Here is a 72089-nt window from a genome sequence, read left to right on the forward strand (position 1 = left end):
ATACTTTCTGAGATTTAATTTTGACTATAAATTTAACCAACATGAGCGAGTGCGGTGAGAGCATGACAGATACCTTTGGATTCGTATTCGAACAAAGTTTTTAAAGGTATAATTTTTCAGTAAAATGATTTATGTATTGTTGGCCTAATTTATGGTCAAAGTTGAATCTCGAAAAGCATGGGCATACTACTTTATGAAATGAAGGGAGTACAAATCAATATAGCTGTGTTTAAATGCAACGACAAGATGTAGCTGAATGCTAGGTTAAGTGGGTGAGAGGTGCTTAAATTTCATTTGACCAGCACCAGCGAGCTCTAGTTAACACAAACAGCAGGGACAAGACAGGTCAGTAAAGTAGGTTTGCGGCTAGTTTTTGGGTTGGGTCCGTTAGTACAGCTCTGTACTGTTTGCGTGCAGTGTGTGTCCTCTTTCGATCCAATCCTCACCCAATCCAACCCGAACATCCATCCAACCAATACACACACACTGCACTGGACACATGCTTCTTTCTTTCTTTGTCTTCTCTCTTCCTGCCTCTCCCTCCCCCTCTCTCTCTCTCCCCAGTCTGCGCAAACAGAAAGACAGAAAGAGAAGACACAGTCCTCCCCTTCCCCATTGGCCGGCATGGCCATGGATGGATTTCCCAATCCCCAGCCAGCCACATCTCCTCTCAAAAACCGAACCCTACTCACACACAAACACCATTGTTTCCCCATCTAGATCCGGCCCCGGCCATGGATGGATGGCTCCGGCTCTGTCCTCGAGCTGAGTTGGAGAAGAAGCCTTCAGGAGCTGGAGGCAGCCATGGGACCAGGAGGGAGGAGATCAGTCAAGGATTCATCCATCCATCTCCAACTTTGCCGGCCAGCATATGTCAAAATGTAAGGTTAAACTGCATGCCCCTTCCGTTTCTTCCACTCCGGCTTCTACCTATTTCGGCCGTCGTTAATCCACGAGATCTCAATCTCATCCACCACACTGGCTGGCTAGCTCCTTCCTCTCCAGGGCTTTCATTTGCTTTACTACCTTGTGCCACACAAATCAAACCAACTGCCAAGGATACCTAAACTGACTGCCAACTTCGAGTCTGGATCTAGCTATGTGAGGATAACTCTACATTTATTTATATTTTCATAACTAATATAAATATATGAGTATTTCGTTTCCGGTTGAATCCCTAGGACCTAGCTAGCTAGTTATTTTCCTGGATTCAAGTACTACGTGCATATATTCATGTAGGAGTGAGGAGTAAACCGAACCGCAGAAAAGCAAATCTTGAGATTTGACGCCTTGACATACTCTCCTACAGTAAATGCCAACCAATATGTCAAACTCCAACAGTGTATGCCCTCACTATTTTGCATTACCTTGTATACTGTGGAGTACGCTGCATCTGTACTAGTAATGAAAATTTATGTGTGCATCCTTTTCACAAAAATAAAATGCCATGGACCAGTGGTAGTGATTTTCTTAGGGAAACTTGGCAAGCGGAAACTGCATTTGGTTTGTATTTGTTATTACGTACTATATTGTAAAGTTGGTGTCTATTCTAAAACACACATTACAAAGTCCTGTTTTTTTAAAATACATACCTGCGCAGCAATAGTACTACTTATTATTTCCTTATATGTATAGACAATTAGACATACTATATATATAGAAGAGAAAGTGTTCCTTGGCACTCAACTGATGCCAATAATGACACATTTGATTTCACATTAGTGGCAAAAAGTTTATTTGGAGTCCCAAAAATGCAAAGTGGATCCCGGCTCCAATGAGCCTGTTTTTGTTTTCAAAAATCTAAAGCCGCATTTATAGAAGTAAAAAACACATACACATGTAGATCTGCATTTGCGTGATATGAATCTGTTGCTAATAATCAAGAAGCCATTCATTTATGGGCTAATAAAAAGACAATCATATGGATCTACAACAGATTGTATTGTTTGCTATTATAAATACGCGAATATGTATTTTTGTGTCTTAATGAAACTGTATATATATGCCCACAAAAATGTATTTTTGTGTAGCCCATACATTCTTTTTGGACACCTAGTTAGGGGTTCACATAGGCTAGCAGGTCAGAGACCTGATGCCTTACTATCTATGATCAGGACAAAAGCTAGTACTGATTTGATTTACATCTCTGACCTAACAGATATTAGATTGGCCTTTTTTCTATAAACTACACTGGAAGATACCGATCTAGCAAATGAATGTGTTTAGCAAATCTGAAGCTTCTTCAGGATATCTTTATGTAAATGGAGGAAACAAACTAACAAACTGTACCAGAAGAAACCTAGTTTCCTTGTCAGAACAGTGGAAACGGTGCCTTCTTTATTGTGAATCGCATCATCTGATGAATGCCAGGTATGGCACACTGCTGACAATGTAATTTCGGCCATATTGTATGTATGCTTCAGTGGACAAAGCATATTATTTTAATTATGAACAGTTTCCAGTATCCACCAATTGTATGAGGTAGGGAAAAAGTCATAGACATCATGCATAAATGTTGGCCATTCTAGATCTGGATTCGTGCATGTTGCCAAAAGAAAATGAGCACCTACATAAAATGGCAACACATTCACGTACCCAATACTGTCTAGTTTAGGTGCTTTTATATTAAGAAATAGCAAGATACATTATGTAAATTACCATCTTTTTTATCTGGTCTCCATGACTATGTGTACGAATTTTATTATCATATATTTTTATTCATACATGCTTGTTGACCAAGAAAGAAGGCAGCCAGGGTTCTCTAGCCTTGACTCACAATGCATAGGAAACTAAACATAGAGTTAAAATTTTCATGATTTGTCTTTTCATAGCTCGTAATTTTCTGTGACATTAAATTAAATGTCAAAGTTGCATTTTAGATATTATTGTCATATCTAGCAAATAGAGGGAGTACTATATAGAAGATTTTTCTTCACTTCCATGCAGCCAACGGTATATACTCATTGTATGCATATTAGAGGTAGTACTAGTTATAATTTTTGTTGTTTAATGTTAATACAATTTTACATTCAATACCTGGATAATAACCTCACAAATAAATGTGCTTAGCCAATTTGAAGCGTCAGCATATCTTCATGTAAACTAGAAACATCAAATTAACAAACTGAAGAAACCTGTTTTGCTTTTCAGAACAGTGGAAACTGTTTCTTTCTTTGTGAAAACTTACGTGTTGGTATCATCTTATGAATGGCATGTGGAACACTTGACGAAAGAGTTATTGGCTGTATTGCATGCATGTGCTTCACTGAACAAATAATATACTTTAGCTAGGAAAAATTTCAAGTATACTCCAATTTTATGTGCTAGAAGAAATTATAGGCATCCTGCATAAATGTAGGCCTTTTAGGATCTGTATGCATGCATGCTGGCGAAAGAAATTAAATTATATGGCACCTACATGAATTTGAAACACATTTACGTACCCAATACGGCCTAGTTTTGGTGCTCCTGTATTCAGAAATGTCAAACTACATTTTGCTAATTGCCATCTATGTTATCTCCTCTCCATGACTATGTGTAAGAATTTTCGAATAATATGATGTACTATACTTCCATTCATAAATTATGGTGTCCAGGAAAAAATGCAGCCAGCATGATTCTCTAACATGGACTTACAATACATAAGCAAATAGTTTGACTGATTAGCTAAAATAGATTTAAATTTTTCATGAATTTTGTTCACAGTATCAAAGTTCATCGTTTTCTGTAACATTAAAATTAAAAACAAAGTTGCAAGTTAGAGATTATCGTCATGTGCAGAATGACATCTATTTATGAATAGAGGGATACTATATAGAAGATTGTGTAATTCACTTCCATGCCACAGATATATTGTATGTAGAATGTGATATAAGTAGTACTGTTTATGAATTTCTTATATTTCTGAATATTGAAATAAAAGATTTATAAAAAAAAGTTGGTGTTCTGTTTTATCTATGCCGTTTCTGTAGGTGACGGAAGTTTGATCTATTATTTTGCCTCGTCTTTTTAAACTGACGATTTATCTCTCTTTATTTTTCTCTTAGCGAACTAAGTATGTATTTCTCGTTTTACTTTGCTGTTAATGAACTCTCTAATACTAAGTAATAATTGGTGATTATTTCCTAATTCATTCAGTATGTAAAATAAGTAGACATATGCCCTTGCTTCAATATCAACTTGCCTTAGTATACATAAGATGTCGTACATAAATGTACATACAACAAGACTAGCTAACTCCTAACATTTTAATAAAATATTTTATGTCGGGAAACATGCTCCTTTTTTGCTCTGTTCTCTTCTTGCTCGTTCTACAGTGACAGGGGTAGTTATGGACAGATATGTGACTCTGGTGGGATGTTAATTGTTGTACAATTTAATACATTGAACTCTGGTGCGATGGACACTGATAATTTGGAGAACATGATTCGTTTTCATGTTTCTTGCAGGAAGCAAACTGTTTCCTGTGAAATTCCTTCGTACTGAACAGTTTAACCTCCGCTTATCTTTTGATGTTGTTTACTAAATATTTTTTATATGCGTGGAAAAATAATCACTTTAACAATCAAGAGGCATGTCCTTCACTGAATTATCTTCTGGAAGAGACATGCGTCATGACTGGTGCAATGAAGGCCTGCAAGAGTTGTATGTGAAGGTTTGGAAAAGGTAGTGACTAACGTTGTGACAAGATTTATTCATTTTATTCTGATGAAAAAAGACAGATGGTTTGTAGAAAGAATTATGAGGCAAGTAGCGCCACCATTTTCGGAATGCAAATTGGGAACCTAAAGGGTACCTTCTGACCCTTCTTAGTTCAACCAAATAAACTAATTTTTCCTAATTTAGTTCATTCAGTTGAACTAAGTAGGGTCGGAGGGTACCCTGGAGGTGCCAAATTTGCATCCCTAACAAATATACTATGGTACAGATATATGTGGTCATACTTCCTCTTGGTGGGGGGGGGGGGGGGGGGTGGATAATGGTTCTCCCTATGTTTTTGATAATTGTGTGAAAAAACTCACGTGTTCCTGCAGGCTAGTTAAGCAAGTCTTCTCGGGAAGAGATAGTGGCCTTGTATAGATGCAAATTGTATTTTTGATAATGGCCTTGTATACAAAAACAGAGGAGGTAACTATATTTATAAAAGGAAACATGCTATTTGATTCAGCTAGAAAAAAGATAGAAATTCTTGATCTGCATGCAATGCTAGTTCCTACAACATTGTGTAATTCAGTCTGGCAGACACACTCTGAATCATATATATGTACTGTGCGTGTGGTGATTCTACTCTCAAGAAAGATCACACAGTTATAAATCACATGTCATTATTATCCAATGGGTTAGTGCCTTTCTATTACACAACCAATTAAAGTGCCGTTTTCTGAAATTTCTGAAAATAGCTTTCACGTAGAGCCTAACTGATAATTTATTCAATCAGCACATTTCCTTGGTGCAGATACCTCATTAGTACTTTGTCATGCCTGTAAGATCAGAGGTTAAGATTATGTACTAGGCTCTGTGGTACTACTTGAGTACTTATTATGTTTCTGGGAAGTGATATGCATGCATGCCTCCATACAAAAATTATACAAGTTAATATAAGTCACAGTTTAATCCATGTGTCATTCAATTAGATAATAATTAAAGAGGTCCGCTATAGATGTTTACTCTAGAATTATTATTGACTGATAATTTTATGCAGAATCTGGCGAAAACTGGAAGGATCTGAGGATATCGTATTAATTACTACCTTACATTGGATGAACTAGTTAATTAATTAGTACTGTATATTATTATTTACTTGATTCTTCTGATACATTATGGCTTGTCAACTTTTCTCCTGATGTGTGTGATTGGTACTACTGATGAGTGCATGCATGCATGGATAGGGTTGATGGTTTGCATACATGAAACCAAAATCCATAGTAGTGCATGTACGTGGATGACAAACTGATCTGCCAGCAACATGGACACTTTAAGCTAGTGTTGTGTTGTTGTCGCCTGTCCTCGGTACTAGTTCTGTCGGCTGCTCGTACTTCCCAATCAGTTACATGATGCAAATAATAGATTTTGTTTTTGCTTAACAGTATAATAGTGTGTGCAATGATCTATCTTACTACTGCTTTTGGTCTTATAGCCCCTGTTTGGATGCATATGTGTTGTCCACATGTATTAATGGCGCCTATCTGCTGTGGTACTGCAAACAGAGCTATCGAATAGTACTATTAATAAATGTTTCTAGCAAACATATAGTATCGTTTGAGAAGGACACAACATATTATGTATTTCTCGATGATGTAATAAGAGAAACTTGCATGACACTAAATTCCTTAATTAATGGAATCTTGCTGTAGCATTTTGGTTAAATGTGTATCAGTATGATTTATTTTGTGATGTAAAATTCTGGTGCTGAACATTTTCATGTCATCAAAATTGTATACATCTAACTAAGCTTAATTAAGTTAGGTGCTGGATATTTTTCATGCGATATAAATGTTATATACATGCTGCTTCGTTATCTAATATTTGCATGTTTCTTGATTGAACATAAAAATATTGTTTCAAATATCATTGGGACTAAAGAGTATCAACTGATATAACAACCAGGCAAAATTTGTAACATTAGTTGCTGGTGATGAACAAGTGTGGACACACATATATCTAAGGAACTAAGGTAAACCATGAAATTATTATCATGTAATTATGTGTTGCGAAAGAAACTAAGAAAGCCGAGTAGCTATTTTGGGTTTGGTCCATAATAAAGATATGACATATACGCATGCATCAACGATACAGATGCTGGAGGGTAATATATACATCTTCCATTTTCAACTTGTTTCAAAAACACAAAGTTTCCTTTTCCACCAAAGATTAAGAATTAAGGCGGGTGAAGTGACGTTGTATCTTTAAACTCTAGCATGGTAGCTCAAACAATATTTCATCTCTCATCTTTCTACACATATAGAGAAGGGTTGCAAGTTATATTCTTGTCATGGTTACAAACTAGTAAGTCACATCAACAAATTAAAGCACTCGATGATCATTCAGAAATATAATCCATAAACAGCGCAAGATGTACTACAAAGCAAGCAAATAGATTAATCCATCCATTCATCACTGATGGATGGATGAAGTTGTTGCAGAGAAAGAAAAAAAAAAGAGGCAAGATCGAGATAGAAAAGCAATCAGTTAATGGAAACACACGTACTACGTACGAATCGAAGATAGAGGAGCCTCTGCAAGTACCGATTTGGATGGCCTTTAATCGACTGGATGATCAGTACTGGATGCGTGGTTTGGCAAAGACAACTCCTCCCAGTTCCCATGGCTCTTGCTCCCCATCCTCGTAGTAGTTGTTGCTGCAGGCTGCTGCCGGAACCACTGGCTGCCCCGCTGGCGCCGGAGCCGGAGCCGGAGCTTCCGACCGGAGGCGGTTCCTCTCGGTTCTCTCTCTGGCCCGCTGCCTCGCCCTCGCCCTGGACGCCTTTTTGTCGGGGAGGAGAACAGGGGCGCCGCCATTTTTGCTCTTCTTCCTTGGAGCAGCAGGAGCTGGACTTCTCTTAGCCTTCGGCATCTGCTCCTGCTGCTTGTTTGTTTCAGCATCGGCCGCCATGGCCATGGCGTGGTCGTTGTTGTCCTGGTCCAGGAGCACCGACCCGTCCTCCTCCGACAAGGACATGGAGGCGGCGAGGTGGTTGATGCCGGCCGTCGACCTGTCGAGGAGCCACTGCACCGTCTTGCTGGCCTTGTCGAAGCCCAGCTTGTCCTGGAGGGCGAAGAAGCGGCGGGCCACGACCAGGGACAGCCGCATCCGCCGGTCCCTCATCCCCCCCGCCGTGCATATCTTGCTATGCCTGTCTTTCCTCACCACCGCCCTCGATCTTGACGCCCTTGACCTTGAAACTGCCGGAGGCGTTGGGTTGTCCGTCGTGGCGGCCGCGGCCGCGGCGAACGGAGGGTAATAGAAGTAGTAGGAGAAGGCATCTGGTACTTGTGAGGAAGGAGGAAGAGGAGGAGGAGGGTGTTGATGGTGGTGAGGCCAAAGAAAGTCCATCCCCATTTCCATTTCCATCACTATCTCCTGTTAGCTAGCTCCCTTCTGAGCTCGAAATAATTCACGCATCATCTCATGGTCATATATACCTGCAGCTGCAGGGCTGCACTGACCTGCTCGCCCTTCCCCTCCTACTACAGTGCTTACTACTTGACGACCAGAGGGGCCATGCTATTCTAGTGTATGCTTGTTCAATACATACCCTACACATCATACATACCGGTAGGAAACATCTTTTTTTTGCTATAAGGAAAAGAAACATTAGAAGGCATGGCAATTGTTCGATAAAAGGAAACAAATTAATGGCCTCCAAAACATGCATGGACCAACTAAGTTGAACGTTTTTTTACTATAGTAAAGGACATTTTCATTCAAATGTTAGAAAATGTTGATACAAACGCAATGTGTTAATGTCCGACCTCTGCATAACAAGATGCACACATCCAACAACTAGAAAAAAACATTAAAAACATCGTTTTACAGCAATAGTACCTGGTCATATCCGCAATCGGGTATGATGTCGTCATAATAAGATCTGTGTCCTCCATCCTCTGTAGGGTAGAGCAAGTACGGAGCAAGTGAGTACAAGCATGAATAACCTGCAAAGGAGGGAAACACACTTTTTTTTAAAATCCACATCATTCCTAGGAAGGCACGGAGTCCAAAATATGGTTGCCGCCCCCACGAGGATATGTGTGGAATTTATTTGTCATTCCCCTCAACAAGTTACCAAAAAAATTATGCACACTACATGGTGCTATAGGGTAGAAGCTACCTGAAAAATAATAGACCGTACTGTATGAGCAACCTTATACTAAAAATAGGTGTTTAATTCACATGTGATGGTGAAAAAAGACACAACACTTATTACCCTGCCAATGTTAGTGTGCAAGGTTGTCTCTAGTCAAGACCACACCCGATTTAAAAACCATAGGAATTCTTCACGTGCAAAGGTATTTTTGAGATTCCATATTTTGTCACTGTCCATAGTGACGTCACTACGAGCGAGTGACATGTACAAAGAATGGACCGAGGACTAACTAAGATGAACGTGCCCAATAAGATCACCCTCAACACTCAGAATCCTATCGGTGGGATGCCGTCCAAACAGGGATCTAAATTGGTGATTCACTCCAACTTCTTTGTACCAAGCTCCATCATCTCTGTATGTCGCACCTGTGATAACATCCATAGATTAAACTGCCCCAGAAGATTACAATCTTCCTATGGCAACTAGTGCGGGGGCACCTTCCTTCGGAGGTGCTCAAACGGAATGGCCCATCGGATGGTCTATGCCCTCTTTGTTCCTGAAGACTCGAACCACATCTTCTTTTCTTGCCCCTCCGCGAGATTTTTATGGTGCTGCTTGCACGAGATCGTAGGTGGCGGTTGGTGCCATACGAATCTCCTGGATTTGTTCGTGGAAGTGCTTACCTTCCCTATTTTTGCATGTCCCTCCCTTTGGGTGTTGGTCGGATCGTTGTTGTGGACATTACGGAATGTCCGCAATAAATTGGTGATTGAGCATTACATTCCTCTGTGTGTCACTGACGCCATATACAAACTGTGTGGCTTTTTTACAGCTCTGGAGGCCGCTTAGCAAGCGCTAAGACCGCATCTCCATCGACAGGATGATCACTGACCTGCGCTCCTCCGCTTATAGACTCGCACCGCCGCTCCAGCATCAGCTTACGCCGCCTCCATCGGAGCCAGATTAGTTTAGCTTTTATTTGAGGGGTTTGTTGTATTGCGCCCCAAGTAAGACCTTTGGTTCCTTTGCGTGTATGTCTGTTGACGGGTCCGCCTGACGGAAGCTTGCTACCCTACTTTGTTCTGTGATAGGTGCTTTATAATATAAAGCGGGGGGAAACCCTTGTTCATCAATAACATCCATAATTGGTAGTACATGAGAGTGGCGCCTGTAGACAAGAATGAACCTTATTCATTTCAAAAGATGACATTATTTTTCCATTGCCATTTAGACCAAAACACCGCTGAAATTAAAGATCATAAAGAATTACAACAGTCCCCATGGCCAAGACCCAAAAGTATGTGGAATACTCCTTCAGAAAATAAGTATGTGGAATACTACAAGGAATGTGATACTAAAAGATAAATACACAGCTCATCCTACAAGACATGCCAAATATCAGTCAAAAAAGAAATATTGGATGGACATTTGCTTTAATAAAATTCCGATTTATCTCTAATAAAATATTGTCTTGCTCATTTTTTCCCCAAACCTTTCTTGTCTCAACTCTATCATGTCTAGAGTGCTTTAGCCCCTAGCTGGTTTCCATAACATAAAATCTGTTTATGGAAACTATATAAAATACCCAAAATATCATGTACTCTATGTAGGTTGATGCATGGATTTTTTTCGTTCACACATTTTTTTGTAAAAGGAAAATTATGATATTTGAAAAAATGTAACACATTCAATATTTTAATTTTGGCCCAAATAGCCATACTTTGTGTGCAAAATTTACATGCATATACATATACTTCATCAGGTGACTTACATGCATGATTTATTTCAAAACAAAAATACAACATGCTATAGGTTGTAATACGCGAATACTTTGGAAGAAACTGAGAGGGGGTGGGGAGAATTGGTGAAGTGCTCAGAGATATAGGTTCTTAATCATCTACACCGGTATCTGAAAGACTAGATTTTGTTTTAGAAAATAGAATATATATTGCCTCTAATATTTGCACATATGCACACAACCAAATTGATTACAAGCTCAAAATAATAAAATGTCCAAATCACATGATATCCGCCAGACAATAGCCTAATTATATTATGATTGCCATCTAAATCAAGACATAAATTCTTCCGTAAGCCACTTCAAGTGCTTGGTCCCAGATTCCATTGCTTCATGTGTTGAATTTTGTCAGAAGCCCAATATCGCAACAAATTGATATATGAGAATAGCAGTTGCCTGAAAGAGTGAACATTTTTTTATTAAGAAGGAAATCAATTCGGCACAATCAACTATCCAAAAATCGGTGATGGTGCTAATATGACTTTAAGGACGAAGACACTTCTGCACACCACATAGCCATGCACCAAACTTTTAGTCACAAGCTACATGGTAGAGGTATTTAAACACACAATGTATAGCTTGCCAAGCAATTCAAGCAATTGTGCATGTATCAGAAAATACAATTTAAATTGCATCTTGCTCAAAGCAGAAGCAACATTGTGCCCCCACCTCCCTTTTGTGGTTTAGTCTAATTATCCATAGTACACCATAAAGATCTTTCTTTTTGAAGGAAGTTTCAAAGTTATAGTCCCTTAAGACAGATTTTTTTATTGAAGTTAATGAATGCCATTCCCATTACAATAAATGCGAGGTGTGAACTATATATATTTGCTCCAAGTGTCAAAAACATATATCGGCGTTGGCCACACAAAAATGAATGAAAAAAAATAAGATAAACAAGCATACATTTCTTAATTCCCAAGGAACAAAATATGCATGGCTTGATTAGTTGGCATGAATTTGTATGGATTGAATAATGCAATAAATTGTCAGAGGGAAAAACATGCACGATCTGTGACGAAATTCATGCTTGGTGATGTGGCATGCTTGCATCGAGAGGAAAATTTTGTAGTGGGTTGCGAATATTTAGGAATAGAGGATGCGGAAGTGCTTCTCTTCTGGGAGGATAAATTGTTAGAGGCGGCTCCACTCTACCGAACATACCCCTCCATTTTAATATTGTGTGCAATAGACATGCCATGGTTGTTAGCATGTCGTGATCAATACCTTTAAATGTAAAGTTTTGATAAACCCTATTGGGGTAGATGTTGAGAAAACAACATTAAGTGGTATGTAAAGTGGTTGAGACTACACTAACTTGGGCAAGACACATTTATATGGATCCTACATGTGTCTCAATAGCTTAACCCCTGCTCCAAAAAAATGTACAATAGATTAGCAACCCTCTGTTTTAATCCACTCAACTATCTCTCCCCGTTCCACATCAAAAGGTTTCGTGACATAAAGAGGCAAGAAATAATGGTTGCAAAGAAAACCTTTTTTCATTCAAGAATAACGTTATTTGAATCTGCCTTTTCCTTCTCTCCCTTGAAAATATAACTCAACCAAAATCCAATTTTTTATTCAACAAAAGCTTGCTTGTAAGCTTTTGAGATAATAGAAACATGTTACCATTTGATTCCGGCCACAAGAAACTCTTTTCCTAATGGCAGAAACAAAAAAGTATGTTGGTTATCTTGAAGCTATTCTAATCTCAGACACACAAATTTGCAATTATTCCACAAACAGTAAAAATCCCTCTTTTGCCTACCTCTATGTTAATGAAAGAAGACAAAAGCTCTTTCTACTGTTTGGGTAATAATAAAATTTTGAAAATCCTTTTAATACAACGGAAAAAATCCAAAAGGTTTCTATTTAATGATGAAATTAAAGTGATAAATAAAAAAGGCTTTTGAATATATTTTTCCTTAAATGTTAATAAGCAAGACATGCTTTATTTATCGAGCATATCTTCAATTTCGTTCAAGCAAGATCAGAGGTATCTGCCTTGGATTTCTAAACAAAATTATCATGTCATTTTTGTTCGACCTAGCTAGAGTCACATATGAAATAGTCGAAGGAAGAAATTTAGCAGCATGTTTCCCGCAAGCAACTCTTTCATGGATTTTTCGTTGATTATTTGCGATGGTTGGCAAATAGCAAAAACAAAAGTTTCGATATATCTTTATGGATTGACGTGACATGAGCATGAAATAGGTTCAAGAATATGGTTTCTTTTTATAAGTGGTAAAATCACTTATCTTTATAATCGGTTCTTTCCAGTTAAGAGCTTATTCTTACACTTCACTTTCTAAGAGGGCATTTGATGCATCAATCCCCTTCTGATTGCCTTTTTCCGTAGAGATGGACAATTTGTCCACCCGGTTTTATTAATTCTATACTAATAAACAAAAGTAGATTATATTGGCATTTCCATTCGATCATTCAACATCATTTTTTTCACATACTTTGTATATTTTATTGTCTATCAAATGTAAATCACGAACACTCTTATTTGCTTTGCATTAGTATTAGTTATTTTTGTAGCATCTAATTTTAACAAGTTTCCTGCAACAACGCGCGAGGTATCATCTAATTTTGGATATGAAAAGACTGAAACTAGAAAAAAATATCCCTAACCTTCGAAAAGAAGGCGAAATAGCTGGGCATACTTGCCTCGTCGAAACAATATATTTAACTTCCACGAAAATTAATTTAAAAAGCATGGCGGCTACTAAATGACGCAAAAAATGAGCTTCATGTTCATGGCACGCAACCACGAAAATATTGGTGCCATCCGCATACCACAGGATGGAGAAACTCTCATTGTCATCAACAAGGCGGGAAATGACACCACTAACAAATCTGTCGCCATGCCCGGCTAGCTCTGTTAATTAGTACTAGTGTCCAAAACATATCCTTGATTGGGCAGTAGGTATTTAGAGTAACCAGTCATTAACCAAACAAAGGCCAGGGACAGTAAAGTAGTACTAGCTACTCCAGATAAGTAGGAGCTAGGGTACGTAGTGCGAAGGTGGATGGGTGATAGTGGAGCACCATATGCCATTGCCATCGTTTGTCACGGATCCCAGCCCTTAGTGGAGCTGTCGGAGCACACGTTTCGGACGCCAGGCGCAGGCAGCTCCTGTAGCCAAGGAAAGTGACCGGCCTCTGCCCTCTGCCCTCTGCTAGCTGTGGCTAACAAAGAGATGAGATGCACATCCGTCTTTGTGTGATATGTGCATGCACCTGCACTGCTGTGCATCTGCATCCTATCATTCCAAGGTGGAAGTTGGGGACCAAATTAACCTCTAGCTAGGCTAGAGCTGCAGCTTGACCCCAGCACTAACTGGCTGGCTACTTGAGGATGGAAGACAATGGCTTTTAGGGGGTATCTCTTTCTCTGTCGTGTCGCTATTGGGGAGCAGTGGTGATGCTTTGGATTTATCATCTCAGTTAAGTAACCCAGTAGTACCATGCATATATATGGCCCATGGTAGTACTGCCGATGGTGGTGCCTGACCAAGAGCACGGGTGCACAGCTAGTTTTCCATGATGGAGGCTTTTTTTGTTGGCCCTCCCTTCTTCTTATCAAGATGATACAACCGCAAAAGAATTTAAACCGTTAGGGCATCTCCAACACCGTACTGTAGATCAGACTTGCTATCCGTGCATCCAGGGACATGGATACGGAAACGGCCATCCAACCGCATGCCCTAAACGTCCATCCGTATTTCAAACCTAAATTGAGCAAACCGGACAAATTTGATGCAAACCGAACAATTTTCATGCAAAGCAGACCTAATTCATACCCCCGATCTGACCGCTCGTGCTTTTCCCTCGCTCGCGCTGCCCCTAGGGGGGCAGCTCGAGCGAACCCTAGCCGCCGCCGCCCCCAACCCACCTCCACCTCATCCTCCTCGCCGCCGCCAGAGGAAGCTGGTGAGCGAAGCTCGCCCAGCGGACGACGATGGCGGCTTCGCCTCTTCTCTCTTCGGGGCGCCCTCCGGCCGGTGCGCGACGGCGTCCCTGGGCGCTAGGCATTCCGGCGAAGCCAGGAAACTGGGGCGGCGGCCCCAGGGACTCGGTGATGGCGGCGCCGCCACGGCTGCTGGGGCAGCGTGGTGGTCGCCCGTGGTGCCTGGTCGCGGCGGATCAGGGCGTCCCCTGTTCAGATCCGTTCCGACGTGGTGGTGGCCCGAGCGCTCATCGGCGGCCCTGCTACGCGTCAGGGTGCTCTCTCCTCCGGCGTGATGTTGGGATGTCGTTGGTGCTGCGGGCGCGGTGGATCTGGAGGAGGTCCAGATCATTGGCTGGCGGTGTTGGGGGCGGTTTCTCTCCGGCTTTCGGCACGTGCGGCGGTGGGAGCTCGGTAGGTTCTGCTCTGCTGTGGCTCTCGGATCCCAGGGCGGCAGTCAGGCCAGTAGGTCCGGCACGGACGTCCGGTCGTGGCTGTCCTTGGTGGAGGAGAGGCCGGCGGCGCCCGGTGTCGCCGTTCTTCTTTGAGAAGGGTGTGGCTTTCCTTCTTGCAGTGGTGGACTCTGCCGATGACTTATCCCCTTATCTCCGCTCCGGTGGTTTGGACTTTGGTCAACGGCCGGGGCGAAATCCCCGCATGGCTGGCCTATGCTGGCAGCGACGACGCCTGCGGGTGCCGTGTCCTCCTTGGGGGCGCTGCTATGGCCTTGATCGGGTCTTTCCTCGAGTGCCAGGGGAAACCCTTGTTTCGGTTCACTGGGACAGGCAGTGGCGGCGTCACGACGTCGTTTCCTTCATGAAGGCGCTGCCTTGGCCATGCGGAGGCCTCAGAGTTGGAGCTTGGGGAGTTTCTGTTTGCGGTTCGGGATGCCACTCAGGACATGGGCCTCCAGGGCGCAATGTATGCCATTGCCAACGCTTCCGGCGTGTCTTCTTCCTCTAGCTTGGCTTGGTCCTGCCACCCACTTGCCGACTTCTCTAGGCGACATGGGTGGGCGGTATGTTGACCCTGTCAGTCTTAGGGTGGTTGTCGCGGCTTGGTTGTGTAGTGCATCGGTCGGACGCGGTTTAGTTGCTCAGTGCCCCATCTCTTCGCCATCTTAGCTGGAGATCATGCAAGGCGAGTTCATTTGCTTTCGATTGTAGTAGGCGTGGTTCTAATCCCAGGGATTAACGTGGAGTTGTTTGCCTATTTTGGCATTGTATCTGGGGTGGAGTTGTACTGGCCGCTTGGCCCTTCTTCTATGAAATGATGATACACCCTTCCATGGTGTATTCGAGAAAAAAAACTAATATTAAGAAGAGTAGAAAAAAAAACTAAGCGAGCTACCGGGCGGTAACCTCGTACGGATGCCTGCCCTGGCCGATGGGACCTCCGTCGTTGTTGCTGTCGGAGTTGGAGTCATCATGGTCCTTCCAACGGCGGAAGGGCTCGTAAGGGCTGCGGGCAGCCCTAATTGGCCGCCGCCTGCTACTCGCAGCATAGGCGGTAACACGATATCAAATGCTAGTCAAAACATAAAAAATATGCACACAATCAAATTATTAGAAAAAGAAAAGCAACCGTGATCCATGGAAGGAAATAACACTGACCATTCCTTGACAACACATGGACTGACTTTTCCTTCTTGTAGCTCACATGCTTGGGATTATCGATCTCTTCACAGCGAGATAGGTAGCTATATGTATTTTCCTTCTAACTCTTTTTTTCAAGTAACAAAATTCTTGCATGGTACAGAAAATTGTTAGATGTCTAAATTCGACACCATCTACTTCCACCACAAATAAGGCTGACAGAATCACTTGGACTCAGATTTTTTTTGTTACGTCATTTTCCATAAATAGAAATAATTAAGTATTTTCCTATAAATACTTTTTTTGCAGGTACTACAAATACACCGATTTCTGTTGGTAAATGAAATTTTTTAGCACGGGCCATGGGCTCCCATTCAGCACTACACGGGGCTAGCGACCTTACCTAGATACCTTTTTTGGGTCTTTTGTAACACGAGAGAGTGTTGTTGTGTTAGGTTTCCCAATATCACCATAGGGTATCTGCGCCCATATGGGAAATGCAAGCTTCATTTAACCCTGCTTCAGTAATAAAATAGATATAAAATGGTTTGCAGTTGGAAACAGTGAACCCATCGTTTGGCTCAGTTACCTTGTTGAAGGCATTGCTTGGAGTTTGCTCGAACTTCTCTTCGAGGTGAAAACCCACGATCCATCCTCAATAATTGCATCAGGCGACGGCGTTGTCGTGCAATGTTCCCTTCTTGGAGGCGTTGTTGTTGGAATACATATCATGTTACCCTTGGGTTGCCATCATCGGTTGATGTTGATCAGTGATCACTCCGCAATAATTTGGTTGTGTGCATCTCAATGTCTTGACTAGCTCCTTGTATCATGTTGGTGCAAAGGCCATATCTAACTGATATATTCTTCATATTAATATATTCCTTCTTTGAAAAGGAATAAATTGTACTATGACACTTGCTTCCATTTAGTTTCTTCAAAGTTAAGGGCTTTTCAGTGACGAGTAAAAGCGGGCCAACATCACACTAAAAGTGCATGGGGATATGGCTATAAAAGAAAGGAAGACATGTCAAGCAAATAAACAACAAAGTTCTATCCTCACTTACTTTCATGCTAAAAAAAGAATATAACCACTTACTTCATTCATCCTTTTTCATCATTCTAAATGCAAATGGATTTAATCTAATAATATATTTAACATCAGTTTAGGCCTTGTTTGACTTGTGAATCATGAGGTCACATCTCGCTTTGAAGGGGATTAGTGGCATGTTAAAGCCTAGGAAAGGTTATTTGATTCACATTGAACCGAGTGGCGTATTACACCACTTTTGTGAACCCGCCTTTTCTTACCAATTCTTTTGTCGATGGTCCACCGCTCCACACCCCCTAGTTTCTCCTCCCTATAAATAGAATCTATATAAATAAACTGGACGATGCAATGGAAAGGCCTACAAACAATAATGCACGATATGATTTTGTGAAATATGCAGGGAGAACATGCTTCATGTGGGCTTAACAGTGGACAAACGATGGATTGTTGATTGGTTGGATCTTCTGTAGGCGAGATCTATGACAATGTTGGCAAGACCAATGGTGGAAAGCAATAGGGTGCAGGTAGACCTAGGACAACAGTGGAATGGTTATGGTGGAAACAAGAAATGAAGAGGTTGGAAGAGGTGTCGATGATGGAGAAGGAGGACAAGTGGGATGAAGCATGATTAAGAGGGGAGAGAAAAAAGTTTTATTTGAATCAGCAGCGGGAGAGAAGGAGAGAGAAGCAATATGAGGAGCATTATGTAAAGTCGGATAGAATTGAAGAGTGTCGCCTCTTGAAACTATATAGGTGGCACAACTTTTGGGCAATGTCAAAGTCCACCGACCTCTTGCATGTTTAGAATTTGGGAGACTCAAGTTGTATGTCTTGGGTATTTTCATGTTGGAAAAAAGAGAGCTGCCAAATTCTCGTCAACTCAGGGAAAAATTTAAGTCAATGCCCATGTCACAAATAGAGCGAAAAACTGAAGATGCATGAAACTAACATGAGCAGAAACAAAGGACAAAGTTCCGACGTGATGAGACTTTGTGATCATCCTAGCTAAGCAAATGAAATAGCTAGTGGATTATATAATTAAGTTGGGGAATCCAGAGTGTTAGTGCGAATAGAGATGGATTGGTGGAATCGATGTTTATTCCTTGAGCCTCGTGGGCATATTTATAGGAGTACATAATCTTCTTGGAGTACAAGACAAGGTAGGGTAAGATCCTACTCTATCCTATCTTTTCTAATAATCATAATACTCAACATCCCCCGCAGTCACAACGATAGCGACGCAGGCGGTGAGACTGGAGAAGAATCCGAAGGTACGTCGACTGACATCCCCCCACAGTCGTAACGGTTGATGCATCACGGAAGTCGTGTCTGGAGTGGAAATCGACGAGGTTGCCCAAGCAAGGCGGTAGCACTTTGTGCCGATGTCGAGGTAGTCGAGACCGTAGGATGGTGTATTCGTGGTCAAGGTAGTCATGCGAGGGATGTTGTAGTCGATGTCGAGCCGGGGTGGACAGTGTCGAGGTAGTCGTCGTGGAGCCGCGGGCGAGTTAGTCATGGGCGCAGTGGTGCGAAGTAGTGGTGCACCGGGAAGAAGATATTATTGACGAGGCAACGCGCCGAGTTTGCCAAGCCCGGGGACACGTCGTGGATGAAGGCACACATCGGTGTTGCTAGTACCGGGCATGCGTAGAAGGACGAAGTCGGACGATGCCTCGCTCCAGGCTTGCCAGGCCCGGGGACACGTCGTGGACGAAGGGACGCGTCGGTGTTGCCAACATCGGGATGCGTAGATGGAAACCAGCACGAGTTGTACGCATGTCGAGGGGGCTAGTAGAGAAGGACTCGATGACGGTTGCGGCGCTAGTCGACACGAAGCCAGCCAATGTCACCCGCGGTGGTCAGAGTAGATGAAGTGGTCGGGGAAGATGACAGCAACGCTGGCGATGAGCTGGGGCTAGACGAGGACAAAGGTGGTGGACGGGCAGCGCGGCTCGGGTGAGCGAGCGGCAACACCGCCGAAGAAGAGTGGCAGCCATGCCTGACGCCTGGGTTAGGAGCATGATGGCGATGCTCAAAGTAGACGAGGAAGAGCCCGACGACGTGACTAAGATCGGCGCAGACGGAAGCATTCCCGTGCCAAGGAAGGTGGCACGGCGCATACCACGTGGAAGTCGACGTGCCGAGATGGCGGAGGGGACCGCGCGCCGCAGCGGTACGCCACGAAGGGGCGACGCAGCGGCAACGCGCGGGTCAGGGCGACAGCGGGAAGACCTCAGGGCACCGGCGTTGACCGCGTGCCGCGGCGCTAAGGCCCGAAGGGGCGACACAGCGGCGGTGCGAGGGCCGGTGCAACCGCGGGGACAACCTCAGGGCAGCGGCATGGACCGCGTGTCGCGGCACTACGGCCTGAAGGGGCGACACAGCGGCAATGCACGAGTCGATGCAGCCCCGGTGGGAACCATGGGGCGGCGGCACTCGGGACGACGGGGTGACACAGTAGCATCCTGTTGCTCAATCGGTGTAGGGGTGCGTTGTACTCGTGACGGTATTCATGGGACCTGCGGAGGCGCGCACAACCGACGGGCCAGATCGGCCACACGATGTGGATGACGCGGATCACGGGCGGGCGGGCGGGCGATCAATTTGATCGTGCGCGAGGTCAGGGACGCCGCTCGGTAGAGGCAGAATCCGAGATGAAGCCGGTGACGGCAGTCGGCATGGGACGGCGTGAGGACGAGCACAATCGGCCCGAGGCAACCGGCAGGCGGTGAGGCAGGCGGCAGGGCGTCCGTAAAGACGCGGCGGAGGCGGGTGGTGATGAAGAAGTCCAGGTCGGAGCAGGGCAGCGACGGACGGCACAGGGCGACGGGTGGGCAAATGTGCGTATGACGGCCTGCCTGGTCGCGCGAGGCCGTCGGGTCGGAGTAGAGGCCGGGTGGTCGTCCCGGTGTCGGAGTAGAGGCACGGGATCGGCGGGCGACGCAAACAGATTTTAGATCGGAAAACTAAAAAAACACCGATCATTGCGACGGGCGAAAGAGAGAAAAATCAGGATCAAGCGGTTGGGGAAAAAGACTCTCCAGGACAGCCGGTCAACACGACCAGCGGATGGCGGTCATGGAGACCGACCGCCCAGGGGCGACGCGGAGCGGAAGCAGCAACGGCGACTTGGGTTTGAATCGGTTAGGCTGATACTATGTTAGAAGGGAATAGAGAGGGATTAATTGGTGGAATCAATGTTTATTGCTTGAACCTCGCTTTCATATATAGAGGAGTACATAATCTTCATGTAGTACAAGACAAGTGGATCTTACGCTATCCCATCTTTTTTAATAATCATAATACTCAACGCAGAGATTTTTCTTTTGGTACAGATATATGCTGTTGCTGCAATCCACTGACTGGAGTTACCAATCGAACCTGCATCTCCATTCACCATTTCACCGTGGTTGTTCAAGGCAAAGCTGCTAATCTCTATATAGATGGATCGATCTGTCACAGCACTATCATCTCACTAGCGTCTACCCCCAAACAGAGAAGTAAAGCCGCCGCCTCCGTAGATCGGCCGCTCGTAGTGTTCGTGCACCCTACAAAGCTGCTAGCTCAGACAGCTCAACACATGGCATATACTCGCTGGTGCACGTGCTAGCTTCTGGATGGAGCTGCCAAGCCTACACTACAGCGATGCGTTTGTTTGTTTGTGCCCTAGCTTTTTTTTTTGACGGCTTGTTTGTGCCCTAGCTAGCATGCGTGCATATGCCCTCCACTATTTTGCTCATCTTTTCTCTTTTCAGAATAAAACAACGCGCCCACCCAACAGTACTCCAAAATAACGACACTTCAAGGGGTCATCCTTGAGCCATTTCCTCTTTGTGTGGCGTAAAAAATGCAGCCAAATCCTCTGAGTTGCACGCACCGAGCTAACCTAACAAAACGATTCGTTACTGCCATCCTTTTTGAGTTGTACTACCTCTGCTACCATCCAGGTACACTCCCTGGCCTATAATCCACACAGAAGCGCTATGTACGGTACCATCTTTCTTTTTTGCCAACTACACAGGGGAAGCAAAAGAACTCAACTGAGCTGAATAATACCTTGCTGCAGCATAGACACAAATTGTTGCTCAATTTCAGTTTTCTGCATTGGACAGTAACGATAGGGTTTCACATTTACTGAATAATACCACATTTAAAACATTTCCCTTGTTGAGCTCTCAAGTTATCCACCTTATCAGGTATTTTGACGATGTCCTCTTGTGTCTTGTCTGTTGGTGCAGCACAAAGCAGTCCTTGATGCACATAGGGCTTAGAAGTGTACTTAGATTCCCATTTGCGGCTCAACTTGGTTGTGTCCTCAGCCAACAACTCCTCTTGTGTTTGAGCCAATGAGCCAGGTCCACTGTAGCTGGCTCTTGCAGCTTCACCGGTGCTCCAATGGCAGGTTTAATTTAAGACCGTCCACAAAGCGATTAATGAAGAATGTTTCATCATAATTAAGCATGGTTATACATGAGCATAGTATGCATGTGCTCCTCAAAACTATGTGCATACTCATCGACGGATCCCGTTTGCTTCAGAGAAAAGAACTAACACATCAATTGTCTTTGTATACTTGTTTCTGTTAAACTTGGCAAACACCGCGACGCCGACGCATAGCCCTGCCCAATTATCAACAGTGTGCATGGCTTGGTAAGTCTGAAGCCACAACGCTGCATTCCCAATAAAATGCATCGTAGCGAAATCCACCCACAGATCAGTCTGCAGTCTGCACCAAGTACATCCTGAACTACTTCTTCCACCATTTCGGGTTTATGATCCCCATCAAACTTAGGAAAATCAGAATGAGGAATGCGTGGAGTGTGACGCGGCCGATGCGATGTATTGATAGAATTAGGTGACAGGAATGGATCCTCATTATCATCAGACATGCCTCCATGCTAGCAATCCACAGATTTTGAATGTTCACCATTGCCCGTGGGGAAGGGAAGCGACGCGGTCTGTGCAGTCGCAGGTCTACACCTGGTGCTTGATGGCCGCCCTGGTGTGTGTCCAGTCCACCCGCACCGGATCAGCACTCGGCGGACCCTGTGGTTGTGGTGCGGCAGGAGCTTGCTCCATCGAGTCCACCCGACGACGTACTCCTTGGAGGGAGAGGCGCATCCACTCCACCGCCGCGTCTAGGTTGATGTTGGAGCATAGTTTTAAATAGCGCGCTAAGCCTCTTAGCGGCGGACCTTTTCTAAATGATATAGCATGCATAACAAAACATAAAAATAGCCATCAAGAAAATTTATGTTTTTCCTGCGGCGCGTCCAAACAACTTCTGCTACAAGATTTTCTGTTCTCGCATTTAGCATTATCTCTACCTAAAACAAAAATTCTATTAGGGTTGTCTTCATCAAATCTCTACCCATGCTTTTATTACATGCATTTCAAATGGAAAAAAAAAGACCCTTAGTTTTTAATTCTATTTGTTGCATGTTTCTATAACTAAATAATGCAAAGAAAACTAGCCAGTTTTTATTGATCAGTGCAATAGGATAATTTCAGCGGGTTCCTTAGAAAATTTTCCTTTAGGGCCTTTTTAAGTTTTTTTTATTGAACATTATAGAATCATTTCTTATGAACTACTTCCTATCTCTATTAGAATCTGCAAATATCCTAGGTTATAAAATGTGCGCGCTAGTAGAATCTATAACTCCGACATTAGAATTCAATTGGACAAAACTTTCTTTATTTTTATGACAATGTCATGAGAAACACCTAGAACATTTGTTTGTTGGTGCAACAACCAAAAACATTTGTGTTATGTATTCAGAAAAGGTGGTTTCTTTTTACATCTTGTATGGTGTCTTATACAACATTTGTTTTGGGTAGTGGGTATGTATTTTTCACCTTAAGACAAGGATAGATATGATTTCCCTTCAGAGCTAGTTTACGGGGACATTCCCAAGGTTCGGGTTTCTCTTTTCTTCCATACATTTTTATTTGTCTATTATGTTTCCTTTTTCTATTTTTTTCCTTTACTTCATGTTTATTTTTTAGCAAATACACAAAAATTATTTGAAGTATGTGACATTTGTTTTTGCAGTCATGCATATTTGTTTCATACATATGGACATTTTTCTCTGAAATACATAAATGATTCTTTTCAGATACATGAATTATTTTTTAAGCCATGAACATCTATTAAAAATAGAAGAACACTTCTTTTTTGTAATACATGCACACCTTTTTATTACTAATCTTTTTACAAAAATATTTTTATAAACATGTACAAAATTAAAACACATCTTTCTAGTATTTAGGAGAGTGTTGATGGACCGTTGTCTAGCGGCTAGCCCAGAAGCTTTTAGGCGATTTGCCCCATTTTTTGCTTCGCTTAAAGCGGAGAATGGAAGCATTTCATATGCTCCAAGGGGGAAAAGGAATATATGCGGGCCAATGTGTTGAGCTGTGTTGCAGGCCGAGGCTGGGCTGAAAGCTATAGGCCAAGCGATGAGTGGGCCTAGGAAATAAAGCCATGAGTAGGCTTCCTACAAGAAGTGTTATATCTCGTTTGCTGCAAAATAATATATGCAACTCTAGCCTTGACCTCGCTTCCTCCAGAGCCTCCAGAGCCATGAGTAGGCCCAGTAGTAACCATGAGCGGTTTTCTGCATTATTTTTTGGAATGTTTTACATTTCTAGCGTGAGATCGCCAAGCAGGATTCTTTTTCGCTTTTGTGTATATCGCACTCAGAGGTATGAGCTGGCCAAATGGACAGACCTATGCCAGGATTTATGGTTTTCCCATTTTTCCTTTTAGTATTGTATTTCTTTTCTTTCCCATTTCTTTTACTTTTTCATTTTTCCTGTTCCTTTTAAATGTTCTTTCCTTTTTTTTACTTCTGTATGTTCTAGGTTTCTTGATTTTTTTTATAATTTTCTTTTATTTTATTATAATACATAAATTTGGTTAATATGCCATTACTTTTGTATACATGGTATACCTTTCTCAAAATAAAAAAATAAAAAAATTCAAATACAGTAAGACATTTTTCTAATAATCTCTCTGTCTTAAAATGTAAGACATTTTTTGACACTATACATTTTGAAAACAGATGGGTATATGATAAACATTTTCATACACTGTCATTTTTTAATAGAAAATAGACATTTGTAAAATACAGGGTGAACATTTGTAATACATGTTGAACATTTTCCAGATAAACATTTCTTAATACATAATCTACTTTCCTTACATGACACTTTTAAAATGAACGGGAAATTCTTTTTAATACACGGTGAGCTTTTTCTCTAACATAAGATAAACATTTTTAATACATGATCATTATGTGTTAATCATGATGAACATTTTGTAATACATAAAAAAAAATTAGTATCTGATCAATTTTTCTGAATAGAAGATGGATATTTTCAAAATACATAGTGAAGATTTTTCAATACACGATGGCAATTTTTCTAACATAATATACACATTTTTAATACATGATCAATTTGTGCTAATACATTATGGAAAAAATTTAAATACACGGAACATTTTTATTACATGTTGAACATTTTTCTAATATCAGATAAAAAATCATACAGTGACCTTTCAGAATACACAGTGAACACTTTTAGTAGATGATGAACCTTTTTTAATATAAGATAAATAAATTTAATACATGCTGTTTCGCACAGGGGCTCCACTTGGCGGGCCTTCTGGGCCGCTTCATGTTTCTTCCATTTCGCGTGCGAGTGAAGAGAGTGTTCATGTTTTCTTCGTATGGTAGACTGATTCTTACAGAAAAGTAAACTGTTTCGTATAGGAAAACCTGATACTAAGCTGTTTCTGTTTCTTCTGTTTCAACGGAAGTCTTAGACTTTGTACTGTGCAATGCAAAGAAACGAATAGAAAAATGTTTCTCTACAGCTAAAACTATCTCTGCAGTTAATGAAAGTAAACAACATACCATTAATAAACTCAAAATTAACTGGAAAATACCATTAACAACATACCAGCTGAAACTATCACTGGAACACAAAATACCATTAACAAACTCCAGGAAACAACATAAAAACAGATTTCTCGTTGACATGAATAAAACTATAGGAAGCATCTTTCAATGGAACGATTTCTTGTAGTTGGAAATCTTACTTGGCGGTGGAGTTTTGCTTGCAGTTGAAAATAATATTAGTGATGTAAACCTGCAGAATAAAAGAAAAGGAGGGTAAGTTGGGTAAGATCATTCTCATTTCTGTCACAAAAATAATTAGTGATGTAAACCTGCAAAATAACTAGTATAGTCCCTTTGGAGTAAGAACCCTAACCTGATAGACTTTCAGTTTTCTGATACCAACACTACTGGAAAGTTGTGTGTCATCGAAAGAGATGATGCATAGAACTAGTAGATAAGTACAACTAGAAGGACGAAAAAGAAACTATTCAAACTAATGAAACCAACAATCCTTTCCATCAATGGGCACATCATGTAGACATTTCTCCATTTTTCAACTTTCCAAACATGCTAAATAAATAATGTGCAGCTTCCTCTATCACAAACTGCATTCTTGCCTTACAGAGAGAAATACAAGTTTTGAGTTTGTATATACATAATAATACATTGGGCATACAGACGATGGCTCTCAGTTTCGGCTCACTTACATACATTTCCCTCCATTCGAATGAATAAAGAATTGTTGGCTCGATAGTGAAACAACATTGGAACTAACTTCCTTGGCTGTATTCTTCTTCGTGCTCGAACGACAGAGAGGAGAAGGGTTGCCGCAGCCTCCCGTCTGACCAAATATTTTGCATCTATGAAGCCCAGCTACCCATCATGGAACAAAACCAATAACTTAACACTTGTTGCATGTTTATTTTCTATCTACACAGGCGGAATGGACGAGAAAAAACTTATGGGCACAAAAACACCTTCAAAATTAATCCACGTGATGATGGATTTCCATACAGTAGAAGTCGAAACCACATGATTGTAAAAAAATATTTTCTTACAAACCACTGTCCTTATACTCATCCAATAAAAGTAAAAAAAAAATCTATTGTTCAAATAATGTTTTTCTATTCACAAGGTTGGAATTTAAAATATTGTTGCTAAATTAAAAAATCTTCAATTCAAATAATGTTCTTGGAAGTTCAAAAATATTTGCCATTCCAAATATTGTTCTTGGAATTTTAGAAAATATTTTTCAATTCAAATAAAGTTCTTGGAATTACAACAAGTGTTCCTAAAATTACAAAATGTTCTTCCATTCAAATAATATCTCTTTGAATTTCAAAGTGCACGCCAATCCAAATAATGTTCTTAGAAATGCAAAAAAATGTTATTTAATTCAATGTTGTTCTTGGAAGTCAAAAAATGGTTCCTCAATTCACATAATGTTCTTTGGATTTCAAAAATTGTCTGTCAACTCAAAGAAAGTTCTCTAATTAAAAAATTGTTGTTGGAAGTCAAAAAAATGTTCCTCGATGCAAATAATGTTCTTGGGATTCCATAAAATATTCGTAAACTCCAATAAATTTCTTGGAATTCCAGAAATTATTATTTAATTCAAATAATGTTCATAGTAGTGAAAAGTTGTTCCTCATTTCAAATAGTATTCTTGGGATACCAAAAATGTTCGTAATCTCAAATAAAGTTCCTGGATCCCCAAATACATGTTCTTCAATTCAAATAATGTTCTTGGAATTCAAACAGATGTTCCTAAGTAATGTTCTTCGGATTTGTATTAATGTTTTTAACTAAAAATGTTCCTGGAAATTGGAAATTGTTCTTTAATTGAAATAATCTTTTTGCAAGTCGAAGAATTGTTCGCAAATTCAAATAATGTTCTTAGGATTTTACAAAATGTTCACGAACTCAAACAAATGTTCCTCAATTCATATAATGTTCTCGTTCTTGGAATAGAAGAAATAGTCTTAAATTCAAATAATGTTCTTGGAACAAAAAAATCAAGAATTCCAAGGATTTGTAAAAATATTCGTAACTAAAAAAAGTTCTTGCATATCCAAAACATTTTCTTTAATTGAAATAATGTTTTTGGAAGTCAAAAAGTTGTTCCTCAATTCAAATAATATTCTTGGCATTTTAAAAACTGTTCGTGATCTCAAAACATGTCCTTCAATTCAAATAATGTTATTCAACTCAAAAAAAGGTCTTGTATATTCAAAATTTATTTTTTAATCAAAATAATATTCTTGGAAGAGAAAAAATGTTCCAGAATTCAAATTGTTCTTTACATTTTGAAAATCGTTCATCAAGTTAAAAAGTTCTTGGAAATTCAAGAAATGTTCATTAATTGAAATAATATTCTTGGAAGTAAATAAAATTTTATAAATTCAAATAATGTTCTTGGATTTCCAAAAAATGTTCATCACTAGAAATAAAGTTCATATGAATTTAAGAAATTATTCCCCATGTGGAAAAATATGTACTTCATATCTAATATTGTTCTTTGAATTTCAAAAAATGTTTTCCAAATCCAAATAAAGTTCTTAGAATTCCAAAAAATGTTCCTTAATTAACGTAATGTGCTTGGAAATCCAAAAAATTGTTCTTTTATTTGAATGATGTTCTTGGAAGTCAAAAAATTGTTCATTGGATTTAAAAAAATCGTTCTTTGAGTCAATTCCTGGAGTTTAAGAAATTGTTTATCAATTGAAATATTGTTCTTATTAATTTTTGAAAAATATAGCTCCATTTGTGGAATGTCCTTGAAAGTCCAAAAATATTCCTAAATTCAAACAGTATTCTTAACGTTCCCTAAAATGTTCATGAAAAATCAAATAAAGTTCTTAGAATTACAAAAATGTTTTTGGAAGTCCAAAAATGTTCCTCGGGTTGGGATTCCAAAATTTGTTCTTTGATTCAAATTATGTTCTTGGAATTTCAGAAATTTGTTCTTAGAAAAATATAAAAGTGTTCCTCCATTTGCATAATGTCTTTGTAAGTCAAAAAAAAATTTTGTTCTCTCCATTCAAAACATTGTTCCTGGAATCTACTTAAAAAGGGAAAAAAGTACTTCATTCAAAAGGTATTCTTGGAATTCCAATTTTTTTATTAAATTCAAAACGTATTATTTGAAACATGAAATATGTGGTACGACTCAAACGTTGTTGGAATTCCAAGAATGTTCTTTCATGCAAATATTGCTCTCGGGAAACAAAAACTTGGTGGAAGTAAATCATTTTGATCTCTTTCCATAACTTGTCACACTTGTATATCTACTTGTATGCATTACATCTTTTCGCAAGGGAAAAAGAAACTTTTATACACTACATGCATGCAATTAAAATCATCAAATGACAAAAGGTAATAACCCAGGAACCATGCAAAAAATGATAAAATTTAGATGAAATTAACCTAAAAATGCAAATATAAATCACAAGTAGTTAGCTTGCGGGCATAAAACAGTGGAAAAACTAAGCATCCTTCTACCACATGATGCATATTCAGGGTTGGCAGTTCGAAGCCCTCAATATGCATATAACATGTGAAAACTATTCAACAACTTATCAAAGCGTAAAAACCTTAATTATATATGGTTAGAATTAAGTGCAATACGCAGTCGTGGAATCAGTCAACCATGGCGGATCAGCCGCGAGATTCTTCGTAAGTTCTTTTTGCTCTTCCAACCGCATGCGGTTTCCTTTTTCTTTCTATATACTCCATCAGCCAGGAGTAGGCAGTTTTTATGTCTGTGGATTGCGATGTTTGGGATACAAGTGCGGTTTCTCTTTTTTCTGACCCGCGCCCCATATTTTTCAAAAACACAAAATTTATATTTAGTCTTGTTTGGAGGGACTAAATTTTGCTATGCAATGGTCGCCGCTTCCGGTTGATGTTGAGATGGATTGCCTAGCTGCAGTGGGCTCTATCCGGGCACAGGCGCATGATAGATAGCAACTTGCGATGATGATCAACGAAGTCAAGTCAGTTCTAGGTGAAAGGGATAGCTCTATTGCTCATATTAGTAGGCACCAAAACATTGCCAGTCATAGATTAGCTTCTTTTGGTCGTGTAGAAGCTAGGACGGCTGTTTGGCTAAGGTCTGGCCCTGCTAATGTATCCGAACTTTGTTTGTTTGGAGGAGCTTCCTCCAGCTTGAGCAATGAAATCACTTTTAACCCCGCAAAAAAACATGATTCGATATGTGTTCGTAAAATTCATACAAATAAGTCAAAGTTTATGGGTCTATAAAGGAAAGAAAAGTTTCACCCACATATTCGTCTTTTCTCTCTAGACCATGGATCGAGATATAATTTATATCCCCTCCATTTGGAAATAAATGGCGTGGTTTTAATTGAAATTTAAGTAACGTGGTGAGTTACTTATTTCTGAACGGTAGGGAATTTATACATACATCTTTCACATCCGCATGTATCCGCCAAAAAAAAAGTTCTGGAATTTCTGGATTCCAAAGGTGTCATTTAAGATAAATAAATACATGGCTCATTGTAGTCCGGGATTCAAATTAACTCTTTGTTGCAGAACAATTTTGACAAATTTCCTGCAACACCATCCGTGTTGCAGAACTTCTTCCGCAACAACATCCATATTGCAAAAAAGTTAGGGCGAAAAAATCCCTGCAACATCATTTGTGTTGCAGAAGTATTTCTGCAACAATGCTCATGCTTCAAAAAAAAGTTAAGACAGAGACAAAAAATCTGCAACAGAACCTCTGTTGCAAATTTTTCTGCAATAAAAGGTCTGTTGCAAAGAGTTCCGCAACAATGCCTTCGTTGCGTTGGTAAGGAAAAAAGACGGGCCACTGAATAGCCTCAAATTAAGCGGCTATGAAGCGCGCCAGATCTTTTAACGGCCAATGCGGAGCGTCGCTCAAATAATAGCATAAATTTGTAGAAAAAAACTCGTTATGTAAAAAAATATAAGAGCATTCAGATAATTGTAGGCCAGGCCAAGGCGAGAAAATTAAAAGTAAAAGGTGTCTCTCGGCTCCCCGTGGTTCCCCACAAAATCCCCAATTAAACAAACGAACCCTCGTTAGTCCGCCCACCTCCTTCGACGTTCCCGTCCCCGTCTCCGTCTCTGGCGGCACCACCCCAGCATGTCGGTGGTAGACTGCTTCGTCCCGTTCCACTCTCCTCTCCGGGAGCCGACCGCCTACGACCGCTGGGGGAAGGGCCCGCAACCCTGCTGGTCACAGCCACCAGTTCGATTTGGACAAGTGCGCAGTGGGAGTCTCGCAAGGGCAAGGCGGCATCGACAGGTGCATCCTGCTTCGATTTGATTCGTTTCGAATTCCGCTCACATGTGTCCTATCCGACAACAATCAATCTCCTATGGTTTCGAGTGAAATTTTGCGAGAGTAGAATTAATCATTGGTTTCATAGATAGATTGTGCGTGAAGAAAATATACCCTAGAGGCAATAATAAAGTTGTTATATATATTTCCTTATATCATGATAAATGTTTATTATTCATGTTAGAATTGTATTAACCGGAAACTTAGTACATGTGTGAATACATAGACAAACAGAGTGTCACTAGTATGCCTCTACTTGACTAGCTCGTTGAATCAAAGATGGTTAAGTTTCCTAGCCATCGACATGAGTTGTCATTTGATTAACGGGATAACATCATTACAGAATGATGTGATTGACTTGACCCATTCCGTTAGCTTAGCACTTGATCGTTTAGTATATTCCTATTGCTTTCTTCATGACTTATACATGTTCCTATGACTATGAGATTATGCAACTCCCGAATACCGAAGGAACACTTTGTGTGCTACCAAACGTCACAACGTAACTAGGTGATTATAAAGGTGCTCTACAGGTGTCTCCGATGGTACTTGTTGAGTTGGCATAGATCGAGATTAGGATTTGTCACTCCGATTGTCGGAGAGGTATCTCTGGGCCCTCTCGGTAATGCACATCACAATAAGCCTTGCAAGCAATGTGACTAATGAGTTAGTTGCGGGATGATGCATTACGAAACGAGTAAAGAGACTTTCCGTTAACGAGATTGAACTAGGTATTGAGATACCGACGATCGAATCTCGGGCAAGTAACATACCGATGACAAAGGGAACAACGTATGTTGTTATGCGGTTTGACCGATAAAGATCTTCGTAGAATATGTAGGAGCCAATATGAGCATCCAGGTTCCACTATTGGTTATTGACCGGAGACGTGTCTCGGTCATGTCTACATAGTTCTCGAACCCGTAGGGTCCGCACGCTTAAAGTTCGGTGATGATCGGTAATATGAGTTTATGTGTTTTGATGTACCGAAGGTAGTTCGGAGTCCCGGATATGATCACGGACATGAAGAGGAGTCTCGAAATGGTCGAGACATAAAGATCGATATATTGGATGACTATGTTTGGACTTTGGAAGGGTTCCGAGTGAGTCCGGACGAATACCGGAGTACCGGGGGGTTACCGGAACCCCCCGGGGAGTGTAATGGGCCTCATGGGCCTTGGTGGAGAGAGGAAGGGGCGGCCAGGGCAGGCCACGCGGCCCCTCCCCCTCTAGTCCGAATTGGACAAGGAAGGGGGGAGGGCGGCGCCCCCCTTTTTTCCTTCCCCCTCTCTCCTCCTTCCTTCCCTCCTACTCCTACTCTTGGAAGGGGTGGAATCCTACTCCCGGTGGGAGTAGGACTCCCCTTGGGGCGCGCCTAGGAGGTCGGCCTCCTCCCCCTCCTCCACTCCTTTATATATGGGGGAGGGGGGCACCCCATAGACACACAAGTTGATCATTGATCTCTTAGCCGTGTGCGGTGCCCCCCTGCACCATAATCCACCTCGGTCATATCGTCATAGTGCTTAGGCGAAGCCCTGCGCCGGTAGATTCATCATCACCGTCATCACACCGTCGTGCTGTCGAAGCTCTCCCTCGAAGCTCTACTGGACCGTGGGTTCGTGGACGTCACCGAGCTGAACGTGTGCAGATCGCGGAGGTGACGTACGTTCGTACTAGGATCGGTCGATCGTGAAGACGTGCGACTACATCAACCGCGTTTTCATAACGCTTCCGATTTCGGTCTATGAGGGTACGTGGAGAACACTCTCCCCTCTTGTTACTATGCATCACAATGATCTTGCATGTGCGTAGGATTTTTTTTTGAAATTACTACGTTCCCCAACAGTGGCATCTGAGCCAGGTTTATGCGTAGATGTTATATGCACGAGTAGAACACAAGTGAGTTGTGGGCAATACTAGTCATACTGCTTACCAGCATGTCATACTTTGATTCGGCGGTATTGTTGGATGAAGCGGCCCGGACCGACATTACGCGTACGCTTACGCGAGACTGGTTCTACCGACGTGCTTCGCACACAGGTGGCTGGCGGGTGTCAGTTTATCCAACTTTAGTTGAATCGAGTGTGGCTACGCCCGGTCCTTGTTGAAGGTTAAAATAGCACATACTTGACGAAATATCGTTGTGGTTTTGATGTGTAGGTGATGTCTACTACGCAACCTTCTTCTTGTAGACGTTGTTGGGCCTCCAAGTGCGGAGGTTTGTAGGACAGTAGTAAATTTCCCTCAAGTGGATGACCTAAGGTTTATCAATCCATGGGAGGCGTAGGATGAAGATGGTCTCTCTCAAACAACCCTACAACCAAATAACAAAGAGTCTCTTCTGTCCCCAACACACCCAATACAATGGTAAATTGTATAGGTGCACTAGTTCGGCGATGTGATAGTGATACAAGTGCAATACGGATGGTAGATATAGGTTTTTGTAATCTGAAAATATAAAAACAGCAAGGTAACAAGCGATAAAAGTGAGCGTAAACGGTATTGCAATGCTAGGAAACAAGGCCTAGGTTTCATACTTTCACTAGTGCAAGTTCTCTCAACAATAATAACATAATTGGATCATATAACTATCCCTCAACATGCAACAAAGAGTCACTCCAAAGTCACTAATAGAGGAGAACAAACGAAGAGATTATGGTAGGGTACGAAACCACCTCAAAGTTATCCTTTCTGATCGATCTATTCAAGAGTCCGTAGTAAAATAACAGGAAGCTATTCTTTCCGTTCGATCTATCATAGAGTTCGTACTAGAATAACACCTTAATACACAAATCAACCAAAACCCTAATGTCACCTAGATACTCCAATGTCACCTCAAGTATCCACGGGTATGATTATACGATATGCATCACACAATATCAGTTCATCTATTCAACCAACACAAAGAACTTCAAAGAGTGCCCCAAAGTTTCTACCGGAGAGTCAAGACGAAAACGTGTGCCAACCCCTACGCATAAGTTCACAATGTTACGGAACCCGCAAGTTGATCACCAAAACATACATCAAATGGATCACGTGAATATCCCATTGTCACCACAGATAAGCACATGCAAGACATACATCAAGTGTTCTCAAATCCTTAAAGACTCAATCCGATAAGATAACTTCAAAGGGAAAACTCAATCCATCACAAGAGAGTAGAGGGGGAGAAACATCATAAGATCCAACTATAATAGCAAAGCTCACGATACATCAATATCGTATCACCGCAAGAACACGAGAGAGAGGGATCAAACACATAGCTACTGGTACATACCCTCAACCCCGAGGGTGAACTACTCCCTCCTCGTCATGGAGAGCGCCGGGATGATGAAGATAGCCACCGGTGAGGGTTCCCCCCTCCGGCAGGGTGCTGGAACGGGTCTAGATTGATTTTCGGTGGCTACAGAGGCTTGTGGCGGTGGAACTCCCGATCTAGGTTATGTTCTGGGGGTTTCTGTATATATAAGAGGTTTTGGCGTCGGGAACAAGTCAGGGGGGTCTCCGGGCTGTCCACGAGGTAGGGTGGCGCGCCCAGGGGGTGGGCGCGCCTCCCACCCTCATGGGCAGCCCGGGACTCTTCTAGCCCAACTCTTTTACTCCATGGCCTTCTTCTGGTCCAAAAATAAGCTCCGTCAAGTTTCAGGTCAATTGGACTCCGTTTGGTTTTCCTTTTCTGCGATACTCAAAAACAAGGTAAAAACAGAAACTGGCACTGGGCTCTAGGTTAATAGGTTTGTCCCAAAAATCATATAAAATAGCATATAAATGCATATAAAACATTCTAGAAGGATAATATAATAGCATGAATACTTCATAAACTATAGATACGTTGAAGACGTATCAGCATCCCCAAGCTTAATTCCTGCTCGTCCTCGAGTAGGTAAATGATAAAAGAAATAATTTATGAAGTGTGAATGCTAGCAGGTACACAAGTTTGATCAATGATAATTTTAATCACCTTTTCTAGCATCATTATATGTCATAACAGTAGCTCATATCATAAAGCTTCTCATGATCAAGTAACAAGCTATTCGCATGTTAAAGTATAGATCATAAACTTTCTTGAAAACCAACAAACAGTTCTCAGTCATCAAACAATTGCAATTCATCTTATTTTCAGGAAGGGTCTATGTAAGAGCTTTGATTTAGCAAATCCCACATACTCAACTATCATATAGTCTTCCATGATTGCTACCACTCAAAGCATATTTTTAGAACAAATAGCATCCATCGAACACAGAGAAAGATAGGGGCTTAATGTTTCGCCTCCCAACTTATCTATCATACAGATAATTGTCAACAATAATAATTCATGATCAAATATATTTGAATGGCCATATATGCTTAGATCTTTCTCCACCACATGATGCTTGCCAACTAAAAAGTTGGTTGGAATGAGAAGGAATACTACTGACTCTTGCATAAAAGTAAAAGATAGGCCCTTCGCAGAGGGGAGCAGGGATTTGCAGAGGTGCCAGAGCTCAAAGCTAAAACATAGATGAAAATAATTTTGAGAGGTATGCTTTCATTGTCAACATAACGACCAAGAGTTCCCAATATCTTCCATACTAGATACATTATAGGCAGTTCCCAAACAGAAAGGTAAAGATTTTACTCCCCCTCCACCAACAATTACACTCCACGGCTTGTCCGAAACAACGGGTGTCGTCCAACTATCAAGAATCCTGGGGGAGTTTGTTTAAATTATTTGTGAATTTGTTTTTGATTCTTTGATCATAGGACTGGGCATCCCAATTACCAGCCATTTTCTCGTGAATGATGAGCGGAGTCCACTCATCGTGAGAATAACCCACCTAGCATGGAAGATACTGACAGCCCCGAATCGCTACATGAGCGATTCGGGCATACAAAACAGATTATTATTTGAAGGTTTATAGTTTGGCACATGCAAATTTACTTGGAACGGTAGGTAAATACCGCATATAGGTAGATATGGTGGAAACTCATGGAAGAAACTTGGTTTAAGGAATTTGGATGCACAAGCAGTATTCCCACTTAGTGCAGATATTTTGGCTACCAAAGGATTCTAGATAGCAAGCACCACATGTTAGAGGATCCATAACAATATAACTTCTATACAAATATACCCAAGCATAACTCATTATGTTGTCTTCCTTGTCCAACTTCAACTAATTTGCTCAGGTTCGAAAATAATTAATGGGGCTCACAACCATATAAGATGTCCAAGATAGTATATTTATATGTGAAATCTCTCTTCCTTCAATATTCTTTCATGAATTGTTCAAGTGACCAATACAATGTTTGCTAACCTTCAAAAAATTTACCACCTCTACTTCTTATATGTGAAGGCATTACTCCCCATGGGAAAGGCATATGAAACATATATAATTTCAGATTTATGATATTCAATTCATTCAACGATTTACTCATAGGATATAAGTGAAGCACACGAGTAAATGACAAAACTACTCTAAAAAGATATAGGTGAAGATCAATGAGTAGTCGAATAATTATGCAACTATGTGAAGACTCTCTAACATTTAAGAATTTCAGATCTTGGTATCTTATTCAAACATCAAGCAAAACAAAATAAAATAAAATGACGCTCCAAGCAAAACACATATCATGTGGTGAATAAAAATATAGCTCCAAGTAAAGTTACCGATGAACGAAGACGAAAGAGGGGATGCCATCCGGGGCATCCGCAAGATTAGGCTCTTGGTTGTCCTTGAATATTACCTTGGGGTGCCTTGGGCATCCCCAAGCTTATGCTCTTTCCACTCCTTATTCCATAGTCCATCGAATCTTTACCCAAAACTTGAAAACTTCACAACACAAAACTCAACAGAAAACTCGTAAGCTCCGTTAGTATAAGAAAATACATCCACCACTTATGTACAGTTGTGAATTCATTATAAATTCATATTGGTGTAATATATAATGTATTCCAACTTCTCTATGGTTCATACCCTCCAATACTACTCATAGATTCATCAAAATAAGCAAACAACACATAGAAAACTGAATCTGTCAAAAACAGAACAGTCTGTAGTAATATGTATCAAACGTATACTTCTGGAACTCCAAAAATTCTGAAATAAATAGGTGGACGTGAGTAATTTATCTATTAATCATCTGCAAAAAGAATCAACCTAAAAGCACTCTCCAGTAAAAAATGGCAGCACATCTCGTGAGCGTTAAAGTTTCTGTTTTTTACAGCAAGATCACAAAGACTTCACCCAAGTCTTCCCAAAGGTTCTACTTGGCACAAACACTAATTAAAACATGAAACCACATCTAAACAGAGGGTATATGGATTATTTATTACTAAACAGAAACAAAAATCAAAGAACAAAAATAAAATTGGGTTGCCTCCCAACAAGCGCTATCGTTTAACGCCCCTAGCTAGGTATGATGATTTCAATGATGCTCATATAAAAGATAGGAATTGAAACATAAAGAGAGCATCATGAAGCATATTAATAACACATTTAGTCTAACCCACTTCCTATGCATAGGATTTTGTGAGCAAACAACTTATGGGAACAATAATCAACTAGCATAGGAAAGTATAACAAGGATAACTTCAAGATTTTCAACACATAGAGAGGAAACTTGATATTATTGCAATATGTAAAAGCATATGTTCCTCTCTCATAATAATTTTCAGTAGCATCATGAATGAATTCAACAATATAACCATCACATAAAGCATTCTTTTCATGATCTACAAGCATAATTTTTTTATTACTCTCCACATAAGCAAATTTATTCTCATGAATAGTAGTGGGAGCAAACTTAACAAAATAACTATCAAGTGAGGCATAATCCAATTGAAAGTTAAAATCTTGATGACAAGTTTCATGGATATCATTATTCTTTATAGCATACGTGTCATCACAATAATCATCATAGATAGCAACTTTGTACTCATAATCAATTGGAACCTCTTCCGAAATAGTGGAATCATTACTAAATAAAGTCATGACCTCTCCAAATCCACTTTTATAATTATCACAATAAGATTCAATATCCTCCAAAATAGTGGGATCATCACTTCCTAAAGTTGACACTCTTCCAAACACACTTTCATCAATAGGAGGCATGCTATCATCATAATAAATTTGCTCATCAAAACTTGGGAGACAAAAAATATCATCTTCATCAAACATAGCTTCCCCAAGCTTGTGGCTTTGAATATCATTAGCATCATGGATATTCAAGGAATTCATACTACAAACATTGCAATCATACTCATCATTCAAATATTTAGTGCCAAACATTCTAATACATTCTTCTTCTAACACTTTGGCACAATTATCGGAATCCTTATTTTCACGAAAGACATTAAAGAGGTGAAGCATATGAGGCAACCTTAATTCCATTTTTTGTAGTTTTCTTTTATAGACTAAACTAGTGATAAAACAAGAAACTAAATGATTCGATTGCAAGATCTAAAGATATACCTTCAAGCACTAACCTCCCCGGCAACGGCGCCAGAAACTGCTTGATGTCTACTGACCTTCTTCTTGTAGACGTTGTTGGGCCTCCAAGTGCAAAGGTTTGTAGGACAGTAGCAAATTTCCCTCAAGTGGATGACCTAAGGTTTATCAATCCGTGGGAGGCGTAGGATGAAGATGGTCTCTCTCAAACAACCCTGCAACCAAATAACAAAGAGTCTCTTGTGTCCCCAACACGCCCAATACAATGGTAAATTGTATAGGTGCACTAGTTCGGCGAAGTGATGGTGATACCAGTGTAATACGGATCGTAGATATAGGTTTTTGTAATCTGAAAAATATAAAAATAGCAAGGTAACAAGCGATAAAAGTGAGCATAAACGGTATTGCAATGCTAGGAAACTAGGCCTAGGGTTCATATTTTCACTAGTGCAAGTTCTCTCAACAATAATAACATAATTGGATCATATAATTATCCCTCAACATGCAACAAAGAGTCACTCCAAAGTCACTAATAGAGGAGAACAAACGAAGAGATTATGGTAGGGTACAAAACCACCTCAAAGTTATCCTTTCTGATCGATCTATTCAAGAGTCCATAGTAAAATAACACGAAGCTATTCTTTCCGTTCGATCTATCATAGAGTTCGTACTAGAATAACACCTTAAGACACAAATCAACCAAAACCCTAATGTCACCTAGATACTCCAATGTCACCTCAAGTATCTGCGGGTATGATTATACGATATGCATCACACAATCTCAGATTCATCTATTCAACCAACACAAAGAACTTCAAAGAGTGCCCCAAAGTTTCTACCGGAGAGTCAAGACGAAAACGTGTGCCAACCCCTACACATAAGTTCACAATGTCACGGAACCCACAAGTTGATCACCAAAACATACATCAAGTGGATCACGTGAATATCCCATTGTCACCACAGATAAGCACATGCAAGACATACATCAAGTGTTCTCAAATCCTTAAAGACTCAATCCAATAAGATAACTTCAAAGGGAAAACTCAATCCATCACAAGAGAGTAGAGGGGGAGAAACATCATAAGATCCAACTATAATAGCAAAGCTAGCGATACATCAAGATCGTATCACCTCAAGAACACGAGAGAGAGAGAGAGAGATCAACACATAGCTACGGGTACATACCCTTAGCCCTGAGGGTGAACTACTCCCTCCTCGTAATGGAGAGCGCCGGGATGATGAAGATGGCCACCGGTGAGGGTTCCCCCCTCCAGCAGGGTGCCAGAATTGGTCTAGATTGATTTTCGGTGGCTACAGAGGCTTGCGGCGGCAGAACTCCCGATCTAGGTTATGTTCTGGGGGTTTCTGTATATTTAAGAGGTTTTGGCGTCGGGAAAAAGTCAGGGGGGTCTCCGGGCTGTCCATGAGGTAGGGGGTGCGCCTAGGGGGGGTGGGCGCGCCTCCCACCCTCGTGGGCTGCCCGGGACTCTTCTGGCCCAACTCTTTTACTCCATGGCCTTCTTCTGGTCCAAAAATAAGCTCCGTCAAGTTTCAGGTCAATTGGACTCCGTTTGGTTTTCCTTTTCTGCGATACTCAGAAACAAGGTAAAAACAGAAACTGGCACTGGGCTCTAGGTTAATAGGTTAGTCCCAAAAATCATATAAAATAGCATATAAATGCATATAAAACATCCTAGAAGGATAATATAATAGCATGAATACTTCATAAATTATAGATACGTTGGAGACGTATCAGTAGGTAAGAACGGTTCTTGCTCAGCCCGTCGCAGCCACGTAAAACTTGCAACAACAAAGTAGAGGACGTCTAACTTGTTTTTGCAAGGCATGTTGTGATGTGATATGGTCAAGACATGATGCTAAATTTTATTGTATGAGATGATCATGATTTGTAACGGAGTTATCGGCAACTGGCAGGAGCCATAGGGTTGTCGCTTTATTGTATGAAATGCAATCGCCATGTAATTGCTTTACTTTATCACTAAGCGGTTGCGATAGTCGTAGAAGCAATAGTTGGCGAGATGACAATGATTCTACGATGGAGATCAAGGTGTCGCGCCGGTGACGATGGTGATCATGACGGTGCTTTGGAGATGGAGATCAAAGGCACAAGATGATGCTGACCATATCATATCACTTATATTGATTGCATGTGATGTTTATCCTTTATGCATCTTATTTTCCTTAGTTCGGCGGTAGCATTATAAGATGATCTCTCACTAAATTTCAAGGTACAAGTGTTCTCCCTGAGTATGCACCGTTGCGAAAGTTCGTCGTGCCGAGACACCACGTGATGATCGGGTGTGATAAGCTCTACGTTCACATACAACGGGTGCAAGCCAGTTTTGCACACGCAGAATACTCGGGTTAAACTTGACGAGCCTAGCATATGCAGATATGGCCTCGGAACACTAAAGGTCGAGCGTGAATCATATAGTAGATATGATCAACATAGTGATGTTCACCATTGAAAACTACTCCATCTCACGTGATGATCGGACATGGTTTAGTTGATTTGGATCACGTGATCATTTAGATGACTAGAGTGATGTCTATCTAAGTGGGAGTTCTTAAGTAATATGATTAATTGAACTTTAATTTATCATGAACTTAGTCCTGATAGTATTTGCATAACTATGTTGTAGATCAATAGCTCGCGATATAGCTCCACGTTTATTTTTGATATGTTCCTAGAGAAAAACTATGTTGAAAGATGATAGTAGCAATGATGCGGACTAGGTTCGTGATCTGAGGATTATCCTCATTGCTGCACAAAAGAATTATGTCCTTGATGCACCGCTAGGTGACGGACCTATTGCAGGAGCAAATGTAGACATTATGAACGTTTGACAATGCTCGGTATGATGACTACTTGATAGTTTAGTGCACCATGCTTTACGGCTTAGAACTGGGACTTCAAAAATGTTTTGAACGACATGGAGCATATGAGATGTTCCAAGAGTTGAAATTGGTATTTCATACTCATTCCCGTGTTAAGAGGTATGAGACCTCTGACAGTGTCGGTGTCAAAACCGGCGGATCTCGGGTAGGGGGTCCCGAACTATGCGTCTAAGGCGGATGGTAACAGGAGGCGGGGGACATGATGTTTACCCAGGTTCGGGCCCTCTCGATGGAGGTAATACCCTACTTCCTGCTTGATTGATCTTGACGATATGAGTATTACAAGAGTTGATCTACCACGAGATCGTAGAGGCTAAACCCTAGAAGCTAGCCTATAGTATGATTGTTGTTGTCCTACGGACTAAACCCTCCGGTTTATATAGACACCGGGGCGGGCTAGGGTTACACAGAGTCGGTTACAAGGGAGGAGATCTACATATCCGTATCGCCAAGCTTGCCTTCCACGCCAAGGAGAGTCCCATCCGGACACGGGACGAAGTCTTCAATCTTGTACCTTCATAGTCCAACTGTCCGGCTAAAGGATATAGTCCGGCTGTCCGAGGACCCCCTAATCCAGGATTCCCTCAGTAGCCCCTGAACCAGGCTTCAATGAAGATGAGTCCGGCGCGCAGATTGTCTTCGGCATTGCAAGGCGGGTTCCTCCTCTGAATATTCCATAGAAGATTTTGAACACAAGGATAGTGTCCGGCTCTGCAAAACAAATTCCACATACCACCGTAGAGAGAATAGTATTTCCACAAATCTAATCTGCTGACACGTTCGGCAGCATGACATCACACCACGGCCCGGTCATTATTCGAACCGTTTTTCTCAACCAGCTACTGCACATATTGCGAGGCGGTTTTCTTGGCACGTCTTGTCGAAGCAGAGATCGTGTCCCCTTATCACGGGATTCTCATCAATACGGGTGTGGGTAACCCAACCGCGCCATCAATTACGGCGCTTGGGGAATAAGCGAGTTTACCAGGCAGGTGGGGAGGTGTATAGTTTCTTCTGCCCTTACAAAGGGACAAGGATTCCTCTTTTTCACCCACGCCCTCTTCCTCCTTGCTCATCCATTCTTGCGCACTCGAGTTCCAGCACCCAAGTTCACATTTCCTCCTCAAACCACTCCAAGCATGTCCGGAGCGGGAGGCAAGTGGATGGTCTCCTCCGTTACGGAGGAGGACATCACAAAGCTACGGGGAGCCGGATATCTGGCCGCGGATATCGCACACCGGCTGCCAGATGCGGGGCAGATCGTCCCTACTCCAGTACCCCATGAGAGGGTGGTTTTTCTTACCCACTTCGTCCGCGGACTGGGATTTCCCCTCCACCCATTTGTCCGCGGGCTCATGTTCTACTATGGGCTGGATTTTCACGATCTGGCCCCCAATTTCATCCTCAACATCTCGGCGTTTATCGTCGTGTGCGAGGCCTTCCTCCGCATCAAGCCCCACTTCGGCCTGTGGCTGAAGACCTTCAACGTTAAACCGAAGGAGGTGGTCGGCCAGCAAGCGGAGTGCGGAGCCGCCATGGTGGGCAAAATTTCCAACGTCACCTGGCTCGAAGGCTCCTATGTGGAGACCATAAAGGGGTGACAATCGGGTTGGTTCTACATCACCGAGCCGCGGACACCAACTGGGTGGCGGCCCCCGAATTTCGATCCGGAATCCCCATGCGGCTCACCTCCAGGAAAGAGAAGGGCCTATCCTGGGGTTCCTCGGTAGAGCTGACCGGACTCCAGACCTATGTCAAAAACATGATGAGCAAGAAAATCAAGCTCGTCAACGTGGTCCAATTCATGCTCTTCCGCCGGATCCTCCCGTGTCAAAGACGGGCATTCAATTTGTGGGAGTTCGACCCGGCCGAGCACCAGACGCTGCGAGAGCTCTTCGACACGACACACAAGGACGTCTAGAGGGTGCTGTTCAAGGGCGCCGAGGTACCTCTTCCCCTTACCGAGGACCGCGGACTCAGCGCAAAGCGCCCTGCTAATCCGGTAAGTCTTTTATATCTTATAAGATGTTCATTTTCCCCAGTTTAACCATGCGCGGGATCTAAGCCTCCACGCCATTTAACAGGACTGGGTAGCGACAGCGGAGCAGATCGATTGTCTAGCCCCCTGCCCGAAGATCCAGCAGATGCTCTCCTAACAGAGATGCTGGTTCCGGCGCCTTATGAGGTGCCGGCGAAGAAGGCCAAGAAGAAGGCCACGGGGACCCGGAAGGGTCTCCGGCGCAGGGTTATATCGGACTCATCGTCCGAAAACACCAAGGCGCACTCCTCCCACGAAAACGAGGAGGAAGAAGAGGAAAGTTCTCCCCCCCAGCCGGGGGGGACAAGAAAAGGAAGGCCGCCCCATTAGGGGAGGCCGAAGGGTCCAAGAAGAGAAGGACCCTCCTCCCGGACTGTTCCACGATGGCCGCTTTCAGCGACGAGGAGTGGTTGCCCAGGGACAAGCCCCTGGCGAAGTCGTGAGTATCCGGATACCCTAACAATTCTTGGTACGTCTTATTGTACTGTTTCTTATCACGCGGCGCATGATTATGCAGCCCATCCCGAGCCCACATCGACGTATCTTCATCAGATGATTCTTTGGGCCCGTCGGATATGAACAGCGATTCACTCCCGACCGCCTCCTCCCCCCGCCCTACGGACGACACCGAGGTGTTGTCTCAAAGGGGACTGAACCAAGGGGAGACAGTTCCGGAGGCGCTTCAAGGTGACATTCCAGGCGCTGGGCGCACGAGGGGCAAGACTCCTCTGGGCCCCAACGCCGGGGGCAGCAAGTCTAGCCCCAAGCCGAATACGGCGCCGGAACCTCCAGTGGTTCCGGATTCTGTCCGGCAACCCCTCGCTAAGGGGGGCAAGCCGTCTGTGCCGATGGCCTCTGTTCATCTAGAGGCATCTCTTGCTGGAAGTGCTTCGCGGTGCTTCCATTGACGAAGAGCACCGCACCATTATGAGTGCGGTGGTCAAGAAGGTTCAGTCCGCCTAGAGCGGACTGACTGAAGCCTGTGCCAGCCTCCTAACAGGCTTTGAGGTAAGTAACAAGATTATAAGAGAATGTTACCGCATAGACAGTAGCCCCTGATGCTCTGTTTGGCGTTTGCGAAGAAAGGCCGAATAGAGGATCAAATAATAACCGCAGGAGTCTAATCGGAATATGTCTATGTGCATATGCAGGCTTCACCGCTAGCCGCTGCTGCACGTACTGCGGAGGTCGCCGCACTAAAGCGGGACCTTGAGCGGTCCAAGGAAGAGCTCGGCCTTACCAAGAGGCAGCTCGAAGAGAACAAAGGTAAGTGATACCCCGTCTGTATATTATAAAAAAATTGGTTTTAGAATAATAGGATCGTCATGAATTTTGCTAGGGGCCACGACCGAAGTGGAGGCCCTGCAGAAGGCGCTATCCGAGGCCAAAGACAAAGCGGCCAAGGAGCGCATCGAGCAAGAAAAGCAAGAAGCCCGAGTAGGCGAGGTGCAGCAAGAGCTCCAGGCTCTCGCCAAAAAACATGAGTCCTTGCAGCTTGACTCTAAGACGCAAGGGTCCGAGCTTGCGAAGGCCCTCGAAAGTGCACAACATGCCAAGGCCGAAGCCCAAAAGGCCCTCCGGGAAATCAAGGCGGTTAAGAAGATAGCGGCGGGTAAGGCATTCATTATGGAAAGCAAGCATGTGAAGGAAACTTTCTTTTTACTTATCCGAGTTAGGAGCTCTCCAGGAGCGTTCGTAGATCTACCCCGCAGTGTGTCGGATGCCGCCGAGTTCTACCGGGATGAGGAGGGGAACTCGACGGAGAAGTTGTTCTGGTCTCAGTATACTGGGACCGAACACCCAATGCCCTTGAGCGACCAGCTGAAGCAACTGGTCGAGCTCCACAAGGCGGCCAAACAGGCCATGAAGGGTCTTATAGTCCGGATGTGGCCTGGCGAGCCCCTGCCTGATAGCTACTTCGGTCTAGTGAGGTGGCTTGTGAATGCTTGCCCACGGCTTGAAGTCATAAAGTGGTCCGTCTGCATCGAGGGTGCGCGCAGGGCTTTTGCCCGGGCGAAGGTGCACTGGGCGAAGCTGGACGCCGAAAAGCTGGTGAAGGAGGGGCCGCCGGAAGGCAAGGAGCATCGCCACCCCGAAAAGTATTATGACAGTGTCCTGAAGGGTTCTCGCCTTGTGGCGGAGGAATGTGCTAGGGATGTAATATTCGAATGAATGTACTCATGTGTTCCTGTAATATGAAACGAGTTCATTTGCGCTATGAAACGCTTGTTAATTTAAAATATTACCTTCTGTGCGGCCGTTTATGAAATCTGAGAGTTGGCCAGTCGTCGGCTTCTGCCCCCATGTAACTAGTACTGAGGTGTTCGGGATAAACCTGAGCACTCTTTATCCGAATTTTGGGTCCTTCGAAGGAGGTGTTCAGCATAGCGAACCAGGCAATCGGACTATAAAGCTTTATCACTCTCACTTAGCCATAGAAGTCTACAATTTTAAATTTTGGCGAAGCCCCTAGTATTCGGAAGGCCGAATTTGGGGCGCTATATACGCCTAAGTCGGGCAAGGCTGACTCCTCGCCCGAAGCGAAAGAAGTCTTTAAGGACTTGAGACCTCTCGAACAGCGACCAGCTCTCGCCTCATCATGATAGTCAGTTTTCGGCTTTCTCTACTGAGGTGCCCGTCCGGAAGAACCGGGACACAATCTCAGTAGTTCTCCCAGTGCTACCTTAGCCGATATTGCGGAATGTAAGGTACCAAAACATGGGAGCCGGGCAAACCCAACTATTGACCCAAGACATGATTCGGAGCTGATGCATATAATGCTATAAGTTCGGGGTGCCGCACTGTCAAAAGTGTTCGGACTTCTCACGCCGTGTTATGGGATATACTGAAGCCCCTGGCGCACTGGTCGTACCAGAATGTACGGGTGCAAGTTGTCGTAAATAGGCAGACAAGCGAAAGAAAGAAAAAAAAGGAAGAAAGGGGAATGCAATAATAGGCTAACGCTATGCATTGTTATTAAAGAATACGTCAAAGCGTACGGATACAAGTAGTGCCATAAGCAAAAAATAGGTCCATTTGACATGTCCTATCCAAGGGCAAGTTGCGTACGGGTATGTAAAATAGGTATTTTGATCGTTATCAGAGACCACCTGGGGATTCCCTCGTACGTCAGACCGTCTTGCTTCCTTGGTATTTCCCTGCCGCGATGAGTCCAACAATTAGACTGCCAGAAAGGGCTTCCAGAGAGTAAGGTCCTGAAAGAGAAAATGATGAAGGTATACAGCCCCTGGGGCGGTTGAGCCGCATTGTGGGATGTGCCGTAGTGGTGCCTCCGCCCATGCCCATGGTATCTTGAGTGCGTAGTTATGTACGCGTGGCATAGATTTCGCCACTTGACTGGGACTGGGACGGAGGCCGGATTGCTAGTCGAGCTCAAAACGTGCATGCCGATCCGCCTGTGGGGTACTCCGGACTCGCTTGAAGGTGTCCGGGGTCTTTGTCGCCGAATTGGCGGTTTCCTAATAAGGCTGCTTTGCGCTTTTGCTGCGAGGGCCGCAGTGTGCTCCTCCGTGCGGAGCGAGCGCTCTGTGTTTCCATTAACTGTTATAACCCCGCGTGGTCCTGGCATTTTGAGTTTGAGGTATGCATAATGTGGTACCGCATTGAATCTGGCAAATGCGGTTCGTCCGAGCAGTGCGTGATAGCCGCTACGAAAGGGGACGATATCGAAGATTAAATCCTCGCTTCAAAATTTGTCCGGAGACCCGAAAACCACTTCCAGTGTGATTGAGCCCGTGCAACAGGCCTCTACACCTGGGATTACACCTTTAAAGGTGGTTTTGGTGGGTTTGATCCTCGAGGAGTCTATGCCCATTTTGCGCACTGTATCCTGATAGAGCAGGTTCAGGCTGCTGCCACCGTCCATAAGGACTCGAGTGAGGTGAAATCCGTCAATGATGGGGTCAAGGACCAATGCGGCAGATCCGCCATGACGGATACTAGTGGGGTGGTCCCTGCGATCGAAGGTGATCGGACAAGAGGACCAAGGGTTGAACTTTGGGGCGACTGGCTCCATCGCATAGACGTCCCTTAGTGCACGCTTCCGTTCCCTCTTGGGAATGTGGGTTGCGTATATCATGTTCACCGTTTTCACTTGTGGAGGGAACCTCTTCTGTCCTCCTGTGTTCGGCGGCCGAGGCTCCTCCTCGTCGTTGCTATGCAGCCCCTTGTCCTTGTTTTCGGCATTCAACTTGCCGGCCTGCTTAAACACCCAGCATTCTCTGTTGGTGTGATTGGCTGGCTTATCGGGGGTGCCGTGAATTTGGCACAAGCGATCGAGTATGTGGTCCAAACTGGACGGGCCCGGATTGCTTCTTTTGAACGACTTTTTCCGCTGACCGGATTTAGAGCCACTGAATCCAGCATTGACTGCCGTGTCTTCGGCGTTATCGCCGTTGTTGCGGCGCTTGTGTCTGTTACGATGTGGTCTGCCGTTAGTATCTTTGGCATCTGAGGTGCCAGGATTCCTTGATGTGTTGTTGCTGCGAGCCAGCCAGCTATCCTCGCCCGCGCAAAAGCGGGTCATGAGTGTCGTGAGGGCTGCCATGGACTTCGGCTTCTCTTGGCCGAGGTGTCGGGCGAGCCACTCGTCTCGGATGTTATGTTTAAATGCCGCTAAGGCCTCGGCATCCGGACAGTCGATGATTTGGTTCTTTTTAGTTAGGAACCGAGTCCAGAATTTCCTGGCCGATTCCCCAGGCTGTTGGGTTATGTGGCTCAAGTCATCAGCATCTGGTGGTCGCACATAAGTGCCCTGGAAGTTGTCAAGGAATGCATCTTCCAAATTCTCCCAACTACCAATGGAGTTTGCTGGCAGGCTATTCAGCCAATGCCGAGCTGGTCCTTTGAGTTTTAGTGGGAGGTACTTGATGGCATGTAGATCGTCACCGCGGGCCATGTGGATATGGAGGAGGAAATCCTCGATCCATACCGCGTGGTCTGTTGTGGCATCGTATGACTCAATGTTCACGGGTTTGAATCCTTCTGGGAATTCATGATCCACTACTTCATCGGTGAAGCATAGGGGGTGTGCAGCGCCTCTGTGCCGGGCTATGTCATGACGCAGTTCATACGAGTCTTGTCTGCTGTATTCGGCCCCGCCGTATTTGCTTTTAGTGTATCCGGCGTGACGATCATCGTCGCGCGTTGGGGCACGACCCCGTGATCCGTAGATTGATCTTGTATGTCCTGCTTTGTTTTCCAATACGTCTCGCAGGTCCCGCGTGCTGCCCCGGGCCTTGGTGTTTTTGTTTGTCTGGCGACGGGGTGCGGGCTGGACTTCGGGCTGATATGCCCCTCTGTCTCGGCCACGAGGTGGCCAATCAGCCGCATCATACGCTGGTAATGTAGGTTGTGATGCTTCCTCCTCGAGTTGGGGTAGCAACCTGCGCTTTGGGTAACTCTTGGTTGGGCGTTCGAGTTCGTATTCCTTGGCCGCAAGGACTTCAGTCCATCTGTCTGCTAGCAGATCTTGATCAGCTCGAAACTGTTGTTGCTTTTTCTTCAGGCTGTTTGTTGTGGCTATAAGCCGGCGCTTGAAGCGCTCCTGTTCGACGGGATCCTCAGGCATGATAAATTCTTCATCGCCGAGGCTCACCTCGTCTTCGGAGAGAGGCATGTAATTGTCATCCTCCGATTCTCCGTCTGCTGCCTGTTCCGGAGGGCTAGCTTGTTCATCCTCCCGCTCTAGGTCTGGCTGGAGGGGATTTTCGTCGTCCTCGGCACTATCCGGAGCGTTATTGTCTCTTGTGCCGGTATCGCTGCTTTTGCTATGGCGGGACTTAGAGCGGCGCCGCTGACGTCGGTGCTTGGATTGCTTCTTGGAGGGATTATCCTCCGCTGTCTTATCGCCATCGCCTTCTTTGGGGGTGTCCACCATGTATATGTCGTATGATGAGGTGGCAGTCCAGCGCCCTGTGGGCGGTGGTTCTTGTTCGTCTCCTGCATCGTCATCCATACCGTCGATGTCTTTGGAGCCGAAGTCGAGCATGTCGGTTAAATCGTCGACAGTGGCTACTAAGTGGGTGGTGGGTGGGGAGCGAATTTCTTCGTCGTCCGCATCCCGTTCTAGCTGGACATAGTTCGGCCAAGGGTCTCCTGACAGGGAGAGAGACCTCAACGAGTTTAGCACGTCGCCGAAGGGCGAGTGCTGAAAGATATCCGTAGAGGTAAACTCCATGATCGGTGCCCAATCGGATTTGATAGGCACGGACGCATGCGGCTCGGAGCCCATGGCCGGGGACGAATCCAACGGTTCGGCAACATGGGTCTCGTAGGAGGTGAAGTCAGTATTCGGCTCTATCGCCACTGAGTGTGCGGCCTCCGTGGCGGGGTCCATCCACCCGTCCTCAGATGGCGCAATTTGTTCCGGATTGAGGGCCAGAGTAGTTCCAGGCGTGATCTCCCAAACACTGTCCGGCGGCAGAGCTAATTCATGCTCGTCGTGATTGTGCGGCGCACCTGACATGGGCTCGAATCCGTCGAAGATCAAGTCTCCGCAGATGTCGGCAGTATAGTTCAAGTTTCCAAACCTGACCTGATGGCCAGGGGCGTAGCTCTCGATCTGCTTCAGATGGCCAAGCGAGTTGGCCTGCAGTACGAAGCCGCCGAATACGAAGATCTGCCCGGGGAGGAAAACCTCACCCTGGATCGCATCATTGTCGATAATCGACGGAGCCATCAAGCCTTTATCGCGACGACACAGTGGAACTCTCAATGAAAGCACCAATGTCGGTGTCAAAACCGGCGGATCTCGGGTAGGGGGTCCCGAACTGTGCGTCTAAGGCGGATGGTAACAGGAGGCGAGGGACACGATGTTTACCCAGGTTCGGGCCCTCTTGATGGAGGTAATACCCTACTTCCTGCTTGATTGATCTTGATGATATGAGTATTACAAGAGTTGATCTACCACGAGATCGTAGAGGCTAAACCCTAGAAGCTAGCCTATGGTATGATTGTTGTTGTCCTACGGACTAAACCCTCTGGTTTATATAGACACCGGAGGGGGCTAGGGTTACACAGAGTTGGTTACAAGGGAGGAGATCTACATATCTGTATCGCCAAGATTGCCTTCCACGCCAAGGAGAGTCCCATCCGGACACGGGACGAAGTCTTCAATCTTGTATCTTCATAGTCCAACAGTCCAGCTAAAGGATATAGTCCAGCTATCCGAGGACCCCCTAATCCAGGACTCCCTCAGACAGTACTTTGCCTACAAGATGGAGGAGAATAGCTCAACCAGTGAGCATGTGCTCAGATTATCTGAGTACTACAATCACTTGAATCAAGTGGGAGTTAATCTTCCAGATAAGATAGTGATTGACAGAGTTCTCTATTCACTATCACCAAGTTACTGGAACTTCGTGATGAACTATACTATGCAAGGGATGACGAAAACGATTCCCCGAGCTCTTCGCGATGCTGAAATCGGCGAATGTAGAAATCAAGAAAAACATCAAGTGTTGATGGTTGACAAGACCACTAGTTTCAAGTAAAAGGGCAAGGGAAAGAAAGGGAACTTCAAGAAGAATGGCAAGCAAGTTGCCACTCCCATGAAGAAGCCCAAAGCTAGACCCAAGCCTGAAACTGAGTGCTTCTACTGCAAAGGAAATGGTCACTGGAAGTGGAACTGCCCTAGATACTTGGCGGATAAGAAGGATGGCAAAGTGAACAAAGGTATATTTGATATACATGTTATTGATGTGTATTTACTAGTGTTCATAGCAACCCCTCGGTATTTGATACTGGTTCAGTTACTAAAGAGTAGTAACTCGAAACGGGAGTTGCAGAATGAACATAGACTAGTTAAGGGTGAAGTGATGATGTGTGTTGGAAGTGGTTCCAAGATTGATATGATCATTATCGCACACTCCCTATACTTTCGGGATTAGTATTGAACCTAAATAAATGTTATTTGGTGTTTGCGTTGAGCATGAATATGATTTGATCATGTTTATTGCAATACGGTTATTCATTTAAGTCAAAGAATAATTGTTGTTCTATTTACATGAATAAAACCTTCTATGGTCATACACTCAATATAAATGGTTTATTGAATCTCGATCGTGGTGATACACATATTCATAACATTGAAGCCAAAAGATGCAAAGTTAATAATGATAGTGCAACTTATTTGTGGCACTGCCGTTTAGGTCATATTGGTGTAAAGCGCATGAAGAAACTCCATGCTGATGGGCTTTTGGAATCACTTGATTATGAATCACTTGATGCTTGCGAACCATGCCTCATGGGCAAGATGACTAAGACTCCGTTCTCCAGAACAATGGAGCGAGCAACTGACTTATTGGAAATAATACATACTGATGTATGCGATCCGATGAGTGTTGAGGCTCGCGGCGGGTATCGTTATTTTCTGACCTTCATAGATGATTTGAGCAGATATGGGTATATCTACTTGATGAAACATAAGTCTGAAACATTTGAAAAGTTCGAAGAATTTAAGAGTGAAGTGGAAAATCATCATAACAAGAAAATAAAGTTTCTACGATCTGATCATGGAGGAGAATATTTGAGTTACATGTTTGGTCTTCATTTGAAACAATGCGGAATAGTTTCGCAACTCACGCCACCCGGAACACCACAGCGTAATGGTGTGTCCGAACGTCGTAATCGTACTTTACTAGATATGGTGCGATCTATGATGTCTCTTACTGATTTACCGCTATCGTTTTGGGGTTATGCATTAGAGACAGCTGCATTCACGTTAAATAGGGCACCATCTAAATCCGTTGAGACGACACCGTATGAACTATGGTTTGGCAAGAAATCTAAGCTGTCGTTTCTTGAAGTTTGGGGTTGCGATGCTTATGTGAAAAAGTTTCAACCTGATAAGCTCAAACCCAAATCGGAGAAGTGCGTCTTCATAGGATACCCAAAATAAAATGTTGGGTACACCTTCTATCACAGATCCGAAGGCAAGACATTCGTTGCTAGGAATGGATCCTTTCTAGAGAAGGAGTTCCTCTCGAAAGAAGTGAGTGGGAGGAAAATAGAACTTGATGAGGTAACTGAACCTGCTCCCTTATTGGAAAGTAGTTCATCACAGAAATCAGTTCCAGTGATTCCTACATCAATTAGTGAGGAAGCTAATGATGATGATCATGAAACTTCTGATCAAGTTACTACCGAACCTCGTAGGTCAACCAGAGTAAGATCCGCACCAGAGTCGTATGATAATCCTTTTCTGGAAGCCATGTTACTTGACCATGATGAACCTACGAACTATGAGGAAGCGATGATGAGCCTAGATTCCACGAAATAGCTTGAGGCCATGAAATCTGAGATGGGATCCATGTACAAAGTATGGACTTTGATTGACTTGCCCGATGATCGGCGAGCCATTGAGAATAAATGGATCTTTAAGAGGAAGACAGACACTGATAGTAGTGTTACTATCTACAAAGCTCGAATTGTCGCAAAAGGTTTTCGACAAGTTCAAGGTGTTAACTACGATGAGAATTTCTAACTCGTATCGATGCTTAAAGTCTGTCTGAATCATGTTAACAATTGCCGCATTTTATGAAATCTAGCAAATGGATGTCAAAACTATATTCCTTAATGGATTCATTAAAGAAGAGTTGTATATGATGCAACAAGAAGGTTTTGTCAATCCTAAAGGTGCTAACAAATTGTGCAAGCTCCAGCGATCCATCTATGGACTGGTGCAAGCATCTCGGAGTTGGAATATACGCTTTGATAAGGTGATCAAAGCATATGGTTTTATACAATCTTGCGAAGAAGCCTGTATTTACAAGAAAGTGAGTGGGAGCACTACAGCATTTCTGATAAGTATATGTGAATGACATATTGTTGATCAGAAATAATGTAGAATTTTTCTGCAAAGCATAAAGGAGCGTTTGAAAGGAGTTTTTCAAAGAAAGACCTCAGTGAAGCTGCTTACATATTGAGCATCAAGATCTATAGAGATAGATCAAAGATGCTTGATAAGTTTTTTCAATAAGTACATACCTTGACAAGATTTTGAAATAGTTCAAAATGGAACAGTCAAAGAAGGAGTTCTTGCCTGTGTTGCAAGGTGTAAAGTTGAGTAAGACTCAAAACCCGACCACAGCAGAAAATAGAAAGAGAATGAAAGTCATTCCCTATGCTTCAGTCATAGGTTCTATAAAGTATGCTATGCTGTGTACCAGACCTATTGTGAACCTCACCATGAGTTTGGCAAGAGGGTACAATAGTGATCCAGGAGTGGATCACGGGACAGCGGTCAAAATTATCCTTAGTGGAATAAGGACATGTTTCTCGGTTATGGAAGTGATAAAAAGTTCGTCGTAAAGAGTTACGTCGATGCAAGCTTTGACACTGATCCGGATGACTCTAAGTCTCAATCTGGATACATATTGAAAGTGGGAACAATTAGCTAAAGTAGCTCCGTGCAGAGCATTGTAGACATAGAAATTTGCAAAATACATACGGATCTGAATTTGACAGATCCGTTGACTAAACTTCTCTCACAAGCAAAACATGATCACACCTTAGTACTCTTTGAGTGTTAATCACATGGCACTGTGAACTAGATTACTGACTCTAGTAAACCCTTTGAGTGTTGATCACATGGCGATGTGAACTATGGGTGTTAATCACATGGTGATGTGAACTATTGGTATTAAATCACATGGCGATGTGAACTAGATTATTGACTCTAGTGCAAGTGGGAGACTGAAGGAGATATGCCCTAGAGGCAATAATAAAGTTGTTATATATATTTCCTTATATCATGATAAATGTTTATTATTCATGCTAGAATTGTATTAACCGAAAACTTAGTACATGTATGAATACATAGACAAACAGAGTGTCACTAGTATGCCTGTACTTGACTAGCTCGTTGAATCAAAGATGGTTAAGTTTCCTAGCCATAGACATGAGTTGTCATTTGATTAACGGGATCACATCATTAGAGAATGATGTGATTGACTTGACCCATTCCGTTAGCTTAGCACTTGATCGTTTAGTATATTGCTATTGCTTTCTTCATGACATATACATGTTCCTATGACTATGAGATTATGCAACTCCCGAATACCGGAGGAACACTTTGTGTGCTACCAAACGTCACAACGTAACTGGGTGATTATAAAGGTGCTCTACAGGTGTCTCCGATGGTACTTGTTGAGTTGGCATAGATCGAGATTAGGATTTGTCACTCCGATTGTCGGAGAGGTATCTCTGGGCCCTCTCGGTAATGCACATCACTATAAGCCTTGCAAGCAATGTGACTAATGAGTTAGTTGCGGGATGATGCATTACGGAATGAGTAAAGAGACTTGCCGGTAACGAGATTGAACAAGGTATTGAGATACCGACGATCGAATCTCGGGCAAGTAACATACCGATGACAAAGGGAACAACGTATGTTGTTATGCGGTTTGACCGATAAAGATCTTCGTAGAATATGTAGGAGCCAATATGAGCATCCAGGTTGCACTATTGGTTATTGACCGGAGACGTGTCTCGGTCATGTCTACATAGTTCTCGATCCCGTAGGGTCTACACGCTTAAAGTTCGGTGACGATTGGTAATATGAGTTTATGTGTTTTGATGTACCGAAGGTAGTTCGGAGTCCAGGATATGATAACGGACATGACAAGGAGTCTCGAAATGGTCGAGACATAACGATCGATATATTGGATGACTATGTTTGGACTTCTGAAGGGTTCCGAGTGAGTTTGGACGAATACCGGAGTACCGGGGGGTTACCGGAACCCCCCGGGGAGTGTAATGGGCCTCATGGGCCTTGGTGCAGAGGAGAAGGGGCGGCCAGGGCAGGTCACGCGCCCCCTCCCCCTCTAGTCCGAATTGGAAGGAAGGGGGGGGGGCGCCCCCCTTTTTCCTTCCCCCTCTTTCCTCCTTCCTTCCCTCCTACTCCTACTCTTGGAAGGGATGGAATCCTACTCCCGGTGGGGGTAGGACTCCCCTTGGGGCGCGCCTAGGAGGCCGGCCTCCTCCCCCTCCTCCACTCCTTTATATACGGGGGAGGGGGGCACCCCATAGACACACAAGTTGATCATTGATCTCTTAGCCGTGTGCGGTGCCCCCCTCCACTATAATCCAGCCCGGTCATATCGTCGTAGTGTTTAGGCGAAGCCCTGCGCCGGTAGCTTCATCATCACCGTCATCATGCCGTCGTACTGTCGAAGCTCTCCCTCGAATCTCTACTAGATCGTGAGTTCGTGGGACGTCACCGAGCTGAACGTGTGCAGATCGCGGAGGTGCCGTACGTTCGGTACTAGGATTGGTCGATCGTGAAGACGTACAACTACATCAACCGCGTTGTCATAACGCTTCCGTTTTCGGTCTACGAGGGTACGTGGACAACACTCTCCCATCTCGTTGCTATGCATCACCGTGATCTTGTGTGTGCGTAGGAATTTTTTTGAATTACTACATTCCCAACAGTGCGGACGGCTCTGCTGTAGTAATTCTGAATTATTGGCATGTTGTGGTTCAGGCACAAGGAGAATTTGCCAGAGGAGCCAAAGCAACACCATCCTGCTCAAGCTGCAGTCTCATCCGCCGCTTCCAGGGGGAGGTACGCAAGGTAAAAAAAAGTAATATAACAGCCGCTCGCAAGCTCTGGTTGACAGTAGCAGCTGTCATCCACGCCTGGCACCCTGTTTAATTCACAATGTCAAATCCGAATTTGAGATAAACTATTCAAGTTTTGGATCTCCTGTAACCGGTTTCTCACAAACTCTGCACGCATCTCTTAGAGAGACACACCACACTTCATCATAGTAAAAATGGAAAAATGATACTGGTAACTTTATTTTTTAGTGGTAGAGCGTGCTATATTATCTTTGGTCATTTTTATGACATGATCATAATTTGTCGATGCATTAGGAGTCGGGTTGGGTGGGCTTCCAAGGACAGGAGTACCCCATGCGTCAGGAGCCGAGCTGCCTGTGCTTCCAAGGAGAGGAGCACTCCTGAAGGTATCAACATGGAGGAACATGGATTTAGGTTTCAGTTCACTTTCCCTGAACCCGATTATGGGGAGTACGGCGCCGATTTCGGTGAGGAAGAGGATTGTTTACCCAGGCAGAGGAAACCTCCGGAGGTAAGGAATGCACTACGTTTTTCATCTTGTTTTTTCAGTTTGAGCTGGTGGAGGTACCAGTGATCCGTGAGTTTTGGGAGTTTGGAGGGGGCTGCATCCATTACAACTTTACGGCTAAGCAAGCAGAGGATCATCATCATTCTGCTGATGCCGACAGCACCAAGCTCTTCTTCTATGAGGTCAACTCCGCTTTCCATGGAGAGAAGGATGTGGTCCTGTGCTGTATCGTTGGAGAACATGATAATGGTATGTACTGGCCAGAGAGATTGTTGTTTTCTAATTTATGAGGTCAAATCCTGGATATAAGTTGTCCATGCCATAAACTCGTAGAAACAATCAATTCTAGTGATTTTGCATGCCCTTCCAGCTACATAGATAGTGTCATCTTTGGCAAATGAACATCCTGCGAATAATATGAACCTTTGTTGAAACTGTCAGTTATTCCTCTAGATCATATGTCCTGCTGCTTAATGGATGTAAATATACATGAAGAAGCAGTTAAGCAAAAATGGCATTTTTGAGATGCTCAAACCTGCTTTATTAGGCTTCCAGTTAGCTGGAATCTATTTTGTTTAGTCATGTTAACATTTTTCTGACTCTTTTTTTGTGTGTGCCTTTTCTAGGGCATTGCTACGGCTGCGAAGGCTTCAAGCCAACCGTTGTTCACCCTAGCAGCCAAGCATATGGCGGTGGTAGTAGTACTTGCATTGATTTTGCTGGTTCAGACGGAAGCTCGGAGAGTGATTAAAACACAAAATCATGAAAAAGGGTTTCCCCCGCTTTATATTATAAAGCAACAACACCAAGCATCCAACAAATCGGTTCAAAGTAATCTTCCAGTGGTTGAGCTCGGTGGTCGTATTTGGCTCAAGTCTCAAATCATCGCTGGGGCACAGCAAGACAAGCCCCAAGCAAAAAGAAAAAAGAAGCTAAAACACAAAATCTTCCAGTGGTTGAGCTCGGTGGTCGGATTTGGCTTGCATGCATGGCTAATCTTCCAATGTGTTCTGTCTTAGCTCTTCATGCCGTTCTTAAATAGTATCTTTTAGCAGGATATATTTACAGTGAGTAGGTAAATAAAGTTAAATATGGACATGGAAAGTGAAACCCGAGTTTTTGTTGTATGTTATGTGTTACGGGATAATGTCATATTTTGCTCTCGCAACTTGATTATGTTTGTCAGAAATTTTTCTTTGTGATTCTCTCTGTAATTTCTTGATATACTCATAATCTCGTAGAATTTAATTCTGATTCTTGGATGTCATGTCGTTCTTCATTTAAGAATGCCTATGCCACTCCACTGTAAAAGAAGTCTTAAATGTGGGTTTACATCATGACCCCTCCTATCGTGGATGCTGTCCTACATTATGACTCGTTGAAAAAGGCTTTCATGTTGCTTCATTGTTTTTAAAGCAACAACCGAACAACATGCAATGGTAGCCCACACACACATCAATCATGCTCGAGGTTCCAACTACCATAGAACCACAAATGGCCAAACAAAGATAAGCACAAGAACTAAAGGGGCTCTCTTGATCCAGATGATGAGCACATGTCTTCATATAGCTCCTTGACACACCTCACGATGCGGGGCACCGCTCCCAAGGCACGCAGCTAGTGCCGAGTTTGGTGCTATAGGATAGCAGGAGTTTGAAGGAGGAGGGACTGATAAAACGACCTCAAAAGAGAAGCACAACATCCACGGATGTCGTCATCGTCCATGAGAAAGGTCATGCAAGACTTTTGCCGATGCCTCTACTAACCCTAGAGACCAAACGTAGCCACCCACCGCACAACCAATGGACCTTGGCAAGTGGATGAAACATCAAATGATCCTTGTGGCATGGCACCAATCTCAACAACCCCAGGTCATGGGATGGCCTTCCAATCAAGAAGCACGTCGTTTAAAAGAAGTTGAGAGCACATTGAGGTAGCAAAATTACGACATGAGGACACAAGAGTGAACCTTGGCAACCCTGCACACACAAGGGCACCACATAGAGGGACGCCGAGGAAGGGCGGCCTTGGCAAAGGTGAGGTTATCGTCTGATCTAGAGAGAAGGCGCGCAGAAGCAACACCTCCAAGGAGGAGAACACGACGTCAAGCGATGTCGTCGTTGCCTCTAATGACCAAAGCCTTACGCAACTTTCACTGATGCCCCTCCTCCATAGGCCCCGACACACGAAACCATGAATGTTGAGGGAAAGCTTGGCGTACGTCACTCCAACAAAACCTCAAGCCCTGGAGGCCCATCGAACGAATCTCCCATGCGAGGAGCATGCCATGGGACCCCGTAGCCCTCTCCGAGAACCCAACAGCTGCCGCCACCAGCCTAACCACCTTTGGAGACTCTGCCCCTCCAAATCTGGATCCAGGGCTCAGGCCAGGACCAAGAACCCACGGCAGCAAGTTGCACCCACGAGTGGGGTGGCAGCCGCCCGAGTTGCTCCTACAGAGCAACGTTGGGGTGAGTTTCTACATAATGGCTTGCACCTGGCATGCCTAATAGTTGTATCCTTACCAACGAAGAAAATAGTTCTCCATAAGAATTAGCTCGGCCCTTCTCTAGATGCTATGCATGTTATAGCGTGCCATATTTGAAAACATCGTTTTGCATAAAAAATGTTAACTATATCTAAAAAATGTGAACTATGAGGCATAATTTATTTGATGGATGCACATAGTCAGCCACTACATTCGATCCAATTTTAAACTGGAGTTTGAACCAGTCGCTCCCTCTTCCCTACTTCCTCTCCATCCCCTGCAGACTAGAGACTACCCATACCATCCCGATTCGTCCTGCCGGTTTGTCAGATCCGTCGAGCCTGGCCTAGGATTCGCCGTGTGCTCCCCATCTCCACCACGGTCGTGCCCCCTCCCTCCATCTCCTACGCGTGGCAAATGCAAGAAGTGGCTGCAGCAACACATGGGAGCAACAACAGTGTACGAGCAAGCAGCAACAGAAGCACGCGCACGTGCACGAGCAGGCAGCAGTAGCACGCGCACGGACAAGTGCCAGCAGGAGCTCAGTGATGACCCACAAGTATAGGGGATCTATCGTAGTCCTTTCGATAAGTAAGAGTGTCGAACCCAACAAGGAGCAGAAGGAAATGACAAGCGGTTTTCAGTAAGGTATTCTCTGCAAGCACTGAAATTATCGGTAACAGATAGTTTTGTCATAAGGTAATTTGTAACGGGTGACAAGTAATGAAAGTAAATAAGGTGCAGCAAGATGGCCCAATCCTTTTTGTAGCAAAGGACAAGCCTGGACAAACTATTATATGAAGGAAAACGCTCCCGAGTACACATGGGAATTATCGTCAAGCTAGTTTTCATCACGCTCATATGATTCACGTTCGTTACTTTGATAATTTGGTATGTGGGTGGGCCGGTTCTTGGGTACTGCCCTTTCTTGGACAAGCATCCCACTTATGATTAACCCCTATTGCAAGCATCCGCAACTACAAGAGAAGTATTATGGTAAACCTAACCATAGCATGAAACATATGGATCCAAATCAGCCCAAACTAGGGTTTAAGCTTCTGTCACTCTAGCAACCCATCATCTACTTATTACTTCCCAATGCCTTCCTCTAGGCCCAAACAATGGTGAAGTGTCATGTAGTCGACGTTCACATAACACCACTAGAGGGGAGACAACATACATCTCATCAAAATATCGAACAAATAACAAATTCACATGACTACTTATAGCAAGACTTCTCCCATGTCCTCAGGAACAAACGTAACTACTCACAAATCATATTCATGTTCATAATCAAAGGGGTATTAATATGCATAAAGGATCTGAACATATGATCTTCCACCAAATAAACCAACTAGCATCAACTACAAGGAGTAATCAACACTACTAGCAACCCCCAGGTAACAATCTGAGGTTTTGGGACAAAGATTGGATACAAGAGATGAACTAGGATTTGAGATGAGATGGTACTGGTGAAGATGTTGATGGAGATTGACCCCCTCCCGATGAGAGGATCGCTGGTGATGACGATGACGATGATTTCCCCCTCCCGAAGGGAAGTTTCCCCGGCAGAACAGCTCCACCGGAGCCTAGATTGGTTCCGCCTCGTGGCGGTGGTGTTTTGTCCCGAAAGCTTGCTTATGATTTTTTCCAAGGTAAAAGACTTCATATAGCAGAAGATGGGCACCGGAGGCCTGCCAGGGGGCCCACGAGGCAGGGGGCGCGCCCCCCACCCTCGTGGCCAGGGTGTGGGCCCCCTCTGGTTGATTCTTTCGCCAATATTTTTATTAATGCCAAAACGTGCCTCCGTGAAGTTTCAGGACTTTTGGAGTTGTGCAGAATAGGTCTCTAATATTTGCTCCTTCCAGCCCAGAATCCTAGCTGCCGGCATTCTCCCTCTTCATGTAAACCTTGTAAAATAAGAGAGAAAAGGCATGTGACATAACGTGTAATAACAGCCCATAATGCAATAAATATCGATATAAAAGCAGGATGCAAAATGGACGTATCAACTCCCCCAAGCTTAGACCTCGCTTGTCCTCAAGCGGAAGCCGATAACGAAAAATATGTCCACATGTTTAGAGATAGAGGTTTCGATAAAATAAAATACGGACATGAGGGCATCATGGTCATTCTTGTAACAACAACATATATGGATATTGTCATATGATTTCTTATGCTCAAGTAATAATCTATTCACAATTTCAGGTATGAATCAGAAACTTCATTGAGAACTAACAAACTAGGATCTCGGTCATTGAAGCAATTGCAATTTATCATAATATCGGAAAGAGTCATTATAACAGCTTTTCAGCAAGTCCACATACTCAACTATCATTTAGTCTTTCACAATTGCTAACACTCATGCAATACTTATGGGTATGGAGTTTTAATCAGACACAGAGAAAGATAGGGGCTTATAGTGTTGCCTCCCAACCCTTTACCTCAACGGTAATGTCAACAATAATAATTCATGCCAACTTACATCCAATTGGATATATATATGTGAGGATCTTTCCAACACAATGTGCTTGCAGGATAAAATGTAAAAAGGAAAGGTGAAGTTCACCATGACTCTTGTATAAAGTATAAGACAAGAATAAAAGATAGGCCCTTCGCAGAGGGAAGCAGAGGTTGTCATGTGCTTTTATGGTTGGATGCACGAAATCTTAATGCAAAAGAACGTCACTTTATATTGCCACTTGTGATATGGACCTTTATTATGCAGTCCGTCGCTTTTATTTCTTCCACATCACAAGATCGTATAAAGCTTATTTTCTCCACACTAATAAATCATACATATTTAGAGAGAAATTTTTATTACATGCAACAATGACAACTTACTTGAAGGATCTTACTCAATCCATAGGTAGATATGGAGGACTCTAATGGCAAGACTGGTTTTAAGGATATTCGGAAGCACAAGTAGTATCTCTACTTGATGCAAAGAATTTGGCTAGCATGAGGGGGAAAGGCAAGCTCAACATGTTGGATGATCCATGATAATATACTTTATTTCAGATATAAGAAAACATAACCCATTACGTTGTCTTGCTTGTCCAACATCAACTCTTTAACATGTCATATTTTAATGAGTGCTCACAATCATAAAACATGTCCAAGATAGTATATTTATATGTGAAAACCTCTCTTTCTTTATTACTTCCTATTAATTGCAACGATGACCAAAACTATGTTTGTCAACTCTCAACAACTTTTATTCATCACACTCTTTATATGTGAAGTCATTACTCTCCATAAGATCAATATGATCTCTTTACTTCTTTTTATTCTTTCTCTTTTCTTTTTATTCCCTCTCGGTCATAGTAAGATAATCAAGCCCTTGACTCAACACTAATCTTTATTATATATAGCTCACGGACTCGATTACATAGAAGGATCATAAAGCAAAACTCAAAACTAAATCATACCAAAACGTTATTCTACAAGATCAAGATATTACCAAAAGGATTGAACTAAAAAAACGGTAAACATAGGAGTGTGAAGGTGATACGATACCGGGGCACCTCCCCCAAGCTTGGTCGTTGCCAAGGGGAGTGCCCATACCCATGTGATTATGTCCCCTTCTTCGAAGGTGAAGAGGATGGTGATGATGAAGATAACTGTGCCTTTAACTTTTTTATATTGTAATTGAGAAGAGCAATTTCCTCCTTCAAATCATCGATCTCAGATTCCAGCTTCAAAATCTTGTCACATAAACCCCCTTTTCTTTTCTACCGAAAACGAGAAGGAATAGATCGGTTGTTAGACAGTTTAGCCCTCTTAGGGAGACTAGACTTCTTGAACTTCACGTGCATATCCCCAGGTTGAGGCAGTGGAACATCCTCCTCCTCTGAACTTGAATCATTGATCCTCCTCGAATGAGCATCCTCCTCACCATCCGTAGTTCGACCACAAGGAGATAGATCCCGATAGGTCTTTGGGTCAGCAATGAGATGTGAGACATAGCTCTCTCCGTCGGAGTCCTGAGATGACATCTTGATCTAAATCTGCAACAGAAACAGCTCGAAACAAAAACAGAGGATATTTGTGTGGTACGGTTGTCAAAACCTTCGGGAGATTATATAGTGATTTTTTACCGACCAAAAGAAGTATCATGCAAGAAAACAGAGTCCGGAGGACACATGAGGTGCCCACGAGGTAGGGGGCGCGCCCAGGGGGTAGGGCGCGCCCTCCACCCTCGTGGACGCCTCGTGTCCTTCCTGGACTACTTCTTATTTTCCTATTTTTTTAAATATTCCAAAACGGAGAAAAATTGCCATTAGAACTGTTTTGGAGTCGGTTTACTTACCGTACCACATATCTATTCCTTTTCGGGGTCTGAAACGTTCTGGAAAGTGTCCCTTATGTATTCCTCCGGGGTTACGGTTTCAATAACATTAGTTTCAACATTTATAGGATTACCTGAGATGTAATGTTTGCTTCTTTGACCGTTCACCACCTTCGGATTTGTGCCTTCGAAGTTGTTGGTTTTTATGGCACCGGAACGATAGACCTCCTCGATCACGTAAGGGCCTTCCCATTTAGAGAGAAGTTTTCCTGCAAAAAATCTTAAACGAGAGTTAAATGGCAACACATAATCACCTACATTAAACTCACGCTTTTGTATCCTTTTGTCATGCCATCTTTTAACCTTTTCTTTAAATAGTTTGGCATTCTCATAGGCCTGGGTTCTCCAGTCATCAGGTGAGCTAATGTCGAATAGCCTCTTCTCACCGGCAAGTTTGAAATCATAATTGAGCTCTTTAATGGCCCAATATGCCTTATGTTCTAGTTCGAGAGGTAAGTGACATGCTTTTCCATAAACCATTTTATACGGAGACATACCCATAGGATTTTTATATGCAGTTCTATAGGCCCATACTGCATCATCAAGTTTCTTGAACCAATTCTTTCTAGATCTATTAACAGTCTTTTGCAAAATTAATTTGAGCTCTCTATTACTCAATTCTACCTGACCACTAGACTACGGGTGGTATGGAGATGCAATTCTATGATTAACATCATACTTAGCAAGCATTTTACAAAAAGCACCATGAATAAAATGTGAACCACCATCAGTCATTAAATATCTAGGGACTCCAAACCTCGGAAAAATAACTTCCTTAAGCATCGTAATAGAGGTGTTATGATCAGCACTACTAGTTGGAATAGCTTCTACCCACTTAGTAACGTAATAAACAGCAACTAAGATATGTGTATACCCATTGGAGGAAGGAAATGGTCCCATATAATCGAAGCCCCAAACATCAAATGGTGCAATAACAAGTGAATAATTCATAGGCATTTCTTGACGTCTACTAATATTACCAATTCTTTGACATTCATCACAAGACAAGACAAACTTACGGGCATCTTTGAAGAGAGTAGGCCAATAAAAACCGGATTGCAATACCTTATGTGCAGTTCTATCTCCAGCGTGGTGTCCTCCATAAGCCTCGGAGTGACACTTGTGTAGGATCTGTTCCTGTTCATGCTCAGGTACACAACGTCTAATGACACCATCTACTCCTTCTTTATAAAGGTGTGGGTCATCCCAAAAGTAATGTCTTAAATCATAGAAAAACTTTTTCTTTTGCTGGTATGTGAAACTAGGTGGTATAAATTTAGCAACAATGTAATTAGCATAATCAGCATACCATGGAGTAGTACGAGAAGAATTTATGACAGCTAATTGTTCATCAGGGAAGCTATCATCAATAGGTAGTGGGTCATCAAGAACATTCTCTAACCTAGACAAGTTGTCTGCAACTGGGTTCTCAGCTCCTTTTCTATCAATAATATGCCAATCAAATTATTGTAGCAAGAGAACCCATCTAATAAGTCTAGGTTTAGCATCTTTCTTTTCCATAAGAAATTTAATAGCAGCATGATCTGTGTGAACAGTTACTTTAGAATCAACAATATAAGGTCTGAACTTATCACAAGCAAATACAACTGCTAAAAATTCTTTTTCATTAGTAGCATAATTTCTCTGGGAATTGTCTAGAGTTTTACTAGCATATTGGATAACATTTAATTTCTTATCAACTCTTTGTCCTAGAACAGCACCTACAGCGTAATCGCTAGCATCACACATAATTTTAAAGGGTAAATTCCAGTCAGGTGGCTGAATGATAGGTGCAGAGATTAATGCTTTCTTAAGTATTTCAAATGCTTCTACACAATCATCATCAAAAATGAAAGGTATATCTTTTTGTAATAGGTTAGTCAGAGGCCGAGAAAATTTTGAGAAGTCCTTAATGAACCTCCTATAAAAACCGGCATGACCAAGGAAACTTCTTATACCTTTGATGTCCTTGGGACATGGCATCTTTTCAATAGCATCAACTTCAGCTTTATCCACTTCAATACCTCTTTCAGAAATTTTATGCCCCAAGACAATTCCTTCATTAACTATAAAGTGGCACTTCTCCCAATTCAAGACAAGGTTAGTTTCTTCACATCTCTGCAAAACTCGATCAAAGTTGCTCAAGCAATCATCAAAAGAGGATCCATAAACGGAGAAATCGTCCATGAAAACCTCTCAAATCTTTTCACAAAAATCAGAGAATATAGCCATCATGCATCTTTGAAAGGTAGCAGGTGCATTACATAAACCAAAAGGCATACGTCTATAAGCAAAAGTACCGAAAGGGCAAGTAAAACTGGTCTTTGCTTGATCATCAGCTGACACAGGTATTTGAGAGAAACCAGAGTAACCATCTAGAAAGCAAAAATGTGTATGTTTGGATAATCTTTCTAGCATTTGATCAATAAAAGGTAAGGGGTAATGATGTTTCTTAGTAGCCTTATTTCATTTGCGGAAATCAATTACCATCCTATAACCTGTAATAATTCTTTGTGGAATCAATTCATCTTTATCATTAGGAACGACAGTAATACCTCCATTCTTAGGGACACAATGGACTGGACTTACCCACTGACTATCAGCAATGGGATAAATTATACCTGCCTCAAGGAGCTTTAGTATTTCCTTTCTTACCACTTCTTTCATCTTAGGATTCAGCCATCGTTGATGATCAATAACTGGTTTGGCATCTTTCTCCAAATTTATTTTGTGTTGGCATAGAGTGGGACTAATGCCCTTAAGATCATCAAGAGTATATCCAATAGCAGCACAGTGCTTCTTCAGAGTTTTCAATAATTTTTCTTCCTCCTTCTCTGAAAGGTTAGCACTAATAATAACAGGATATATCTTCTTTTCATCTAGATAAGCATATTTAAGAGTATCGGGTAATGGTTTAAGTTCAAACACGGGATCACCCTTGGGTGGAGGAGGATCCCCTAGGATTTCAACAGGCAACTTGTGTTTCAGAATAGGTCCCTGTTTAAAGAATACTTCAACTATTTCCCTTCTTTCATTCATAAACATATCATTTTCATGGTCTAGCAAATATTGTTCTAAAGGATCATTAGGAGGCATGGCAATAGAAGCGAGACCAATAATTTCATCTTTACTAGGCAATTCCTCATTACGGGGTTGTCTACGAAATTTAGAGAAATTAAACTTATGAGACATATCATCCAAACCAATAGTAACAACATCCTTTTCGCAGTCTATCTTAGAATTAATAGTGTTCAAGAAGGGAGTACCAAATATAATGGGACAAAAGCTATCTTGTGGGGAACCAAGAACAAGCAAATCAGCAGGATATTTAACTTTCCCACGCAAGACTTCAACATCTCTAACAATCCCGACCGGTGAAATAGTATCTCTATTGGCAAGCTTAATGGTGACATCAATTTCTTCTAACTCAGCGGGTGCAATATCATGCATAATTTCTTGATATAAAGAGATAGGTATTGCACTAGCACTAGCACCCATATCACACAAGACATGATAACAATGATCTCCTATTTTAACAGAAATAACAGGCATGCCTACCACAGGTCTATGTTTATCTTTAGCACCAGGTTTAGCAATTCTAGCAGTTTCCTCACAGAAATAAATAACATGCCCATCAATATTATCAGCTAAGAGATCCTTAACCATAGCAATATTAGGTTCAACCTTAATTTGCTCAGGAGGTGTATAAGTTCTAGTATTACTCCTACGAACCACAGTTCAAGCTTTAGCATGATCCTTTATTCTAACAGGGAAAGGTGGTTTCTCAACATAAGCAGTAGGAACAATAGGATCATTATAAGTGATAGTCTTTTCTTCAACTTTGATAGGTTCAACTACTTTTACTTCTATGGGAGGATGATATTTAAACCACTTCTCCTTAGGGAGATCAACATGAGCAGCAAAAGATTCACAAAAAGAAGCTACTATCTCAGAGTCAAGTCCATATTTAGTGCTAAATTTACGGAAAACATCGGTATCCATAAAAGATTTAACACAATCAAACTTAGATGTTATACCTGACTCCTTACCTTCGTCGAGATCCCAATCTTTAGAGTTGCGTTTAATTCTTTCCAATAAATCCCATTTGAATTCAATAGTCTTCATCATAAAAGAACCAGTACAAGAAGTATCGAGCATGGAGCGATTGTTGTCAGAAAGCCGAGCATAAAATTTTTGAATAACCATTTCTCTTGAGAGCTCATGATTGGGGCATGAATATAACATTGACTTAAGCCTCCCCCAAGCTTGAGCGATGTTTTCTCCTTCGCGAGGCCACAAATTATATATATATATATATATATATATATATATATATATATATATATATATATATATATATATATATATATATATATATATATAATTACGATCACGATGAACAAGATGCATAGGATAAAACTTCTGATGAAATTCCAATTTCAATCGCTTGTAGTCCCATGATCCCATATCATCACATAACCTATACCATGTCAATGCATCTCACTTCAAAGATAAAGGGAAGACCTTCTTCTGGATAACATCATCGGGCATACCTGCAAGCTTAAATAATTCACAAACTTCATCCACATAGATTAAGTGTAAATCGGGATGCAATGTTCCGTCTCCTGCAAAAGGATTAGCTAGCAGTTTATCTATCATACCCGAAGGAATTTCAAAGTAAACATTTTCATTTTCCGTAGGTTCAGTAGGTTGACGAGCAACTCTTTGATCTACTGGTCGAGGTGAAGATACCCCGAACAAGCCCCTTAAAGGATTACTTTCCATAGTAACAAGTGACAGTAAATTTCAGCACACTATATAAATTTTTTCCTTACCAAATTCCACCTACCAAAGGCGCTTCACTCCCCGGCAATGGCGCCAGAAAAGAGTCTTGATGAACCACAAGTATAGGGGATCTATCATAGTCCTTTCGATAAGTAAGAGTGTCGAACCCAACGAGGAGCAGAAGGAAATGATAAGCGGTTTTCAGCAAGGTATTCTCTGCAAGCACTGAAATTACCGGTAACATATAGTTTTGTGATAAGGTAATTTGTAACGGGTAACAAGTAACAAGCGTAAATAAAGTGCAGCAAGATGGCCAATCCTTTTTGTAGCAAAGGACAAGCCTGGACAATTTCTTATATAGAGAAAAGCGCTCCCGAGGACACATGGGAATTATCGTCAAGCTAGTTTTCATCACGTTCATATGATTCGCGTTCGGTACTTTGATAATTTGATATGTGGGTGGACCGGTGCTTGGGTGCTGTCCTTACTTGGACAAACATCCCACTTATGATTAACTCCTATTGCAAGCATCCGCAACTACAAAAGAAGTATTAAGGTAAACCTAACCATAGCATGAAACATGTGGATCCAAATCAGCCCCTTACGAAGCAACGCATAAACTAGGGTTTAAGCTTCTTTCACTCTAGCAACCCATCATCTACTTATTACTTCCCAATGCCTTCCTCTAGGCCCAAACAATGGTGAAGTGTCATGTAGTCGACGTTCACATAACACCACTAGAGGAAAGACAACATACATCTCATCAAAATATCGAACGAATACCAAATTCACATGACTACTAATAGCAAGACTTCTCCCATGTCCTCAGGAACAAACGTAACTACTCACAAAGCATATTCATGTTCATAATCAGAGGGGTATTAATATGCATAATGGATCTGAACATATGATCTTCCACCAAGTAAACCAACTAGCATCAACTACAAGGAGTAATCAACACTACTAGCAACCTACAGGTACCAATCCCAGGCTATGAGACAAAGATTGGATACAAGAGATGAACTAGGGTTTTAGAGGACATGGTGCTGGTGAAGATGTTGATGGAGATTGGCCCCCTCCCGATGAGAGGAGTGTTGGTGATGACGATGGCGATAATTTCCCCCTCCCGGAGGGAAGTGTCCCCGGCAGAACAGCTCCGCTAGAGCCCTAGATTGGTTCCGCCAAGGTTCCGCCTCGTGGCGGCGGAGTCTCGTCCCGAAAGCTTGCTTCTGATTTTTTTCTCAGACGAAAGACATCATATAGCAGAAGATGGGCACCGGAGGGCCACCAGGGGGCACACGAGGTAGGGGGGTGCGCCCAGGGGGGTAGGGCGCGCCCCCACCCTCGTGGCCAGGGTGTGGGCCCCCTCTGGTATTTCTTCGCTCAGTATTTTTTATTATTTCCAAAAATAACTTCCGTGGAGTTTCAGGACTTTTGGAGTTGTGCAGAATAGGTCTCTAATATTTGCTCCTTTTCCAGCCCAGAATTCCAACTGCCGGCATTCTCCCTCTTTATGTAAACCTTGTAAAATAAGAGAGAATAGGCATAAGTATTGTGACATAATGTGTATTAATAGCCCATAATGCGATAAATATCGATATAAAAGCATGATGCAAAATGGACGTATCAAGGTTCGACTACATCAACCATGTTGTCAAACGCTTCCGCTTCCGGTCTACGAGGGTACGTGGACACACTCTCCCCCTCCCGTTGCTATGCATCTCCTAGATAGATCTTGCGTGAGCGTCGGATTTTTTTTTTTGAAATTGCATGCTAAGTTTCCCAACAGTGGTATTCGAGTCAGGTCTATACGTAGATGATATGCACGAATAGAACACAAAGAGTTGTGGGCGGTGATAGTCATACTGCTTACCACCAACGTCTTATTTTGATTCGGCGGTATTGTTGGATGAAGCGGCCCGGACCAACCTTACAAGACCACATTCATGAGACCGGTTCCACCGACAGACATGCAACTAGTTTTGCATAAAGGTGGCTGGCGGGTGTCTGTTTCGCCAACTTCAGTTGAATTGAATTTGACTACGGCCAGCCCTTGTTGAAGGTTAAAACAACAAACTTGACGAAACACCATTGTGGTTTTGATGCGTAGGTAAGAACGGTTATTGCTAGAAGCCCGTAGCAGCCACGTAGAACTTGCAACAACAAAGTAGAGGATGTCTAACTTGTTTTTGCAGGGCATGTTATGATGTGATATGGTCAAGACATGATGTGATATACGTTATTGTATGAGATGATCATGTTTTTTAAAAGTTATCGGCAACTGGCAGGAGCCTTATGGTTGTCGCTTTAGTGTATGAAATGCAAACGCCATGTAATTGCTTTACTTTATTACTATGCGTTAGTGATAGTTGTAGAAGCAATAGTTGGCGAGACGACCACGACGCTACGATGGAGATCAAGGTGTCAAGCCGGTGACGATGGAGATCATGACGGTGCATTGGAAGTGGAGATCAAAGGCACAAGATGATGATGGCTATATCATGTCACATATTTTGGCAAGGGAGTACAATAGTGATCTAGGAGTAGATCACTGGACATTGGTCAAAATTATCCTTAGAGGACTAAGGAAATATTTCTCGGTTATGGAGGCGATAAAGAGTTCGTCATATACGTCGATGCAAGCTTTGACACCAATCTAGATGACTCTGAGTCTCGATCTGGATACATATTGAAAGTCGGAGCATTTAGCTAGAGTAGCTCCATGCAAAGCATTGTAGACATAGAAATTTGCAAAATACATACGGATCTGAATGTGGCAGACCCATTGACTAAACCTCTCTCATAAGAAAAACATGATGACACTTTAGTAAACCCTTTTGGGTGTTGGTCACAAGGCGATGTGAACTATGGGTGTTAATCACATGACGATGTGAAGTATCAGTGTTAAGTCACATGGCGATGTGAACTAGATTATTGACTCTAGTGCAAGTGGGAGACTGAAGGAAATATGCCCTAGAGGCAATAATAAAGTTGTTATTTTATATTTCCTTATATCATGATAAATATCTATTATTCATGCTAGAATTGTATTAACAGGAAACTTAGTACACGTGTGAATACATAGACAAAATAGAGTGTCCCTAGTATGCCTCTACTTGACTAGCTCGTTAATCAAAGATGGTTAAGTTTCCTAGCCATAGACATGCGTTGTCATTTGATGAACGGGATCACATCATTAGAGAATGATGTGATGGACAAGACCCATCCGTTAGCTTAGCGTAATGATCGTTTAGTTTTATTACTATTGCTTTATTCATGACTTATACATGTTCCTCTGACTATGAGATTATGCAACTCCCGAATACCGGAGGAACACCTTGTGTGCTATCAAACATCACAACGTAACTGGGTGATTATAAAGATGCTCTACAGGTGTCTCCGATGGTGTTTGTTGAGTTGGCATAGATCGAGATTAGGATTTGTCACTCCGCGTATCGGAGAGGTATCTCTGGGCCCTCTCGGTAATGTACATCACTATAAGCCTTGCAAGCAATGTGACTAATGAGTTAGTTACGGGATGATGCATTACGGAACAAGTAAAGAGACTTGCCGGTAACGAGATTGAACTAGGTATGAGGATACCGACGATCGAATCTCGGGCAAGTAACATAACGATGACAAAGGGAACAACGTATGTTGTTATGCGGTTTGACCGATAAAGATCTTCGTAGAATATGTCGGAGCCAATATGAGCATCCAGGTTCCGCTATTGGTTATTGACCGGAGATGTGTCTCGGTCATGTCCGCATAGTTCTCGAACCCGTAGGGTCCGCACGCTTAACGTTCGATGACGATTTGTATTATGAGTTATGTGATTTGATGACCGAAGTTTGTTCGGAGTCCCGGATGAGATCACGGACATGACGAGGAGTCTCGAAATGGTCGAGAGGTAAAGATTCATATATAGGACGATGGCATTTGGACACCGGAAGTGTTCCGGGTGATACCGGGTCACCGGAAGTGGTTCCGGGCAACCCCCGACAAAGATATGGGCTTAATGGGCAAGTAGGAAACACACCAGCCCACAAGGGGCTGGTGCGCCCCCTATAGGGCCAGCCATGTGGGGAGAAAGGGAAAGGAGAGGAGGAAAAGGAAAGTATGAAGTAGGACTCCCACTTCCTTCTCCTCCCCCCTCCTTCCTTTCCCCCTTGTCCAAATATGGTAGGGGGGAGGGGGGCGAATTGGACTAGGGGCCCAAGTCGGATTCCTCCTACTTGGGCGCACCCTAGTCTGCCTCCCTCCCTCTCCCTCCTTTATATACGTGGGGAGGACACCCCTAGAACACACATCAATTGTTCCTAGCCATGTGTGGTGCCTGCCTCCACAGTTACACACCTCGGTCATATCGTCGTAGTGCTTAGGCGAAGCCCTGCGCCGGTAAATTCATCATCACCGTCGCCACGCCGCCGTGCTGACGGAATACTCCCTCGGCCTCAACTGGATCAAGAGCTCGAGGGACGTCATCGAGCTGAACGTGTGCTGAACACGGAGGTGCCGTACATTCGGT

The 72089-nt window shown here is 42.9% G+C and overlaps 1 protein-coding gene, 1 long non-coding RNA gene and 1 pseudogene across 2 annotated transcripts; 2 read left to right on the forward strand and 1 right to left on the reverse strand.

Annotated features, from left to right (window-relative positions):
* Positions 1-463: 463 nt before the first annotated feature.
* Positions 464-2427, forward strand: LOC123119013 (uncharacterized). The gene is made up of 2 exons (XR_006458376.1): positions 464-881; positions 2159-2427. It is a non-coding gene; the product is annotated as an uncharacterized lncRNA (long non-coding RNA).
* Positions 2428-6961: 4534 nt separating this feature from the next.
* On the reverse strand, positions 6962-8120 carry LOC123124041 (transcription factor TEOSINTE BRANCHED 1). The gene has a single exon (XM_044544748.1). It carries the CDS (start codon positions 8069-8071, stop codon positions 7277-7279), a length of 795 nt encoding a protein of 264 aa, XP_044400683.1. The 5' UTR covers positions 8072-8120; the 3' UTR covers positions 6962-7276.
* An 11081-nt stretch (positions 8121-19201) lies between these two features.
* Positions 19202-56701, forward strand: LOC123124684 (uncharacterized; annotated as a pseudogene).
* The last annotated feature ends 15388 nt before the right edge of the window (positions 56702-72089 follow it).

Source organism: Triticum aestivum, chromosome 5D (genome assembly GCF_018294505.1).
Source record: "Triticum aestivum cultivar Chinese Spring chromosome 5D, IWGSC CS RefSeq v2.1, whole genome shotgun sequence".
In the NCBI taxonomy this organism is placed as follows: Eukaryota; Viridiplantae; Streptophyta; class Magnoliopsida; order Poales; family Poaceae; genus Triticum; species Triticum aestivum.

What these genes read in the sequence shown, in the direction of transcription:
- LOC123124041 (XM_044544748.1), bottom strand. Translation starts at nt 8,071, where the DNA reads ATGGAAATGGAAATGGGGATGGACTTTCTTTGGCCTCACCACCATCAA.